We start from the raw sequence: 72,089 nt of genomic DNA on the forward strand, positions 1-72,089 counted from the left end.
TGTGTTGCTCCCACCCTGCTGTGTTTCTCACCTATTACACCTTGTCCTTGTTGTCTGGAAGTTTCAGCTCTACATCATCGCTTTATCACCTGGTAGGGGGTACCCAATTAAGGTTAAGGATCATGTCAGCCAAGCATAAAAAGCCTGGCGCTGGCCAAAGCCGTCAGTTGTTGTCTCGGTCTCTGACTTCAACGACATTGCAGCATCCAACCCTGTCCGCATGTGACAATCACAAACAACCACTTGCTCATGACAATTGCAGGTCAGATTCTGTTACGTCCTCTGCTGTAGCAAGTGTTGCTAGTCCTGTTGTTGTCTTGGATGGACCTGGCCCAATTTTGTGTGGTACGTGTACAGCCGCGGTGGATGACGAGGCTATAGGTTGTGACAAATGTGATGGTTGGTTCTACCCCCAATCTATGGTATGGGGTTGCCTGCCACACTGATCAATGACATTGTTGCACTTGATGGTAAGGCCATTCTCTTTATGTGTTTGCAGTGTCGACTGGGAAGTGGCCAGCCTAATCGGCCTTTGTTGAGGGATGATAGTAGTCCAGATCCTGACCACTTTGAGTCATTTAAACAATAGTCTGAGATGGTCGTGGCACTTTGTTCTACTGTGCTCTCTCTCTCTCTGATAAAATGTCCAGAGTTCAGACTTCTGTTAACCAACTTTTGACCATAAAGGCAGGCTTCTCCACTATCATAATAATTTATTATGATAGTGGAGAAGCCTGATATAGTGTGTTTGACTGAGACAAAATTGCATGAAAAAACAAAGATAAATTTGGATAATAAATATAATATATGGAGAAAGGATAGGGAGAGTAAAGGTGGAGGAGGAGTTATGATTATGACGAAGAAATAAATAAATGTGGATAAGGTTTGGTATGGGAAGAACAATGCAGAAGTGATAAGCATAAGGATAAAAAGTGATGGAAAAGAATTAATAATCATGGTGACCTATGTACCTCCTAAAACAAATTCTTGGACATTAAGGGAATACGACAATATGATCAAGGATGCTTTACAGAGTTTGGAAAGTGTATTATCTGGAAAAGAAAGGTGATACTAGTAGGAGATTTTAATTGTAAGGAGGTGGATTGGGAAAATCTATTAAGTGGTGTTGGAGAAGAAGCATGGGGAAAGAGATTTCTTAATCTAATGATGGAAAATATGATGGAACAGAGGGTGAAGGAAAATACTAGATATAGAAGAGATGATGAACCGGCTAGACTGGATTTGGTGTTAACAAGAGAAGTGTACCTATGTGGAGATATACAATACAAGTGTCCTTTGGGAAAGAGTGATCATGTGGTTATGGAAATGCAGATAGCAACAACACAACGAAGGAAGGACGAGACATACAGGAGTGGTAGATTGAATTATAGAAAGATGGACACAGAAAGTTTGAAAAATTATTTCAGAAAATTAGATTGGGAGGAGATGTTACAAATCAGAGAAGTGCAAAAGAAATATGAGATTTTTATGAAATATTATAAAGAAGGAGTTATGAAATTTGTACCAAAGTATAAACCGAGAGAGGAAGGAAGAAAGGATTGGTTTAATGCAACTTGTGTTAAGGCTAAAGAAAAGAGAGATGTGGCTTGGAAAAGATGGAAAAGAGCAGGAATATACTAAATAAGGAGAATTATAGAGTGGCGAGAAATGAGTATGTAAGGGTAAGGAGGGAGGAAGAAAGAAAATTTGAAAAAGATATTGTAGACAAGAGTAAGGAACATCCAAAATTGTTTTACAGGTTCATAAATGGTAAACTTAAAAGAGAGAGTCCATTGAAAGATTAAAAGGAGAGCAAGGGATAGTAGATGACCCTAAGAATATAGCGGAATTGCTAAATAATAGGTTTCAGCAAGTATTTACTGAAGAAACAATGTTTGTAAAGCCACATAATATACAAGGAAATGTGCACATGGAGGACATTAAGATACCTAAAAAGGAGTTATATAAAATGTTGGAGGAACTTAAAGATGATAAAGCGATGGGACCAGATGAAGTTTCAGGAAAATTATTGAAGGAGTGTAGAGAAGAATTGATTGATCCATTATATGATATTATAAGGTGTTCATTAGAAACAGGGGAAGTACCAGTAGAGTGGAAGAGAGCTGAAGTGGTGCCCATTTATAAGGGAGGCAGTAAGGAAGAGCCTCTTAACTATAGACCTGTGTCTCTAACAAGTGTGGTCGGTAAGATTTGTGAGAGGGTGATAAAGAAATATTGGATACGGTTCCTGGAGGATCATAAGTTATTATCGGATCATCAATTTGGCTTCAGGAAGGGGAGGTCATGTGTAACAAATCTACTGAGCTTTTATTCAAGAGTGGTTGACAAAATACAGGAGAGAGAGGGATGGATGGACTGTGTATATTTGGATTTAAAGAAAGGTTTTGACAAGGTACCTCACGAGAGACTGTTATGGAAAGTAGAGATTTATGGAGGACTGAAAGGAAAAGTGTTAAAGTGGATGGAAAACTACTTGAGATGGAGGGAGATGAGAACGGTAATAAGGGATGCAAGGTCGGACTGGTTGGTGGTGGAGAGTGGAGTCCCACAAGGCTCAGTGCTGGCACCAATACTTTTCCTGGTATATATTAATGACATGCCAGAGGGAGTAAACAGTTATATTAATTTGTTTGCGGATGATGCGAAGTTGTGTAGGTGTGTGAAGAGTGAAGAAGATTGTGAAATTTTACAGGCAGACCTGGATAAGATTTGGGAGTGGAGCAAGAGGTGGCAAATGGAATTTAATCTGAGCAAAAGTCATGTGATGGAGATGGGAAAGAGTGGAAGATAGCCAAAAATATGATGAAGAAATTAATTAATATGGTAATTAGACCAAGATTGGAATATGCTGGAAAGGTTTGGTCCCCTTATATAAAGAAGCATATAAGGAAGTTGGAGAGATTGCAGAGAATGGCAACAAAAATGGTTCCGGAATTGGCAGAAATGACCTATGAGGAGAGATTAAAAGAAATGAATTTGCCTACCTTGGAACAAAGAAGAGAAAGAGATTTAATACAGGTTTATAAACTGTTGAATGGACTGGATGAAGTGGATAATGAGCAAATGATGTTGAGAGAGGAAAACTTAAGTAGAACTACAAGATCGCATAGTAAAAAGATAGCCAAGGGAATATGCTTGAAGGATGTGAAAAAATATAGTTTCCCACAAAGATGTGTGGAGGTGTGGAATGGTTTGAGTGAGGAGGTGGTGTCAGCAAGGAGTGTGCATAGTTTTAAAGGAAAGTTGGATGTGTGTAGATATGGAGACGGGCCACACGAGTATGATACCCAGACCCTGTAAAATTACAACTAGGTGAATACAACTAGGTGAATACACACACACACACACACACACACACACACACACACACACACACACACAAAACAACAAATTTTCTAATCTCTCTCTCTCTCTCTCTCTCTCTCTCTCTCTCTCTCTCTCTCTCTCTCTCTCTCTCTCTCTCTCTCTCCTCTCTCTCCCTTCCCTTCCTCCCCCTCTTTCTCTCGAAATATAAGCTACATGCATCCCGCTTGTGTCTAAAATATTAGTAAATGTCACACTCTCACTCTCTCTCTCTCTTTTTTTCTCCGAAGAGAGAAGCGTCCACTTTCCTCTTCGACGGCGATATAGTGACTAAAAAATAGCAGCATAATACACAAAGACGACAAGTATGACAAGCTTGCACGAGTTTCCCACGCTCAGGCGCGCGGCACTACCACCCATATATCATACAGGCAGGCTTTTTTAACATCCGGGGCAAAGGGGTTAATTTCATGCCCTAGGCCTACTTGCATTTTATTCCAGATGTTTTGCTTCAAGTTTGTATCCATTAATTTTTGTTCAATGGAATCATACAAAGCAGTATGCTTTTCTACAAATTCAATCATTTTCATAATCTTTTCACTGTTAACTTCACATACAGTGGAAGAGGACTCTTCTAAAAAGCATGGCTAATCAAAACTGAAATCCATTCACAAATATCTGGGATGTGTCCAATGTTTAAGCTCTGTTAGGAAAAAAAACATCTGCAATAATTAAAAATTTAATTAACTAGACATGGAAAGGACACAGAAGATAAAGCTGGAGCATTGCCAGACATATGTGAATGTATCAGACAAATTGAAAAGTGTAACATTTTCATTTAAGAGGACAATAAATGCCAATACAAACAATTTCATTATTATGATAAGACTTTCCAGCATCATCTTCAAAGATACAACAAAGAAAGTAAGAATACCATTTTAGAAAAAAATAAAATAAATAAATAAAATAAAAAACAAATAAAGATGATTACAAAAGGCTCATAAATTATACAATGGAATTGGATATAGCAGAAATAGTAGCTAGGATACAATATTTTGATATATAGTACATGGAGTACAATGTTCTGAAGATGATGTTACTATAGTCAATAGCTTTGAAGCATTCAAGTCTAAATATAACATAATGGGCCTCTGTGTACTCTCTTATCACTGAGTAAAGAAGGGATCACAGTCTTCAGCCTGCTCTGGTCTGCTAATCTTTGCTTAGCAGTATGAGACCACACCTGTGATATATCAAGACCTGAATTCTTCGAAATTGTTGACATTTATGATATCAAATTGAGAACACAGGAATCTATATACATCAATATGCTACTTCTGTTGTCACACCCCCTTTGCTATACAACTACATATGAAGCTTTTATTATAACCCATAATTAATTTTAGAGCTAAAATTTTATGAAAATAGTATTCTTGCTTCTACTATATCACTGAAGATGACATGAAGGCAATGTCAAAACATCTTGTTCTTACAATAAAGAGGATGATGCCCATATATCACCAATGCCATTCCTATTCCTAATGAAGATATATTCCTGTAAGTACACATTTAGCTCTAAGGTCTAACATATTTTTTCCCTGATACTGAAATTCAGAACAGTGGCAGAACTGACACAGTCTGGAAATGTGAAAAGACTTTAAAAATAAAAAAAGATGGTCACTAAGATCTAAAAAGATGGTCACTAAGATCTGAGTGGATTTTGATCAGCACTGAGTGTCCTGTTACAATTATATAACCATAAATATTCTAACTACATAACCATATTCATTAATCTTTTTTTTATCTAATTCCTCCTTTAAAAGTACAAAGAGATTCATTTACTTTTGTAAATTTTTATAAGAAATCTTGGGAATATATAGTAGTTTTACAAGCCTTTTGTCTTCTACCCAAGCTATCTAAAAATTCTAAATAGTTTTTGCCTTCTCTGCCATTTTTTTTCAAGCTTATATTTCCACTACACAATGTCTACAATTCTCTGAAAAAATCTGACAGATTGTGACAAAGTTAATTATAAATTAAAATTCATTCTTTTCATAACTATACATCACTGACTTAAAAAAAATGAAATGTAAAGAGATTATTACCTTTGTTGCTCCATATAAATATTGTATAAAACATATAGGTGCTACGTTCATCAACTCATAGCTTAGCAATGGCAACACATGACAGACATTCCTTGAAAATGTAACAAAATATATCACAACATTATCACTTTAATTGTGCATCACTAGAATGTACATAATTAACCAGTTAATTTGACAGATGCAGCAGGACACAATTTAAAGGAACAAACACATACACTTGGAGACATTCTAACTCTGTAAGAGTCACTTCACACTCCTCACATGAGTTGGCAATTACTTTATTCTGGCATCTTCCTAAGTTTTGATGTGATTCACTTAAAAGACTAATGTAGACAATCAAACTTTGATTGAGATCTTATCAAGAACTGTATGTTAATAATGAAATGAAATGAGAGAATTTGTCATGCAATTTGTGATTTTCTCTCATCACAAACCAATCATACTTTGATATAAATTAATCCCAGTGTCATGTGAGATATATATCTCTCACTTTATTAAAAGTTGGTAAAATTAAAGAAATGTTACTTTGTTTTAACAAACTATTAACAATTGGCAACTTCATCACTCAGCACTTAAAGATATATGGAGAAGACACCCTGTAAGATACATTAATAAAAGCTGAAATATGTGAAAGGAGTGACACAAAAATTGCAGCAAGTGAAGCTCATATGAATAGATTAGACAATTTTCCTTTTACCCATCCCATGAAAAAAAATGTGCAAAGTTTTCAAAAGTGAAACTTTTTATTCAGTTTTCTGATATTTCACAAAATAAAGCTAGTTTCTCAAAAGTTATAATTCATAACAGAAATTAGGCATGTCCTGTTATCATTATCATATGGTGTGAAGTACTTAATCTAATGGAAGATGCTGTGAGGATCTGTGTAAATATATTCATACATCACAATTATGAAACAACTGACAAAACAAGTTATGAAGATGAAAGAACAAATATAATGAATTATGTTTCTTTTTACCATTTACAGATAAAAAGCTATCTGATCTATAAAAATATATTGCTTTCAACATATTTATAAATATATTCTTAATATATTCACAAGTGCCATGGTCCATACCATTTTTGATCTTGGAAAGACACTAAGTTCAGTCCAAGGACAAAAAGAAGTTTCATGTTAGAGAGGCAACAAATGAAAATGGAATAAAAGTTTGTCCAACAGCCTCCATCAAAGAATTTTTACTACACTGATACAAAGATACTTGCCACTAACATCACAATATAGGGAATGCTTATGGTAAACTTTTGTACAATTTCTATATATAATATTTCAATAAAACTTTAAAGCACTTCTAAAATTATAAATTCTGCATAGAGTGTATAATCATAGTTGGGTGCATTCTAAGTCACTTTGAGTGTTGCTGGGCTGAGGATTAGCATATGGAGCATGATTTGAAATGGGATCAAAATTCTTAATACCTTCATTCTTTAACCTAGTACTTCCTGAATCCAATTGGTCCAAACTTTCAGAATTCCAATTTGGCTTCAAAACTTTTAGAGACAACCTATGTTTTAGATCCCAGCTAGTATCATCTATAAATGTATCTGGAGAGTCAAATACAGAAAGGTCTGCCTGTGAGAAGGAAGCTGTGCTGCTAAGGCTGTCAATGGTGGTATAAGTTCCTTCACTGATTGTGCGTAAGAGTGGTGGAGGTTGCCTGCAATCTGGAACTCCAGCTTCTGGAGTAGATGCTTCAGAAGAACTACTATTACTCCGCCCTGGAAAACAGAGGGGCAAGTATGGTTATGGCTTCCGTTTGTAGTAATGGGTAAAGTTATGGTTAAATAACAAATAAACACATGGATATGAGCATGGTGTAACTCATTTACAGTACATGATTGGTGGAGATAGAAATGGTGGGAGGAGCAGTAAAACCTCCAATACAATATATGGAGTGTTTAGCTCGACTCAAGACAAAATACAGTATCATTCAACAACTAAAATGCAATGTGAATATTACACCTATGTAGGCATCATTGAATATACCACTGTTGTCCAAATTGGGGTTTGTGTGTACTCTGAGGGTACACAGCATACATCATAAAGGTACATGAAAAGACAAGAAACACAAATGCGAGCGCACATATTGTCGAAAAATGTACGGAACATCCAAAATTGTTCTACAGATTCATAAATGGAAATATAAGGCAAAAAAAAAACAATAGAAAGGTTAAAAGGAGAGAATGGGATGGTGGAAGACCCAAAAAGAACTGTTAATTAGTAAATTTCAGGAGGTCTTTACTAAGGAATCCAAATTTGAAAGACCACAGGGTAATAGAGGAACTATCCATATGAAAGAGATTAAAGTACAGTAAGCCCCTGCACTTGGTGAATTAATAAATCTGGCGAAACTACGCCAAATGCGAATTTCGCCAAACACGAGTTCTTTGTACCATATAAATTGCCCCCAAAAATGCCTCAAACAGTCTTTGGTCATTACCAAAGTCCTTCTTTGGACCCCTAAAATACCATCATTTGAGCTGAAATTAAATATTTTGCATTTATATATTAGAACACATGTACAAAACAGACCAATAAATAAAAAATAAAGCTAATAAGACATGATATAAAGGCTGTAACTCCCGTTTTTCTACCCGTTTCCCTTGCCCACTTTCGTCCTTACCTCCACCACCATTGTCCTTACCCCACCGGTACCACCTGTTGCCCTGGTAGAGGCCATGTTGGGGGTAAATCACCAGAATTCGTTCCCACATTAGCAGAACAGAGGGTAGCACAAACAAAATGGCTGAATGTGACTCTCACACTGCGTTCTGATAGGTTTAGAGAGGTCTGACGTTACCAGGGAGCCACGCGGTTTGCCGTGCGGCCGCCAAGTTTGAATTCAAATCGCCAAGCGTGCACTCGGTGGTCTGTGGCCACCCTACCGCCAAAAGTGAATTTCTCCAAGCTGAGATTCGCCAAGTGTGGGAGCTTAATGTAACCAAGCTTGAAATAAAAGAGTTGATGATGGAATTAGATGAGGAGAAGGCGATAGGACCGCATGAAGTCTCAGGCAGAATATCAAAAAGTACTGTAGAGAAAAACTAGCAAGTCCTATATACAACATCATAAAATGCTCAATAGAAAATGGAACAGTACCAGTAGAATGGAAAAGAGCTGAGGTGGTTCCCATATATAAGAGCGGAAGGAAGGACGAACCTTTAAATTACAGATCGGTATCACTAACTAGTGTAATATGCAAGATGTGTGAAAGAGTAATAAAGAAACAATGGATTGAGTTTCTTGAAGACAACAAATTAATATCAAATAGCAAATTTGGTTTTAGAAAAGGTCAGTCGTGTGTAACAAATTTATTAAGTTTCTACTCTAAAATAGTTGATAAAGTACAAGACAGAAAGGGATGGATTGACTGTATTTGTTTAGATTTAAAAAAAGCGTTCGATAAAGTGCCACATGAAAGATTACTATGGAAGGTAGAGGAGAAGGGTGGCTTAAAAGGAAGCACAATGAGATGAATGGAAAATTACTTGAGGAGGAGAAAAATAAGGACGGTACTTAAAGATATGAGGTCCAAGTGGAGACCAGTAGACAGCAGAGTGCCACAGGGGTCAGTATTGGTGCCAATACTTTTTCTCATATATACAAACGGCATGCCAGAGGGAATGAACAGCTACATAAATCTGTTTGTGGATGATGTGAAACTGTGCAGTCATAAAACAAAAAGAGGATTGTGAAATACTGTAGGAAGACTTAAACAAGATCTGGAAATGGAGTAAAAAATGGGAGATGGAATTCAATGTGGACAAAAGCCATATCATGGAAATGGGAAAAAGTGAAAGATGACCAGTGGGAATCTATAAGATGGGAGATGGAGTAGAACTAGAAAAAGTAATAAAGGAAAAGGACTTGGGAGTGACGATAGAAGAAAACAATCAACCGGTAAGCCATATTGATAGAATTTTCAGAGAGACATAAAATTTGCTAAGGAATATTGGATTAGCATTTCACTGCATAGACAAAGAAATGATGAAGAAATTGATTAAACACTAAAATAAGACCCAGATTGGAATATGCAGGAGTTGTGTGGACCCCCCATAAAAAGAAACACATAAAGAAATTGGAGAGACTACACTGCTGGTCAGAACGGAAGGCATGGTACCTGTGACACCTTATGAAAGAGATTAATGACACCGAGGTGGTGGAGATACTGAGTGTCAATATTGTCCCATGTGTCCTGAATAGCGGCTTGGAGGAGTGAGTGGGAAGAGGTATCTCTCTCCTTTAGCTTCAGTTTTATGTATGCCCAGGGATTTTACATAAGGTTAAGGTCTGGGGAACTTGCCAAGGTTTTAAAAGGCTGACATTGCAGAAATCAAACTAGTCAACAATTAACTTAGTCGTATGGCACAGTGCACCATCTTGCATGAAGGTATCAGCATTGCACTTTTCCATACACTCATCTAACTCATATAGAATTAGCTCAAAGTAGTTATTTTGGTTCATACGAACATTCTTAGGCAAAAACACTAATTTTTGAAGTCCATAGTAAGAAAAACAACGCCACACCATCAAAGAATTTAGATTTTAATGTGTGTGTTGTGTAGCATGGATCGTGACGGTTACTACCAGGTCTGCAGAACACACGGTTTCTCTGGTTGTCTGTAATCTGAAAGCTTACCTCATCTGACCAACGTACCCTATGACACTTACCTAAGTCCCAATCTTTGTGCTGAGACACAAATTGCAAGCCTACTGTTAAGGTAAACATGATTGAAGCAAGGTTTTGAAACTGTGCGGCAACTTCGTTATCCCATGTCGCCTTTCACATATCTCCGCACACTCCTTTCACTCACCCCACCCAGCACAGAGGATTCCTAGCTTAAAGTTCCTTGCTGTGTATGAGAGGGTTGGCCTGAAGCTGTCTTCAAATAATGTTCAGATTTCTCTGGCTCACACTGTGCTTATGCCCTTCAGGCTTGATAGGTGGTGGTGAAGCGTCTCTTCCTCCCTCACAATAAATTTTGGTCCAACGTTGAACAATTCTGAGACCTTTGCCAGTGTTCGCGGCAGTTTCTTGATTTGACTTATTCTCCCTCACTGAGGCACAAATGACTGAGATTTGGGCCTTACTAATCAGTTTCCTAGGTCCCATAATAGGTAGTAACAGGGCACAATGGTAAGCTCATGCATCCACAAAAAGGGCCCGTGAGGGAGGGTGAAAGAAAATTCAAATGTGAACAACAGACGAACCACAAATGAATGTTGACTAAGGAAACATATCATCTACTTTGACAACTAGAGCTGCAGAGTTGTCAGATAGCGACATACAGTGAATCCCACAGTATGTTTAGGAGTTAAGAAGGGATGAATGAAATTTGGTCAGCCTGGAAGTTGTTGTCCCTTTCGCACCTTCCGCTCTGACCAGCAGTGTACAAAAAATGGCTACAAGACTGGTTCCAGAATTTAAAGGGATGACATATGAGGAGAGACTAAAAGCTATGGATCTACTAACCCTGGAACAGAGAAGAGAGAGAGGGGATCTGATACAAGTTTATAAATTGATTAACGGAATGGATCAAGTGGATAATGAGAAACTAATCCTGAGAGAAGAATATGACATTAGAAGCACATGATCGCATAATAAAAAACTGAGGAAAGGAAGATGTCTGAGAGATGTTAAAAAATATAGTTTCCCGCAAAGATGTGTTGAGACATGGAACAGTTTGAGTGAGGAAGTGGTGTCAGCAACGAGTGTGCATATTTTAAAGAAAAATTGGATGAGTGTAGATATGGAGATGGGGCCACACGAGCATAAAGCCCAGGCCCTGTAAAACTACAACTATGTAAATACAACTAGGTAAATACAATCACTGTTCAATTTACAATGTACACAACATATGACCACCCGTACTTACGACCACGTCCAGCAAATCAGCAGATGCCTATTATGAGTTTGTTGTACTGTACGTTTGCGGCGCAGTGCACCTAAGATAGTTGTGGCGGCGCCCAGCATCGTATACGAGTTACGGCAGCACAGCATCTCACAGACTCACACTCACAGCATCCTACCACTTCACTTGTTGACTAGATACCGTCTTGGATATAGTAGTACCATCCTAAATTAAAGGTCAGCGTGGGGTCAGGTACCTGACCGCACCTGTTTACAGCGTTGCCATATTTCTGCCAGAGATTGCTATGACTCCTTTTTTTTCCTCCTCCCCCATCTGTTTCTCACTCTCTCCTTCCTCTCTCTCTCTCTCTCTCTCTCTCTCTCTCTCTCTCTCTCTCTCTCTCTCTCTCTCTCTCTCTGCTTCCTGGATGTTACTTTTCACGCTATAGTATGCCAATACAGTAATCGCTCGTGTATCTGGATCGCCACTATCCGGAATAGCATCTTCATAAGTAGATGTAAATATATTTGTGTGTGTATTTACCTATTTGTGTATTACAGGGCCCAAACTAAGCTCTCTGTGACCTGTCTCCTTGTCCATTTCTGTCATATCTCTCTTTCATCTGATTGACACACACCGTGTCAACGACATCACTGCTCAGTTTATTCCACTTATCAATGCTACGATGCGGGAAACTGTATTTTCTCACGTCATTTAGTCAGATGTCCTTTATTAGCTTTTTTCCATATCCTCGGAGATGATAACTTGTGGTCACCTTTATCAACTCTCTGTCCAGTATGTCAATCTTGTTCACCAATTTATACATAGTTATCATGTCTCCTCTTGTTTTTCTCTCTTCTAATATGGTCAGCCCCACCTTCCTCAGTCTTTCCTCATAGTCTAACTCCCTGAGTCCTGGTACCATCCTTGTTGCCAGCCTCTGTACCCTTTCCACCTTCTTCACATTTTTCTTCATATGCGGTGACCAGACACATGCTGCATATTCTAACTGGGGTCTTATTAAGGTACATAATATCTTCTTCATCATTCCTTCATCTAGGTAGTGGAATGCAAGGCCAATATTTTGAAGCATGTTGTATGTTTTCCAAAAATTTTGTTAATGTGTTTCTCCAGTGACAAGGTGTTTTGCACGGTTACTCCTAAGTCTTTCTCCTCATTGGTCTCTTTAATTTTCTCATCACCCAGCCTATAATCCCTGTTTGGTCTGTATCTACTTCTTCCCATTTTCATAACATGGGTCTTGTCTATATTAAATTCCATCTGCCACTCCTTACTCCACTCATATATTTTATCAAGATCTTCCTGTAACTTGTTACAATCTTCCACATTCTTTACTTTCCTCATAATTTTTGTATTGTCCGCAAACATGTTCATGTAACTGTCAATTCCTACTGGCATATCATTAACATAAATCAAAAACATGATGGGACCCAGCACTGACCCTTGTGGAACTCCACTGGTTACCTTCTTCCACTCGGACTTCCTTCCTCTCACCACTGTTCTCATTTCTCTTCCCATTAAGTAATTTTCCATCCATTTTGCTAGTTTATCATTTACTCCTCCAATCATCTTTAGTTTCCACATCAGTCTATTGTGTGGTACTTTATCAAAGGCCTTTCTCAAGTCCAGGTAGATAGCATCCACCCATCCCTCTCTATGTTGTAGTATGTCAGTCACTCTTGAATAAAACATAATAAATTGGATACGCACGATCTTCCTTTTCTGAAAACAAACTGCCTTTCACTCAGAATGTTTTCACTTTCTAGATACTCACTCCACTTAGCTTTAATTACTTCTTCACATACCTTGCACAATATACTAGTCAACGATACTGGTCTATAATTTAGCGGTTCCATTCTACTACCATTCCTATATATAGGCACAATGTCAGCTCTTTTCCACTCTTTCAGGACTAATCCTGTTCGTATGGAGGTTTCCACAATATCAAATACAGGGTTCAACAATTGAACCTTACATTCATTTAGCAACCTCCCAGATATGCCATCAGGCCCCATTGATTTATTAATATCCAGATTGCTTATAATTTTCCTTACATCTTCCTTAGTAACCATGATGTCCTGCATTTGCTTTATTTCCATAGGCCTTCCTCCCATAAAATGCTCCTCCTTCATTCTGTCTAGAGTATTTCTTATCACCATTTGGTACTGTTCATATTCCCAAGCACTTGTTCTGGAAGGTATGTATACTGTTATAATATTAATGTCCCTCTTGCCATCTGTTATAAGCATACTTATCACTTCCTCATTTCTCTTACTATAGTTCACCTCCTTCACTATCAGATCTTCCTTAGTAAGAACCATTATATCACCACCTCCTTTATTTTTTTTATCATTTCTCCATACTTTGTAGTGTTTTACAACAAACCAGTCTAGCTTTATTTCGGATCTTAGCTTTGTTTCCACTACACACATTATGTCCAGTTCGTTATTTCTTAGGTAATCCATACATTCTAGCCTCTTAGACAGAAATCCATCTATGTTCGTGTAAGTCACTTTTATTCCATTCCTAGTCTCATTCTTCCATGTAATGTCTATTCCGTCTGTGTATTTACCTAGTTGTAGTTTTACAGGGCCTGGGCTTTATGCTCGTGTGGTCCCGTCTCCATATCTACACTTATCCAATTTTTCTTTAAAACTATGTACACTCATTGCTGACACCACTTCCTCACTCAAACTGTTCCAAGTCTCAACACATCTTTGCAGGAAACTAAATTTTTTAACATCTCTCAGACATCGTCCCTTCCTTAGTTTCTTACTATGCGATCTTGTGCTTCTAAAGTCATATTCTTCTCTCAGGATCAGTTTCTCATTATCCACTTCATCCATTCCGTTAATCAATTTATAAACTTGTATCAGATCCTCTCTCTCTCTTCTCTGCTCCAAGGTTGGGAGATCCATAGCCTTTAGTCTCTCCTCATATGTCATCCCTTTAAATTCTGGAACCATTCTTGTAGCCATTTTTGTAGTCTCTAATTTTCTTATGTGTTTCTTTTTATGGGGAGTCCACACAACTCTGCATATTCCAATCTAGGTCTTATTTTAGTACTTATCAATTTCTTCATCATTTCCTTGTCCATATAGTGAAATGCTACTCCAATATTCCTTAGCAAATTATCGTCTCTCTGAAAATTCTATCAATATGGCTTACCGGTTGATTATTTTCTTCCATTGTCACTCCCAAGTCCTTTTCCTTTTTTACTTTTTCTAGTTCTACTTCATCTCCCATCTTATAGATTCCCACTGGTCGTCTTTCACTTTTTTCCATTTCCATGACATGGTTTTTGTCCACATTGAATTCCATCTCCATTTTTGCTCCATTTCCAGATCTTGTTTAAGTCTTCCTGTAGTATTTCACAATCCTCTTTTTGTTTAATGACTCTGCACAGTTTCGCATCGTCCATAAACAGATTTATGTAGCTGTTCACTCCCTCTGACATGTCATTTATATATACGAGAAAAAGTATTGGCGCCAATACTGACCCCTGTGGCACTCCGCTGTCTACTGTTCTCAACTTGGACTTCATATCTTTAACTATCGTCCTTATTTCTCTCCCCCTTAAGTAATTCTTCATCCATCTCAATGTGCATCCTTTTAAGCCACCCTTCTCCTCTAACTTCCATAGTAATCTTTCATGTGGCACTTTATCAAACGCCTTTTTTAGATCTAAATAAATACAGTCAACCCATCCCTCTCTCTCTTGTACTTTATCAATTATTCTAGAGTAGAAACTCAATAAATTTGTTACACATGACCGACCCTTTCTAAAACCAAATTGGCTATTTGATAATATTTTGTTGTCTTCAAGAAACTCAATCCATTGCTTCTTTATTACTCTTTCACACATCTTGCATATTACACTAGTTAGTGATACCAGTCTGTAATTTAAAGGTACTTCCTTCCTTCCGCTCTTATATATGAAATTTACTATTTAACAGTTCTGCCATGCGTTTTGGGTCTTCCACCATTCCGTTTTCTCCTTTTAACCTTTCTATTGTTTCTTTTTGTCTTATTTTTCCATTTATGAATCTGTAGAACAATTTTGGTTGTTCCTTACATTTTTCGACAATGTCCTTTTCATAGTTCCTTTCTTCTTCATTTCTCACCTTAGCATATTCATTTCTTGCTGTTTTGAAGTTTTCCTTATTTTCTGGATTTCTGTTTCTTCTCCACCTTTTTCGTGCTCCATCTCGTTTCTCCTTTGCCCTAGCACATCTTGCATTAAACCAATCTTTCTTTCCTTCTTCTTTAGGTCTATATTTTGGGACATATTCTCTGACCCTAGTTTTGTATATTTCCAAAACTAAGTTACATTTCTCTTGAACCGTTAATGAATTTTCCATCTCCTCCCAGTTTACGTTTTTAAAATAGTTCTTGAGATTCTCAACATCAGCCTTTCTGTAATTTAATCGGTCTCCTTTGTATGATTCATCTCTATCTTCCTTTCCTTCTTCTATATCCATTTCTAATATTACAAGGTCACTCTTTCCCAATGGGCACTTGTATCTTATATCATCGTTAATTGGTATATCCCTTGTAAAAGCTAGGTATAATCTTGCCGGCTCATCGTTTCCTCTGAATTTTGTGTTTTCCTTTACTCTTTGGACCATCAAATTATCTATCATTAGGTTCAGGAATCTATCTCCCCAGGCATCTTCCCCCATACCACTTTCATAATTTTCCCAGTCTACCTCCTTACAGTTGAAATCTCCTATCAATATCACTTTTCTCCTTTCCTTAATGATTCTTGTAAGACTCCTTATTGTGTCATCTATCATGTCTCTATATTGTTGGTTAGTCCATGAGTTTGTTTTTTGGTGGCACATATGTTCCAATGATTGTTAACTCCTTTTTTATTAATATGTATCTTAACATACAGTATTTCTGATTTTCCTTCCCCAAACTCCACTTGATTTACCACTATCTCCTTCCTTAACATCATCATGACTCCTCCTCCTCCTTTACCCACTCTGTCTCTCCTCCATATATTATACCTTTTATCTATGTCTATTTTTATTGGCTCATTTAACTTTGTTTCCACCAGGCCTACAATATCTGGTTCTTCTTTCTTTATATAATCTCTTAATTCTAATTTACTAGATAAAATCCCATCTATGTTTGAATACATCAGTTTTAATCTCTTGTTCTTATCATTTCTAGTTAAACTTGCTCCATTTTCTTCTCTTCTTTCTCTTTTATATACCATTTCCTTATCCTGTCTCCTATAATTCTCCAAAAAAATGCCTTCTTCTCCTCCTCTGACCTTTCATTATTTTTTTCTCTTGCTTCTGCTACCAGTTCATTGTGTCTCTTCCTTTCCTCCTCGTTTCTATTTTTCTTTATATATATATATCTTTGCAACCTTCTGTTTCTCTGAGTTTTGTTTTTCTATATAGTACTTCTTCTGCTGCTGCTTGTGATTTTAGTAATATCTTAATTGGTCTCACTGTTCCTTCTTGATATGGTCCCATGTGTGTGTGTGTGTATTTACCTAGTTGTTGTAGTTTTACAGGGCCTGGGCTTTATGTTCGTATGGCCCCGTCTCCATATCTACCCTTATCCAATCTTACTTTAAAAGTGTGCACACTCGTTGTAGACACTACTTCTTCATCTAAACTATTCCACGTCTCAATACATCTCTGCGGGAAACTATATTTTTTAATATCTCTCAGACATCTTCCCTTTCTCAGCTTTTTACTATGCGATCTTGTGCTTCGGATGTCATATTCTTCTCTCAGGATCAGTTTCTCATTATCCACTTGGTCCATTCCGTTGATCAATTTATAGACTTGTATCAGGTCTCCTCTCTCCCTTCTTTGTTCCAAGGTTGGTAGATCCATAGCCTTTAGTCTCTCCTCATATGTCATCCCTTCAAATTCTGGGACCATTCTTGTAGCCATTTTTTGTAGCCTCTCCAATTTCCTTATGTGTTTCTTTTTATGAGGGGTCCACACTACTCCTGCATATTCCAATCTGGGTCTTACTATAGTATTTATCAATTTCTTCATTTGTCCATGTAGTGAAATGCTACTCCATTCTTTGTCCATGTAGTGAAATGCTACTCCAATATTCCTCAGCAAATTATATGTTTCTCTAAAAATTCTATCAATATGGCTTACTGGTTGATTATCTTTGTGTGTTTGTGTGTGTGTGTGTGTGTGTGTGTGTGTGTGTGTGTGTGTGTGTGTGTGTGTGTGTGTGTCTGTGTGTGTGTGTGTATTTACCTAATTGTATTTACCTAATTGTAACATACGGGAAAAGAGCTATGCTCGTACTGTCCCGTCTCCATATCTACTAATGTCCAGCTTTTTCTTAAAATCATGAATATTCCTTGCGTTGACCACTTCCACGTCTAAACTATTCCATGCTTCCACCCTTCTATGAGGAAGCTATATTTTTCACATCTCTCCTATAAGTGGCCATTTTAGTTTTTCCCATGCCCTCTCGACATTCTTTCATTCCACATACACAGATCTTCCCTATCCATTTTTCCATGCCAATCATCACTCTGTATATTGCTATCAGGTCTCCCTTTCTCTTCTGTTTTCCAGGGTCGGAAGTTGCATTCTGTTCAGTCTGTCTTCATAAGTCAAATCTCTTAAGTCAGGCACCATTTTGTTGCAGCCCTCTGTACTTTCTCTAGTTTCCTTATGTGTTTCTTTAAGTTCGAGCCCACTGTATTCTTGCATATTCAAGCCTCGGTCTTATCATTGCAGTAATTATTTTCTTCATCATTTCTTCATCTAAATATATGAACGCCACTCTTATGTTCCTCAATAAGTTCAATACTTCTCCAATTATTTTGTTTATATGTCTCTCTGGCGATAGGTCATTGGTAATTGTCACCCCAAGGTCTTTTCTTCATGACTGGTTTTATGTCTTCATTTCCTATCTTGTACATACTCCTGATTCTTCTTTCACTCTTGCCAAACTCTAATTTCTTGCATTTTGTCGTGTTGAACTCCATTTGCCATGTACAGCTCCATTTCCATATTCTGTCCAAGTCTTCCTGGAGTAGTTCGCAATCTTTGTCACATCTCACTTTTCTTAACAATTTTGCATCGTGTGCAAATAGGCTCACATAACTGGACACCCCATCCACCATGTCATTTATGTAGACCATGAACATTACTGGTGCCAACACTGATCCCTGTGGAACTCCACTCTCCACCAAGCCCCATTCTGATGGTCTGTCCTTAATTATTGTTCTCATTTCTCTTCCTACCAAAAGTCTTCCATCCATTTTAGTAAACTGCCATGCACTCCTCCTACCATTTCAAGTTTCCAGATCAGTCTCCGTGTGGTACCTTATCAAAGGCCTTTTTTAAATCCAGATATATTCCATCAGCCCAACCATCTCTTTCCTGTATTACATCTATCACCCTCGAATAGTAACATATCAGGTTTGTCGTGCATGAACGCCCTTTTCTAAAACCAAATTGACACTCACAAAGTATGTCATTTTCTCCAAGAAATCTGTCCATCTATTCTTCACCACCCTCTCACACATCTTAGCTACCACACTTGTAAGTGACACTGGTCTATAGTTCAATGGGTCTCTTTTGTTACCTGATTTATAAATTGGGACAATGTTAGCTCTTTTCCAGTCTTGGGGCACTACACCTTCCCTTAATGAGGCATCAATTACTTCACAAACTTTTTCTGCCAGTTGCTCCTGCATTCTCTTAAAATCCATCCTGATACCCCATCAGGTCCCACAGCTTTTCTCACTTCTAAACTCCCCATCATATTCTTGATCTCCTCCACAGTTACTTGAAACTCCTTCATAATCCCTTTCTGTTCCATTACCAGTGGTTTGTCAAAAGCAGTCTCCTTTGTGAATACCTTCCAGCATCCATTCATAGCCTCTGCCATTTCCTGGGATCCTCACTGCATACTCCATTTACTTCTAAACTTTCAATACTTTCTCTATTTTTGATGTTGTTGTTCACATGTCTGTAAAAAGCCTTGGTTGGTCTTTACATTTATCAATTATATCCTTTTCTTGTTTCTTTCTTTCTTCTCTTCTAATGAACACATATTCATTTCTTGCTCTTTGTAACTTTCCCACTGCTTAATCCGTCTTTTCCTTCTCCACCTCTTCCATGCATCCTCTTTTCTTGTTCTAGCCTTTTCACATCTATCGTTAAACCAGTCCTGCTTTCCAACTTCTCTATGTTGTCTTATTGGTACAAATTTTTCTCACCTTCTTTGTATATTTTTATAAATTCCTTCCACTTTTCATTTGCTCCTTAGCACTCTTGAATTTCATCCAATTTGTCTCTTGAAAGAATTTCTTTAGGTTTCCAAAATCTGTCTTGGCATAATTCCATCTTCCCACTTTATATTCTTCATTTCTTCTAGATTTCTCTTCATCTATCACCTTGAACTCCAAAACTGCATGATCACTCTTTGCTAAAGGGCACTCCACCCTCATCTCCTCAATGACCATTGGCTCTGTACTAAAGACCAAGTCCAGTCTTGACGATGCTTCCTCTCCTCCAAACCTAGTATCTTCTTTGACCCACTGAGTTAACACATTTTCCATTGCCAGTGTCAATAGTGTATTTCCCATGTTGTCTCTGATCCTTCCATTGACCAGTCCTCCCAACACACCTCTTTACAATTAAAATCTCCCATCATTATAGTTCGTTCACAGCCACCCAACATTTCTTCCAGACATGTTCCTGTATCACTTATCATTTCTTCATATTCCTGTACTGACCATGCATTTGTCTTAGGTGGTACGTACACCACTATGTAGTGCCTCTTTTTCCTTCATTAGTTTCTGCTCTGATCTTTAGCACTTCTGCCTTTCCCATACCTTCTTTCACTTGATCCACCTTTATATCTTTTTAACCAGCAACATCACTCCTCCTCCCATCTTACCTACTCTATTTCTTTTCCAAACATTATATTTCCCTTCTCCAACCATCATCAGGTCTTCTCCCTCTCTCAGTTTTGTTTCAGTAAGACCCACAATATCTGGGTTCTTGTCCCTCAAGTAATCGTTGAGTTCTAAAATACCCGATATCACTCCATTTATGTTGGAATACATTACATTCCGCTCATACGTAAGTTTCTTTAGTCCTTTCTTGCTGTACTTTTCTGGGTTATGAACCACTTCCTCATGTGTGTGTGTGTGTGTGTGTATTCACCTAGTTGTATTCACCTAGTTGTAATTTTACAGGGCCTGGGTATCATACTCATGTGGCCCCGTCTCCATATCTACACACATCCAACTTTCCTTTGAAACTATGCACACTCCTTGCTGACACCACCTCCTCACTCAATCCATTCCACACCTCCACACATCTTTGTGGGAAACTATATTTTTTCATATCCTTCAAGCATATTCCCTTGGCTATCTTTTTACTATGCGATCTTGTAGTTCTACTTAAGTTTTCCTCTCTCAACATCATTTGCTCATTATCCACTTCATCCAGTCCATTCAACAGTTTATAAACCTGTATTAAATCTCCTCTTTCTCTTCTTTGTTCCAAGGTAGGCAAATTCATTTCTTTTAATCTCTCCTCATAGGTCATTTCTGCCAATTCCGAACCATTTTTGTTGCCATTCTCTGCAATCTCTCCAACTTCCTTATATGCTTCTTTTTATAAGGGGACCAAACCACTCCAGCATATTCCAATCTTGGTCTAATTACCATACTAATTAATTTCTTCATCATATCTTTATCCATATAATGGAAGGCTAATCCAATATTTTTATCAAATTATACGTTTCTCCAAACATCTTATCAATATGAGCCTCAAACTGCCCATGGTCTTGTATTATCACTCCCAAATCCTTTTCCTTTTCCACCTTTTTCAACACTACTTCTTCACCCATCTTATATGACCCTCTTGGCCATCTTCCACTCTTTCCCATCTCCATCACATGACTTTTGCTCAGATTAAATTCCATTTGCCACCTCTTGCTCCACTCCCAAATCTTATCCAGGTCTGCCTGTAAAATTTCACAATCTTCTTCACTCTTCACACCTACACAACTTCACATCATCCAAACAAATTAATATAACTGTTTACTCCTCTGGCATGTCATTTATATATACCAGGAAAAGTATTGGTGCCAGCACTGAGCCTTGTGGGACTCCACTCTCCACCACCAATCAGTCCGACCTTGCATCCCTTATTACCATTCTCATCTCCCTCCATCTCAAGTAGTTTTTCATCCACTTTAACACTTTTCCTTTCAGTCCTCCATAAATCTCTACTTTCCATAACAGTCTCTCGTGAGGTACCTTGTCAAAAGCTTTCTTTAAATCCAAATATACACAGTCCATCCATCCCTCTCTCTCCTGTATTTTGTCAACCACTCTTGAATAAAAGCTCAGTAGATTTGTTACACATGACCTCCACTTGTATTGTATATCTACACATAGGTACACTTCTCTTGTTAACACCAAATCCAGTCTAGCCGGTTCATCATCTCCTCTATATCTAGTATTTTCCTTCACCCTCTGTTCCATCATATTTTCCATCATTAGATTAAGAAATCTCTCTCCCCATGCTTCTTCTCCAACACCACTTACTAGATTTTCCCAATCCACCTCCTTACAATTAAAATCTCCTACTAGTATCACCTTTCTTTTTCCAGATAATATACTTTCCAAACTCTGTAAAGTATCCTTGATCATATTGTCGTATTCCTTAATGTCCAAGAATTTGTTTTAGGAGGTACATAGGTCACCATAATTATTAATTCTTTTCCATCACTTTTTATCCTTATGCTTATCACTTCTGCGTTGTTCTTCCCATACCAAACCTTATCCACATTTATTTATTTCTTCGTCATAATCATAACTCCTCCTCCACCTTTACTCTCTATCCTTTCTCCATATATTATATTTATTATCCAATTTTATCTTTGTTTTTTCATGCAATTTTGTCTCAGTCAAACACACGATATCAGGCTTCTCCACTATCATATAGTCTTGCAATTCCAATCTACTTGACAGTATCCCATCTATATTAGTATACATTACGGTCCACCCACTGCTCCCTCTAGGGGTTCCTCCGTATTCCTTCTTTCCACATACCACTTTCTGACTCTCTCTCCTATAACTCCAAAAAAACTTTACTCTTTCCTTCTTAGACCGTTCATCATTTTTCCTTCTCGCCTCTTCCACCAATTCCTTATATCTTCTCCTCTCTTCCTCATTTCTATTCTTTCTCACAAACACCTCTTTACAACCTTCTATCTCTTAACTTTGATGTTCTATATAGGACATCCTCCAGATTGTTGTGACTTCAGTACTACTTTAATCGGTCTGTTCACTCCTCCTTATACGGACCCAGTCTATGGATCTCTTCCACTTCTTCTTGTAGGTCTTTTTTTCATCATCATTTAGATTTTGAACAGATCTCTTACCGTTTTCAATTCTTCCTTAATTCTCTTCGGCTTATATGTTATATTTTGTTCTTTCATCCCAAATATTAACACACTCTTCTTCTTTTCTGCTATTTCCCTTATCAATGTTTCCTTATTCTTCATTACATTAACCAGTTCATTGGACCTTTCTTTTTTGTCTTCCTTCAACTGATCTTTAATTATTTCTTGTAATCCAACCATCTCTGCTTCCCTTGACTCAGTCCATTGTGTATTCTTCAGTTCCCATTCCCTTTCAAGCCTTTCATTCTGCTCACTAATAATTTCCTTAAAGTCATCTTTCTCCTTTACTACTCTCTCTATTTTCTCCTCCAACCATCTCTTGTATTTTTCAACCTCCACCTTCAAATGTGCATTCTCATCCACCAATCGTTTTTCATTTTCCTCCAGTCTCTTAACTCTTTCCTTCAAAGCCTTTGAATTCTCTATCCTGCTCCTCCTCACTCCTCTGAACTTTTAATTCCTTCACTAACTCCTCAAATCTCTTCTTCAACATCACCAATCTACCTTGCAATGTTGCCCCTGTTGAAGCTGGACTCATGCTTTGACTGGCCACTTTCGGCTTTGCTCCTGGGCCTCATCAACATATTTTGAATTTGGTAATTTATTCCTTACCGGTCTATCCATTTTTCCTTACTTTTCCTGGGAACATGTGGGTGTGTGGTCACTGGGGGCCAGGCCTGGTAGTTACGTGTGTGGTTGGATGCGTTGGCGGCTGCTATGGCTGGCCTTTGTGGGTTCCCGCTCTGTCGTTTGGAGTGTGGAGGTTCTCCCACCTCCGATCACTCCCATGTACACGTCACCAGGCTACATTCACTCTGTACACTCGTTCACTTGCTCTGGTCGCCCCTCAATAGCAATAACTATTCTCACTCAAGCACCTTGCTTAGCGTATGGAGTGTTATTTAGATGCCATTCATGCGCAGGAGGCACGTCCGCTCTCCACGGAGCGCGGAGTGTGTGTATTTACCTAATTGTAACATACGGGAAAAGAGCTATGCTCGTGTTGTCCCGTCTCCATATCTATTAATGTCCAGCTTTTTCTTAAAATCATGAATATTCCTTGCGTTGACCACTTCCACGTCTAAACTATTCCATGCTTCCACCCTTCTATGAGGGAAGCTATATTTTTTCACATCTCTCCTATAAGTGGCCATTTTAGTTTTTCCCATGCCCTCTCGACATTCTTTCATTCCACATACACAGATCTTCCCTATCCATTTTTCCATGCCAATCATCACTCTGTATATTGCTATCAGGTCTCCCCTTTCTCTTCTGTTTTCCAGGGTCGGAAGTTGCATTCTTTTCAGTCTGTCTTCATAAGTCAAATCTCTTAAGTCAGGCACCATTTTTGTTGCAGCCCTCTGTACTTTCTCTAGTTTCCTTATGTGTTTCTTTAAGTTCGAGCCCACTGTATTGTTGCATATTCAAGCCTCGGTCTTATCATTGCAGTAATTATTTTCTTCATCATTTCTTCATCTAAATATCTGAACGCCACTCTTATGTTCCTCAATAAGTTCAATACTTCTCCAATTATTTTGTTTATATGTCTCTCTGGCGATAGGTCATTGGTAATTGTCACCCCAAGGTCTTTTTCTTCATGACTGGTTTTATGTCTTCATTTCCTATCTTGTACATACTCCTGATTCTTCTTTCACTCTTGCCAAACTCTATTTTCTTGCATTTTGTCGTGTTGAACTCCATTTGCCATGTACAGCTCCATTTCCATATTCTGTCCAAGTCTTCCTGGAGTAGTTCGCAATCTTTGTCACATCTCACTTTTCTTAACAATTTTGCATCGTCTGCAAATAGGCTCACATAACTGGACACCCCATCCACCATGTCATTTATGTAGACCGCGAACATTACTGGTGCCAACACTGATCCCTGTGGAACTCCACTCTCCACCAAGCCCCATTCTGATGGTCTGTCCTTAATTATTGTTCTCATTTCTCTTCCTACCAAAAGTCTTCCATCCATTTTAGTAAACTGCCATGCACTCCTCCTACCATTTCAAGTTTCCAGATCAGTCTCCGGTGTGGTACCTTATCAAAGGCCTTTTTTAAATCCAGATATATTCCATCAGCCCAACCATCTCTTTCCTGTATTACATCTATCACCCTCGAATAGTAACATATCAGGTTTGTCGTGCATGAACGCCCTTTTCTAAAACCAAATTGACACTCACAAAGTATGTCATTTTCTCCAAGAAGTCTGTCCATCTATTCTTCACCACCCTCTCACACATCTTAGCTACCACACTTGTAAGTGACACTGGTCTATAGTTCAATGGGTCTCTCTTGTTACCTGATTTATAGATTGGGACAATGTTAGCTCTTTTCCAGTCTTGGGGCACTACACCTTCCCTTAATGAGGCATCAATTACTTCACAAACTTTTTCTGCCAGTTGCTCCCTGCATTCTCTTAAAATCCATCCTGATACCCCATCAGGTCCCACAGCTTTTCTCACTTCTAAACTCCCCATCATATTCTTGATCTCCTCCACAGTTACTTGAAACTCCTTCATAATCCCTTTCTGTTCCATTACCAGTGGTTTGTCAAAAGCAGTCTCCTTTGTGAATACCTTCCAAAAGCATCCATTCATAGCCTCTGCCATTTCCTGGGATCTTCACTGCATACTCCATTTACTTCTAAACTTTCAATACTTTCTCTATTTTTGATGTTGTTGTTCACATGTCTGTAAAAAGCCTTGGTTGGTCTTTACATTTATCAATTATATCCTTTTCTTGTTTCTTTCTTTCTTCTCTTCTAATCAACACATATTCATTTCTTGCTCTTTTGTAACTTTCCCACTGCTTAATCCGTCTTTTCCTTCTCCACCTCTTCCATGCATCCTCTTTTCTTGTTCTAGCCTTTTCACATCTATCGTTAAACCAGTCCTGCTTTCCAACTTCTCTATGTTGTCTTATTGGTACAAATTTTTCTCACCTTCTTTGTATATTTTTATAAATTCCTTCCACTTTTCATTTGCTCCTTAGCACTCTTGAATTTCATCCAATTTGTCTCTTGAAAGAATTTCTTTAGGTTTCCAAAATCTGTCTTGGCATAATTCCATCTTCCCACTTTATATTCTTCATTTCTTCTAGATTTCTCTTCATCTATCACCTTGAACTCCAAAACTGCATGATCACTCTTTGCTAAAGGGCACTCCACCCTCATCTCCTCAATGACCATTGGCTCTGTACTAAAGACCAAGTCCAGTCTTGACGATGCTCCCTCTCCTCCAAACCTAGTATCTTCTTTGACCCACTGAGTTAACACATTTTCCATTGCCAGTGTCAATAGTGTATTTCCCCATGTTGTCTCTGATCCTTCCATTGACCAGTCCTCCCAACACACCTCTTTACAATTAAAATCTCCCATCATTATAGTTCGTTCACAGCCACCCAACATTTCTTCCAGACATGTTCCTGTATCACTTATCATTTCTTCATATTCCTGTACTGACCATGCATTTGTCTTAGGTGGTACGTACACCACTATGTAGTGCCTCTTTTTCCTTCATTAGTTTCTGCTCTGATCTTTAGCACTTCTGCCTTTCCCATACCTTCTTTCACTTGATCCACCTTTATATCTTTTTAACCAGCAACATCACTCCTCCTCCCATCTTACCTACTCTATTTCTTTTCCAAACATTATATTTCCTTCTCCAACCATCATCAGGTCTTCTCCTCTCTCAGTTTTGTTTCAGTAAGACCCACAATATCTGGGTTCTTGTCCCTCAAGTAATCGTTGAGTTCTAAAATCCCGATATCACTCCATTTATGTTGGAATACATTACATTCCGCTCATACGTAAGTTTCTTTAGTCCTTTCTTGCTGTACTTTTCTGGGTTATGAACCACTTCCTCAGTCTCATATCCAAGATTCTCCAGAAAAACTCTTTCTTCTCCTCTTCTGTCCTCTCTTCATTTTTTTTCAAAGCCTCCTTTCTCAACTCATTTAACATTTCTCTTTCCTTTTCACCGAGATCTCTTCTCAACCAAATCTTCCTTGTTGTTTCCTGCTGGGCTAGCCTCCATGACTTCTCCACCAATTCATCTACATCCTTTTGTGACTTAAGTTTGATTCTTATTGGCCTCATACCTTCTCTTGTGAACTTTCCAATTCTATGGAAGTCCTCTATTTCTTGTACTAGGTCTTTTCCTCCTCCTGCACCACATTAATGATATTATTTATCACCTTTTTATGTTTTCTCTCTCTCCATTTTACTCGGTGTCTTATCCTCCTCCACACCAAATATCACCACACATCTCTTTTTGTCTACAGTTTCCCTCACCAATGTCTCATTTGATTTAATAACCTTCACCACTTTCTCAGCAATCTTCTCTTCTATGATCTGTTGATCTATAATTTCAGCAAGGCCCAAAGTTTTCTCCCAGACTCTTTGATTTCCTTTTCCAGACTTGCAACTTTGTAATTTACCTCCTTTCTTTCCACTTCCTGACTTTTTTTCCATTCAGCCTGCTTCTCCATCACTTTTCCTATAGATTCTCCACATTTTTCGCAATTCACTTTAATTAGCTTAACTTCCTCTTTCAGTGCTTCATTTTCCTTCTTCATATCGGCACACTCCTTCATTACATTGTCATAACTCGTTTCCAGGCCCCCATACTTTTCAAACAGTTTTTCAATTTTACCTTCCAACTCCAGAATTTTCTTCACATAAGCGCTCTTCTCCATTATTCCTTGAAATCCTGTGAAGTCTGATTCATCTTTCGAGTTCACGGCCGCCATGTTGCGCAGATGTAAACAAACCAGCTGATGTGTGTGTGTGTGTGTATATATATGTATGTATATATATATATATATATATATATATATATATATATATATATATATATATATATATATATTGTTCCAGCCTTGTAGCGAAAAGCGGTTGTTGTTTGTTTACATTTCTCTGTGAGACACTCCAAGGCAGAACTTCCAAGTATCAAATGGCCACGATGAGCTGCTCTGTCATTTATGAGTTTATTTTTTGATGATTGAATAACCTTTCCATCTGGAAGCCATTTTTAAATGTCTTGTGTGATTGTGTCATAGCCTGACTCATGCCCTACACAGTACTTGGCCAGGAGTCAAGTAGGGAGGTGTGTCATTTAGATCTCTAATTTTTGCCTAATAGGTATAAGCTGACAAGAATTAGAATGAGAAACATCAAGAAGAGAAGACAACTAGAAACAAAGAAACAAATGTATCGTTGTGAGACTGCTGGACTTTTAATTCTGACCTCCCCTCTCCACTCCATCATGTGTGTTATCTCCCCCTGCAAGACGTTTGCCTCACCCCATGCCTCACTGCCAGGCTTCTCCACCATCTCTCTATATGAAAAGACTGTTATGATCTTTTCAAACACTTTTTTTTTTCTTACTGCCTTCATCATCCCAACTTTACATGACAGCTCTCACAATAACACTGTTACAAAAAATTATGTTGAGACAAAGGTAGAAAGCTGCACAAGACGAACAATAAATACATCACTATCATTTTCTTATTTCAACACACTAATAATGACTCAGGTAGTGTCCAGTCCAGTTCAGCAGTGAAACAGCAGATTGCCATGACGCTGCTGATGGCACCTTCCCAACTCTCACATTTTCTAGAGAAGCAGGTATCTAATATGTTATCATTCAATCATTCTCCAGGAAGTCATTATTGTATACACAATCATTTAATGTGCTTTCATTCATTGTTTTCTTACCCATTTGGGTTATGTACATGTTTTTTTCTCAATTTATAAGGGGTTGGGAGAGGAAATTCCACGTATACGGATATTTTGCATATCCACCAGGGCCTTGGCTGCTATAATCCGGATACACAAGCAATTACTGTATTAAAATTTAGACTTTATTTCCACACCACCCAATGGCGTAAAAGTCTTCTTTCTTTAACTTACCATATTAATATATTATCAACTGGGCAACTGAAAACAATGCTGTATACAAAGATAAATGTTATTGTACCTATACAGTATCTCACACTTAAAATGGATGAGAAAGATAGATCTTAAAATAAACATACATATATTTTGAGTGCATATGTATATCCGCTTTACGACCGTTTCGACTTACGACAGGTTGGTCGTAACCGATCTAGGTCGTAACTCGGATGGTGCCTGTAAATACACACAGCGGAGCTGTCGAGCAGGACGCACGCATCTGAGCAGCTCACAGAGATTACTACAAAAGGACTTGGACTCGGGCCTAGACGTATGTACAGGGGGAGAAGGGGCCATAGGCTCTCTATTTCCAAATGAAATAAGTGTTAGATCACATACAGCTAAGGAATGAATAACGAGAGAGAGATGGAACCAAGTAGCACTGCCAGGCACATGGCGGAATCAAAACATATGCCTAGTGAATACCAACACTATAGAAATCCCCTATTGGTTTAAGGAAACTGACTGATGATACTATGGAAAAGGATTTCTCGGGTTTCCAGGATGAATGAGGTAATATGAGAAGGCTTATTAATGTAGAAAGAGAATTAAGATGTATGAAGGAGGTGATGTCCAGTCTCATGAACAAACAAGACCGACTGCAAACAGAAAACACAGCCCTGAAATTGAGAGTACCTGAATGTGAGAAGGTCAGTGAAATAAACCAGGAATTAAAAAGAGTTGATTCTAGAAATAAGGAAGCAAAATGACACTCTAAACACCACATGCCAGAATTATGAAAGCTCTTTAAAGAGCTTGCATGATAAAGTGCAGGACGGGATTACAGACAGGGCAGAAGGTGGTCTAGGTGAAAACAAATTGAAATAACTAAGAAATTAATGGAAACAGGAGCAAGAAGAAAAAGTCAAATTTTCAGAAGTGGTAAGGAGACAAATTCAGGAGAGCACAAAAGTCGCTGTAATAAAAGTTACCAAGGAAAAGAAAAATATGGTGCAGGATGCAGTGGACAAGAAAAAAAGCTTCATGATTTATAGGATGAAGGAAAAGAAAAACCCAAATAAATTCACAAGAGAACGTGAAGAAGAGGAAATGGCCAAAACTGTTATCAAAAGAGTAAAAAAGTTTGTTACTGTTTATAGAATTCAGAAAAAAATACATGCTTGGTACAATGCTAGATGTATACAAGCAAAAAAGGCAAATGATAAAGCATGGAAGAAACTCTTAAAGCAGGGAAATGACTATAATAGTCAACAGTTCAAAGATACTAGAAATGAATATATTAGAGTAAGGAGAGAGGAAGAAAGAAAGTTTGAGAAGGATGTAGTGGATAAAAGTAAGGATGAACCCAAACTTTTCTACAAGTTTATAAACAGCAAAATAAAGAATAAGGAAACAATTGAAAAAATCATTAAAGAAGGGGAAGACATACCAAACAGAAAAGGAAATGTGTGAAATAGTGAATGAGAGCTTCAAAACGGTATTCACTGCAGATGATGATTTCACAGAACCTAATAGGACATTGGATTGCCAAGGATTACAGGAGATTGCAGTGCACAAACAGGATATTGGAAGATTACTGGATAAGTAAGAAGTCAGAAAAGCAATGGGGCCAGATGGTGTATCAGACTGGGTGTTAAAAGAATGTAAAGAGCAATTACTGGATCCAATTTGGGTAATAATTAAAACTACAATAAATGAAGGGAAAGTTCCACTAGAGTGGAAGAGAGCCAACGTAATACCAATATCTAAAGGAGAAAAGGCAACTGAACCATTAAACTACAGACCAGTGTCACTTACAAGTGCCATAGGGAAGTTATGTGAAATAATTATCAAAGGAAAATGGGTTAAATTTCTAGAAAAGGAGCAAGTCATATCGAACAGACAATTTGGGTTCAGGACAGGGCGGCCATGTGTATCAAACTTGTTAAGCTTCTACTCAAAGAGTTACTGCAGGACTTGAAAACAGAGATGGATGGGTAGACACAGTATACCTGGACATCAAAAAAGGCGTTCGATAAAGTCTTATACAAAAGACTTCTTTGGAAACTGGAGTACATAGGAGGACTGAATGGAACCTTGCTCGAATGGACAAGAGATTATTTGAAAGATAGGGAAATGAAAACTGTGATTAGAGATACATACTCATCTTGGGGTAAAGTAACTAGCAGAGTGCCACAAGGATCAGTGTTAGGCCCTATTATGTTTCAAGCTTATGTAAATGACATTCACATTGGGATAAACAGTTATATAAATTTACTTGCTGATGATGCAAAGTTGCTAAGAGTTATCAAAACCAGAGAGGACTGTCTGCTGTTGCAGGAAGATTTAAACAAGATCTATGAATGGAGCAAGAAGTGGAAATTGGAGTTTAATGTCAAAAAATGCCACATAATGGAACTAGGAAAGAGTAAGAAAAGACCAGCATGAAACTATTTGATGGGGGAGGAGCAAATAGTGAAGACTAAAAAGGAAAAGATCTTGGAGTGATCATACAAGAAAATCTGAGCCCTCATGAACACATAACATAACCTAACATAACATAACATAAATAATAGGATAACAAAGGGCCACCAGGGCCCATCTAGGCTATCCTGAATCAGTCGCACAGCGATCTCGTCATCAGTACTTAAAGATACATTATATACTAATTCTAAATATTTGGCCCATTAACAGAGGTAAGTCCTGCAGCGAAATCCTCTACAATTTGTGGTCCCCATACATGGGGATCATGTCTTCTTTAACTATAGTAAATTTCTTATAAAAACTATCATGCAGCGCTATAAATAATTATAAATCTAATAAATTTAAGTGCTTATCTAATCTGTTTTTAAACATTGTCAAACTAGTGCTATTTACAACCGTCTCTGGCAATGCATTCCAGAAATCTACCACCCAATGACTAAAGAAATATTTTCTTATATCTAACCTGCAGCCTTGCTTTCTAGTCTTCCTGCCATGATTTCTAGTCCTACTTCCCTCCTCTAAGGTAAAGAAAGATCTCACATCTATGTAGTTTGTATCTGAGAACATTTTAAATAACTCTATCATATCCCCTCTTATACATCTCCTCTCAAATGAAAACATGTTTAATTCCTTTAATCTATCTCTATACTCCAGGCGCTTCAAAGCTGGTATCATCCTAGTTGCTCTTCTCTGAACTGCTTCTAACATGTTGATATCCTGCCTATAGTGGGGTGACCAGGCCTGTATGCAATACTCTAAATGGGGCCTAACATAGGAATTATATAAGCTACGCACCACTTCCTTACTTTCATAACTAACATTTCTATTTATAAAACCCAGGATCCTATTTGCCCTATTTCTTGCTTCTAAACATTGCTTTGAAAATTTCATAGTCCTGTCTATCACTACTCCTAAATCCTTTCCTTCCTCTACAGCCTCTAGCCAACATCCCTCCATCTCATAGTTTAAAGTTTGTGTTGTCTTTACCTAAATGCATAACCTGACACTTTTTAGAATTAAACTCCATCTGCCACCTGTCTGCCCATGCTATCAGCCTGTCCAGGTCTCGTTGTATTCTGTAATTGTCCTTTTCACCCTGTACTGCACATGCTATCTTAGTATCATCTGCAAACTTTGATACTTTGCTACTAATTCCTATATCTAAATCGTTAATGTACACCAAGAAAAGAAGAGGTCCTAGCACTGATCCTTGGGGTACCCCACTAACCACTTCCTTCCACTCAGACATTGTCCCATTTAATACTACTCTCTGTTTCCTATCAGAAAGCCATTCACTAATTCAATCAACTAACCTACCCCCTATCCCATGTAGTCTCAATTTGTACACTAGCCTCCTATGCGGTACCTTATCAAACGCCTTGCTAAAATCTAGATATATAACATCTATGCTATTTCCATCATCTAACTCCTTGGTAATATATTCTAAGATATCGAGCAAATTTGTAAGACAGGACCTCCCTGATCTAAAGCCATGTTGGGTATCTCTAATTAATCTATTCTCATTTAAATGCTCCCAAATACTACCCTTAATGATTTTCTCTAGTATCTTACATACTATACTAGTTAAACTGATCGGTCTATAATTATTCGCATCATCCTTCCTACCTTTTTTAAATATTGGAGTAACATTAGCTAACTTCCAGTCCTGTGGTATCTCAGCAAACCTAAGTGATCTTTCAAAGATTAACTTAAGTGCTTCAGAAATACTGTCTACACCCTCCCTAAGTACTCTGGCATGTAGCTCATCAGGACCACTAGCTTTCCTATCATCTAGTTCAAGAATAAATTTCCTAATAATTCCTGGTTTTATATCAATATTTTCTAAAGCTCTTAAACTACTTGTCGCACTGTTTGTAACAGTATTTCCTATTCTTTCCCTAGTAAATACTGAAGAAAATTGTTCATTCAATAATTCTACTATGTCTTCATTTTGATCCACTACTACACCATCTTTTCTGAGTGGTCCAATCCTATCCTTATTTCTTTTATCACTGACCTTGTAATAACTATATAATTTTTTGGGATCTTTACTCCCAGCTCTAGCTAGTTTTATCTCTGCCTGCCTTTTACTTTTTTTATAACCTTACTCAAATCATCTCTGACCTGTCTGTACCTAATCAAATCTACATCTTCCCACTTTTCTGCAACTCTCTGTATGCCCTCTTCTCTCTGATCTGGCTACCTATCTCATGAGTCCACCATAATGGCTTCCTGTTTCTCTGCCTTATATCTTTGTAAGGGATACACTGCATCACTATACCCTTTACTACAACCTTAAAATATCCCACATCTCCTGTGCAGTTTTATTTCCAAAACTATCTTCCCAGTTTACCTCTCCTAATAACTGACGTAACCTACCATAATTGCCTTTCTGATAGTTTGGGACTCTAGTCTTATTCACTATATTATCCCTACTGGAATTAATGATAAATCTAATTATATGATGGTCACTGTTTGCTAAAGTCTCTCCTACCTCAACTTCCTTTAAACAATGCTCAATATTTGTTAGTACTATGTCTAAAACCTTCCTCCCCTAGTAGGTTTATCTACCATCTGCACTAAATAGTTATCCTGAAAACTTTCCATAAACTTATTTTCACTAGCATCTCCTACCATCCTCTCCCAGTTTACTGACTTAAGATTAAAATCCCTAAGATAATTGTCTGACTAGTACACCCCTATTTATCTCATCTACCATAAGGTTGTCTACATCTGCTGACTGGTTAGGTGGTCTATAAAAGCTCCTACTCTAATAACCTTACTTTTGTTTACTCTAACATCCAGCCATAAGGACTCTATTCTGTTATCTACCTTAATACCATTAACCTGACTGGAAATGAAGGATTTTTTACATAAATAACTACTCCTCCACCTATCCTACCAATTCTCTGGTGTAAATACATAATGTATCCATCTACTTCATATTCTTTCCTATTTTCCTAAACTTTTCCTCATTTACCCATGCCTCTGTGACACATACAACATCTAAGTCCTCCTCAACTATATAACTAGATAACTCGTCCTTCTTGTTCCTAAGACTCCTGGCATTTACATAAAAACATTTAAGTCCTGCTACCTTCCTAGATGCTGTCTCCTTATTTGGAATCCTAATCTTATTCTCTCCTATTTGCACCTGGAAATCTTTCCTAATCTTTTCACTATCTCTGTTTATCCTATCTAATTTATGTCTAGCATCTTTCTTCTGGAATGCATTTGCTACCTCACCCCCTACACTCCATCCCAACTCCCCCTCCAGACATCCACTCAGCACATCCACACCCTTCCTACTCAGATGCACACCATCCCTAGCATACAAATCCTTCGCCCATAGAACCTATCCCATACATCCACAAAGCTGACACCCACATCCTTACACATCCCTTTTACCCGATCATTCACACCAATGGCTCTAGACAACCATTCCTGCTAACATACACACGAGGCAAGATTCCTGACACTACACACCTCCTACCACTCTCCCTTATCTTGCCTAACATTTCCCGAAATCTTGCCACTAACTCCTCCAACCCACCTGCTCTGACATCGTTCCCACCTACGTGCAAAACTACTACACCCTCCTCTCCATCCCCAACCCTCTTCTGCACCTCCTCACTCACTGCCTTCACACCTGCACCAGGCATACACACGTTCGTCCTCCTATCCCTGTCTTTCCCACAGAAAGTGCTATCTAAATACCTAACCTAAGAGTCACCCACAACACACCTGAGGTGTGCTAGGCACAACCATCCTCCTCCTCTCCTCTACCCCCTTCTTTCTCCTTTCACTCATCACAACTTCATTCACTCCACTCTCACTCTCCCCCTCCCCCTCCAACAAACCGAACCTATTTTCACACTCAACAGGTTTAGTCCTATCCTCCCTAACTAACTCCGCTTTCCTTCCCCTCGCAACCTGCCATCTCTGCCCATCCTGACTACTATCTTTCCCGTCTGGCTCGCCTGCTCCCTCTTCCCCACTCTGCTCTTCCCGACAGAGGCCAAGCCACCCTGTCGCCTCAGAAGGTCCAACCTTGCCTAACACTGATCTCCTGCCTAATTTTTTCCACTGCCTCCCAAGCCTCTTAACCTCCTCCTTCAACTCAAAGATGAGAACTTGTTCGCACTTTTCCCCTCACTTAGCTTTCTGATTTCCTCTCGCAATTCTCGGTGCTCAAGAGAAAGAACTAAATTCTCGCTCTTGAGCCTACACACCATACACTCAGAAAAGTCAACGACCTTCCTGTCATGCCCACACATCTCACACACAACAAACTCTCCCAATCCCATCTCAACACTCTCTTTCACGCACTCAATCACACTCTGATATACCTCAGTAGCTACCGCCATGATTAAAAAAGAAGTACAGGCATGGAGAGTACAAGATAACAAAGACAAAGATAACTTACAGAAGGTGATTCAAGAACAACTAAAAGAAAGAGACGAGAACATGGCAAACAAAATGATTGGAGTCCTTAAGGAAAAGGAAAATATATATATATATATATATATATATATATATATATATATATATATATATATATATATATATATATATATATATATATATATATATATATAAATAAGAATGATCTGTGGTGGCGAGTGGACGTGTTGTGTGTGCGCTCCGTTTTTGGCTGTGGTTTTATAGTTAGCGAGTGGTGTTTGTGCTTGGTGTCTGTGTGTGGTGCTTTTGAGTGTTAGTGAAGTGAAAGTGTGTACTGCAAGTGTTAGATTAGAGTGAAATAGTGGTTAGAATCAGTGTTTGTGAGTTAAAAGTATTTTTGTAGAGCGAGGAGACTAGGCTTGTAACCGTCAAGTTGACCTTGAAAGAGGATTAGTTGACCTCACTTAGGCCCCCCCACCACCGCGGTTCCCCCACCCTGCTGTCACCTAGTATTTTTATTTGTTTGTGAGTTAACATATTGTAAATTAGTATGGCGGTAGCTACTGAGGTATATCAGAGTGTGATTGAGTGCGTGAAAGAGAGTGTTGAGGTGGGATTGGGAGAGTTTGTTGTGTGTGAGATGTGTGGGCACGACAGGAAGGTCGTTGACTTTTCTGAGTGTATGGTGTGTAGGCTCAAGAGCGAGAATTTAGTTCTTTCTCTTGAGCACCGAGAATTGCGAGAGGAAATCAGAAAGCTAAGTGAGGGGAAAAGTGCGAACGAAGTTCTCATCTTTGAATTGAAGGAGGAGGTTAAGAGGCTTGGGGAGGCAGTGGAAAAAATTAGGCAGGAGATCAGTGTTAGGCCGAAGGTTGGACCTTCTGAGGGCGACAGGGTGGCTTGGCCCTCTGTCGGGAAGAGCAGAGTGGGGAAGAGGGAGCAGGCGAGCCAGACTGGGAAAGATAGTAGTCAGGATAGGCAGAGATGGCAGGTTGCGAGGGGAAGGAAAGCGGAGATAGTTAGGGAGGATAGGACTAAACCTGTTGAGTGTGAAAATAGGTTCGGTTTGTTGGAAGGGGAGGGGGAGAGAGAAAGTGGAGTGAATGAAGTGGTTGTGGTGAGTGAAAGGAGAAAGAATGGGGTAGAGGAGAGGAGGAGGATGGTTGTGCCTAGCACACCTCAGGTGTGTGTGGTGGGTGACTCTCAGGTTAGGTATTTAGATAGCACTTTCTGTGGGAAAGACAGGGATAGGAGGACGAACGTGTGTATGCCTGGTGCAGGTGTGAAGGCAGTGAGTGAGGAGGTGCAGAAGAGGGTTGGGGGGATGGAGAGGGAGGGTGTAGTAGTTTTGCACGTAGGTGGGAACGATGTCAGAGCAGGTGGGTCGGAGGAGTTAGTGGCAAGATTTCGGGAAATGTTAGGCAAGATAAGGGAGAGTGGTAGGAGGTGTGTAGTGTCAGGAATCTTGCCTCGTGTGTATGTTAGCAGGAATGGTTGTCTAGAGCCATTGGTGTGAATGATCGGGTAAAAGGGATGTGTAAGGATGTGGGTGTCAGCTTTGTGGATGTATGGGATAGGTTCTATGGGCGAAGGGATTTGTATGCTAGGGATGGTGTGCATCTGAGTAGGAAGGGTGTGGATGTGCTGAGTGGATGTCTGGAGGGGAGTTGGGATGGAGTGTAGGGGTGAGGTAGCAAATGCATTCCAGAAGAAAGATGCTAGACATAAATTAGATAGGATAAACAGAGATAGTGAAAAGATTAGGAAAGATTTCCAGGTGCAAATAGGAGAGAATAAGATTAGGATTCCAAATAAGGAGACAGCATCTAGGAAGGTAGCAGGACTTAAATGTTTTTATGTAAATGCCAGGAGTCTTAGGAACAAGAAGGACGAGTTATCTAGTTATATAGTTGAGGAGGACTTAGATGTTGTATGTGTCACAGAGGCATGGGTAAATGAGGAAAAGTTTAGGAAAATAGGAAAGAATATGAAGTAGATGGATACATTATGTATTTACACCAGAGAATTGGTAGGATAGGTGGAGGAGTAGTTATTTATGTAAAAATCCTTCATTTCCAGTCAGGTTAATGGTATTAAGGTAGATAACAGAGTAGAGTCCTTATGGCTGGATGTTAGAGTAAACAAAAGTAAGGTTATTAGAGTAGGAGCTTTTTATAGACCACCTAACCAGTCAGCAGATGTAGACAACCTTATGGTAGATGAGATAAATAGGGGTGTACTAGTCAGACAATTATCTTAGGGATTTTAATCTTAAGTCAGTAAACTGGGAGAGGATGGTAGGAGATGCTAGTGAAAATAAGTTTATGGAAAGTTTTCAGGATAACTATTTAGTGCAGATGGTAGATAAACCTACTAGGGGGAGGAAGGTTTTAGACATAGTACTAACAAATATTGAGCATTGTTTAAAGGAAGTTGAGGTAGGAGAGACTTTAGCAAACAGTGACCATCATATAATTAGATTTATCATTAATTCCAGTAGGGATAATATAGTGAATAAGACTAGAGTCCCAAACTATCAGAAAGGCAATTATGGTAGGTTACGTCAGTTATTAGGAGAGGTAAACTGGGAAGATAGTTTTGGAAATAAAACTGCACAGGAGATGTGGGATATTTTAAGGTTGTAGTAAAGGGTATAGTGATGCAGTGTATCCCTTACAAAGATATAAGGCAGAGAAACAGGAAGCCATTATGGTGGACTCATGAGATAGGTAGCCAGATCAGAGAGAAGAAGAGGGCATACAGAGAGTTGCAGAAAAGTGGGAAGATGTAGATTTGATTAGGTACAGACAGGTCAGGGATGATTTGAGTAAGGTTATAAAAAAAGTAAAAGGCAGGCAGAGATAAAACTAGCTAGAGCTGGGAGTAAAGATCCCAAAAATTATATAGTTATTACAAGGTCAGTGATAAAAGAAATAAGGATAGGATTGGACCACTCAGAAAAGATGGTGTAGTAGTGGATCAAAATGAAGACATAGTAGAATTATTGAATGAACAATTTTCTTCAGTATTTACTAGGAAAGAATAGGAAATCCTGTTACAAACAGTGCGACGAGTAGTTTAAGAGCTTTAGAAAATATTGATATAAAACCGGGAATTATTAGGAAATTTATTCTTGAACTAGACGATAGGAAAGCTAGTGGTCCTGATGAGCTACATGCCAGAGTACTTAGGGAGGGTGTAGACAGTATTTCTGAAGCACTTAAGTTAATCTTTGAAAGATCACTTAGGTTTGCTGAGATACCTCAGGACTGGAAGTTAGCTAATGTTACTCCAATATTTAAAAAGGTAGGAAGGATGATGCGAATAATTATAGACCGATCAGTTTAACTAGTATAGTATGTAAGATACTAGAGAAAATCATTAAGGGTAGTATTTGGGAGCATTTAAATGAGAATAGATTAATTAGAGATACCCAACATGGCTTTAGATCAGGGAGGTCCTGTCTTACAAATTTGCTCGATATCTTAGAATATATTACCAAGGAGTTAGATGATGGAAATAGCATAGATGTTATATATCTAGATTTTAGCAAGGCGTTTGATAAGGTACCGCATAGGAGGCTAGTGTACAAATTGAGACTACATGGGATAGGGGTAGGTTAGTTGATTGGATTAGTGAATGGCTTTCTGATAGGAAACAGAGAGTAGTATTAAATGGGGCAATGTCTGAGTGGAAGGAAGTGGTTAGTGGGTACCCCAAGGATCAGTGCTAGGACCTCTTCTTTTCTTGGTGTACATTAACGATTTAGATATAGGAATTAGTAGCAAAGTATCAAAGTTTGCAGATGATACTAAGATAGCATGTGCAGTACAGGGTGAAAAGGACAATTACAGAATACAACGAGACCTGGACAGGCTGATAGCATGGGCAGACAGGTGGCAGATGGAGTTTAATTCTAAAAGTGTCAGGTTATGCATTTAGGTAAAGACAACACAAACTTTAACTATGAGATGGAGGGATGTTGGCTAGAGGCAGTAGAGGAAGGAAAGGATTTAGGAGTAGTGATAGACAGGACTATGAAATTTTCAAAGCAATGTTTAGAAGCAAGAAATAGGGCAAATAGGATCCTGGGTTTTATAAATAGAAATGTTAGTTATAAAAGTAAGGAAGTGGTGCGTAGCTTATATAATTCCTATGTTAGGCCCCATTTAGAGTATTGCATACAGGCCTGGTCACCCCACTATAGGCAGGATATCAACATGTTAGAAGCAGTTCAGAGAAGAGCAACTAGGATGATACCAGCATTAAAGTGCCTGGAGTATAGAGATAGATTAAAGGAATTAAACATGTTTTCATTTGAGAGGAGATGTATAAGAGGGATATGATAGAGTTATTTAAAATGTTCTCAGATACAAACTACATAGATGTGAGATCTTTCTTTACCTTAGAGGAGGGAAGTAGGACTAGAAATCATGGCAGGAAGATTAGAAAGCAAGGCTGCAGGTTAGATATAAGAAAATATTTCTTTAGTCATAGGGTGGTAGACTTCTGGAATGCATTGCCAGAGACGGTTGTAAATAGCACTAGTTTGACAATGTTTAAAAACAGATTAGATAAGCACTTAAATTTATTAGATTTATAATTATGTATAGCGCTGCATGATAGTTTTTATAAGAAATTTACTATAGTTAAACAAGACATGATCCCCATGTATGGGGATTACAGATTGTAGAGAAATTCGAAGCAGGACTTAGCCCTGTTAATGGGCCAAATATTTAGAATTATTATATAATGTATTGTGTACTTGTAAGTGTATCTTTAAGTACTGATGACAAGGTCGCTGTGCGACTGATACAGGATAACCTAGATGGGCCCTGGTGGCCCTTTGTTATCCTATTATTTATGTTATGAAGATACAATGAATTGGCAGCAGCAGTAAGGGAAAAAAATAATGAAAGGTCAGAGGAGGAAAAAAAAGGCATTTTTTTGGAGAATTTTAGGAGACAGGATAAGAAAATGGTATATAAGAGAGAAGGAAGAGGCAACACTGGACCAAGTGTAACTAAAAGTGATAAGGGTAAGAAACTAAAAATGATGTATACGAACAGAGATGGGGTTCTATCAAGTAAATTAGAACTAAAAGATTACATAAGGAAAGAAAAACCGGATATTGTATGCCTGACTGGAACAAAACTAAATGTGACAATCAAAATAGGCATAGATAATAAATATAACATATGGAGGAAACAGAAGGGGTAAAGGAGGAGGAGGAGTCATGATAATGACAAGGAAAGAGATGGTGGAAAACCATGTGGAATATCGGGAAGGAGAAGCAGAAGTAATGTATATTAAAATGCATATTAATAAAAAAAAGACTTAACAATCATTGTAACATATGTGCCACCAAAAACTAATGAATGGACCAACCAAGAATATAAAGATATGATAGATGACACTATAAGGAGTCTAACGAGAGTCATTAAAGAAAGGAGAAAAGTGTTATTAATAGGAGACTTCAACTGTAAAGAAGTGGACTGGGAAAATCATGAAAGTGGTATGGGGGAAGAATCTTGGGGAGAAAGAATCCTAAACCTAATGATAGATAATATGATGGATCAAAAAGTAAAGGAAAACACAAGATTTAGAAAAAAGCTATAAGCCAGTGAGATTAGACAGGTTTTTACAAGGGCTATACAAATGAATGATGATAGAAGATATAAGTGCCCATTGGGAAAGAGTGATCATGTAATATTAGAGATGGATATAGAAGAGGGAAAAGAAGATAGAGATGAATCATACAAAGGAGACTGATTAAATTATAGAAAGGCTAATACAGTCAACCCTCGCTTTACGAAGGGGTTACGTTCCTAAAAAACATTTCGTTAAGTGAAACTTCGTTAAGCGAACCGATTATAACAAGTTTAACCACTGACTTAAACTTCCATTGAGAGTAATCAATGCAAGAGTGCATCATAGTACAGTGAAAGGTTTAATGAAAGTAAAAATTATGAAGTTATACTTCTTCTACGCTATGGAGTCACTTTGGGTGTGGACGCTGCGGTAAATCCCCGGCTCGCCACTATGCCAAATCAGCCCCAACACATATCACTTCGTGTCATTCGTCACCTATTTACTAATCATTCCTATATTTTATTTCCCATTAAATACTTTTTAGATTCAATAAAGGTTAGTAGTGTTATGAATGCACTGTAGTATTGTAATATAGATAATAACAATTGGCATATATACATAAATAGCACGGCACGTGGCAACGCTATTTTGCGGGGTTGTCAGGTAGGTCTGGGAAGGTAGGCAGGTCAGGGGTCGGGGATTAAGGTGGGTCAGGGTCATTCATTCATCACCTGGCCACCCACCCAGCAAGATGAAATCGTGGTGGACCAATACAAAGCCGAGAGAAAGAACTTATATACAATGTATATAACTACTTCTTAGACGAAAAGAAGAAGACAGAGACAGAGAGAGAGAGAGAGAGAGAGAGAGAGAGAGAGAGAGAGAGAGAGAGAGATTTTGTAGGCTTAAAAGGATCAGGCAATCTCTAATCCTTTTTAATTGCAATAGTACTGGGAGAGATTTGGCAACGCTGTAGCCGGGATGTCCTCTTTTCCGGCCCTACCCAAAGTGACTCCATAGTGTGGTTTGAGTATAAACATTTAGGCAGTTTAATTTAAGTCATTATAATGTACACTAATGTATGTAAGTACAGGCAATCCCCGCTTAACGAAAGGGTTACGTTCCTAAAAAACACATCGTTAAGCGAAACTTCGTTAAGCGAACCAATTATAACAAGTTTAACCCCTGACTTGAACTTCCATTGAGAGTAAGCAAAGTGAGAGTGCAACATAGTACAGTGAAAGGTTTAATGAAAGTAAAAATTATGAAGTTTAACATTTAGGCAGTTAAATTTTATTTAAATCATTATAATGTACACTAATGTATGTATGTACGTAACTTTATAATGTTGATCTTAAATTTATGAACGGAGGGAGAGTGAAACAGGAAAGACACTAACCGGCAACCTATAGAATGCAAACAAAGGGTGCATCATTGTACCGCATACAAAACTTATGTACCACATTTCCACAAGGCTTTCCATTTTATCCATTGTAGAGTCACGAGTTCAGGTGGTTCTTTTAGCTTGCAAGAAAGATACAGTCTCACCAGCCTTCTTAATAGTCTGCTGACTTGAAAATAGTAGAGACAGTATATGGAGTCAAGATGGTGGCCAGCAATGCTATAGTTTTCTCGCCTCTCTCGTGTCTGTGAATAATATACAGCTTCACTTCAAGAGTAAGAGACTTCCTGGTCTTCTTAGGAATGCTAGGCCACATTGCAGAGCATTTTGGTGGTAAGCTGAGCGAGTGAAGACGAGCTGCTGCTGACGCTGTCATGGGAGTGAGTGGTGTGTGTGTTGTCCACGAGAGGCTTGATCTTGATCTTGATCTTGATTCTACAGGTGTCCCAGGATTTCTCCTGAGGCAGGCCTTAGTATTTGCGGCTCCTGGTGTATTCAAAAGCTTGTCGGCTTGCGTGATACGGCGGGGCTTTCAAACTTGGAAAAAATTACCTGGATAAAACTTCGTTAAAGCGAGTTTGGTGTTCGTTAAACGAGCAGATGGTAGTAAAATGAAACCTTCGTTGTGGCGAAATTTCGTTGTGTGAACCTTCGTTAAACGGGGGTTGCCTGTATGTAACTTTATAATTTTGATGATCTTAAATTTATGAAGGGAGGCAGAGTAAAACGGGAAAGACACTAACTGGCAAGCTGTGGAATGTAAACAAAGGGCGTATCATTGTATAACATACAAAACTTATGTACCACATTTCCACAAGGCTTTCCATTTTATCCATTGTAGAGTCACGAGTTCAAGTGGTTCTTTTAGCTTGCAAGGAAGATATGGTCTCATCAGCCTTCTTAAAGGTCAATTCACACACATCAGTGTCGTATCAGTGCCACATCCGCTCAGTGCTTCAGTGTCAGTGAAAAAAAAAATCATTACTTTGAATTCAACCGAGGCATTTAAACACATCCGGCGCAGTACCATGTTTTGACTCTCAGTGACAGTTAGGTCCCCGTTCCATGAAATTCAGTATCGTCACCACCGATATTTTTTTACTTTTCACGGACGCCAGACAAGTGATCTGAGCAATGGATGACGAACATCTCATTGAATTGGTGCGAAACCATCCTGTTCTCTTTGATCTATCACAACCATAATATATGGATAGCAATTTCACGAAAGATATATGAAATAAAATAGGAGAAAAAATTAAAGTAGATGGTAAGTACTCTTTTTATTAATTGATGTAGTTAATCATATGATACGGCACCACCATACCACACCTCATACCACACCACAACACCACATCACACCGCACATCACACCACACCACACCATATACCACGTCACAACACCACACCACACCACACCACATACCAAACCACAGCACGACATCACACCAAATACCACACTTCAACACCACATCACACCACACCACGCCACATCATATCACATCACACATTGCCATCCTGCAAGACACTGGTCTTACCATCTCATGCTGTACGGCATCACCACGGATGTGTGTGCATAGACGTCACTGAAACAACACGGATATCACTGACACTGAGCGGACGCGGCACTGATACGTCACTGATGTCTGTAAATCGACCTTAATAGAGTCTGCTGACTTGAAAATAGTAAGGACAGTAAATGGAGGCAAGATGGTGGTGAGCATTGCTATAGTTTTCTTGCCTCTCGTGTCTGTGAATAATATCCAGCTTCACTTCGAGAGTAAGAGACTTCCTGGTCTTCTTAGAAACGCTAGGCCACATTGCAGAGCGTTTTGGTGGTAAGTTGAGCCTGTTCAAAACATTAACAGTGATGTTGTTAATGTTTTGAACAAGGGAGTGAGTGGTGGGTGTGTTGTACACGAGAGGCTTGATCTTGATCTTCATTCCACAGGTGTCCCAGGATTTCTCCAGAGGCAGGCCTTATTATTGGCAGCTCCTGGTGTATTCAAAAGCCTGTCGGCTTGCATGATACGGTGGGGCTTTCAAACTGGGAAAATATTACCTGGATAAAACTTCGTTAAAGCAAATTTGGTGTTCGTTACATGAGCAGTTGGTAGTAAAATGAAACCTTCGTTGTAGCGAAATTTCATTGTGTGAACCTTCGTTAAGCAGGGGTTGCCTGTATTGAGAATCTCAAGAACTATTTCAAATATGATAACTGGGAGGAGATGGGAAACTCTGAGGGAGTGCAAGAAAAATATAACTTATTTTTGGAAATATACAAAACAGGAGTCAGGGAATATGTCCCGAAATATAGACCTAAGGAAGAAGGAAAGAAAAATTGGTTTAATGCAAAGTGTGCCAGGGCAAAGGAGAAAAGAGATGAAGCATGGAAAAGGTTGAGGAGAAATAGAAATGCAGTAAATAAGGTAAACTTCAAGATAGCAAGAAATGAATATGTTAAAATGAGGAAGGAAGAGGAGAGGATCTATGAAAAGGACATAGTCGAAAAATGCAAGGAGCAACTGAAATTGTTTTACAGATTCATAAATGGAAAAATCAAACAAAAAGAAATAATAGAAAGGTTAAAAAGAGAAAATTGGATGGTGGAAGATGCAAAAAGTATGGCAGAACTGTTATTATTAATAAGTTCCAGGAGGTCTTTACTAAGGAATCTAAATTTGAAAGACCACAGGGTAATAGAGACCATCTATATGGAAGAGATTAAAGTAACCAAGCTTGAAATAAAAGAGTTAATGAAGGAACTGGATGAAGAAAAGGCAATGGGACCAGATGAAGTCTCAGGCAGAATACTGAAAGAATGTAGGGAAGAACTAGCAAGACCTATACACAACATCATTAAATGCTGAATAGAAAATGGAGCAGTACCAGTAGAATGGAAAAGAGCGAAGGTGGTTCCCATATATAAGAGCAGAAGGAAGGAAGAACCTCTAAATTACAGACTGGTATCATTAACTAGTGTAATATGTAAGATGTGTGAAAGAGTAATAAAGAAACTATGGATGGAGTTCCTTGAAGACAACAAATTATTATCAAATAGCCAGTTTGGCTTTAGAAAAGGTCAGTCGTGTGTAACAAATTTACTGAGTTTCTACTCCAGAATATTTGACAGGGTACAAGAGAGAGAGGGATGGGTTGATTGTATTTACTTGGATTTAAAAAAGGCACTTGATAAAGTGCCATATGCAAGGTTGCTGTGGAAATTAGAGGAGAAGGGCGGTTTAGAAGGAAGCACATTGAGATGGACGGAAACTTATTTGAGGGGGAGAGAAATAAGGACAGTAGTCAAAGAAATGAAGTCCAAGTTGAGAGCAGTAGAAAGCGGAGTTCTGCAGGGGTCAGTATTGGCACCAATACTTTTTCTCATTTACATAAACGACATGCCAGAAGGAGTGAACAGCTACATAAATCTGTTTGCGGACAATGCGAAACTGTGCAAAGTTATTAAGCAAAAAGAGGATTGTGAAATAATGCAAGATCTAAATAAGATCTGGGAATGGAGTAAAAAGTAGGAAATGGAATTCAATGTGGACAAAAGCCATGTCATGGAAATGGGAAAGAGTGAAAGATGATCCATGGGAATCTATAAGATGGGAGATGGAGTAGAACTGGAGAAAGTAAAAAAGGAAAAGGATTTGGGAGTGACGATGGAAGAAAATAATCAACCGGCAAGCCATATTGATAGAATTTTCAGAGAGACATAATTTGCTAAGGAATATTGGAATAGCATTTCACTACATGGACAAAGAAATGATGAAGAAACTGATAAGTACTATAAAAAGACCCAGATTGGAATATGCAGGATTAGTAGTCTATGACCTAGGCTAGAGGCAAAATGAGGAAATCGGCCTGATGGCTGATACCTGGGAAGAAAACAAGTAAGGACACCTTAAGTATTTCTTTAATTTCTTTCCTCAAGCTGTTAGACATAATGTAAGTTTGCTGTGGGAATGGGGGTTTAAGCAATAATTAATAATCATGGGTAAGTATGTAGGTAAAAATGGATTTTACATTAAAAAATCCTATTTTTCCAATATCTTTCATCCACTGCCTCATCCTAATCTTCTTTTCATGTCATCTTGTCCTTCTATCTTCTTCTGTCAACAGCACTAGGTCTTCTTTGTCTACCTTTTCAATGCCATTGACTATCTTGTACACTACATTGTTATTAGGTCCCAAGTTCTCTTCTTTCTTGTAAGGTTGACAATCCCACTTCCTTCAGTCGTTCTTCATATGTTAGGTCCTTTAATTCTGGCACCATCTTTGTAGCAATCTTCTGTATCCTTTCCAATTTTCTTATATCGTTTTTAGAGCTCGGAGACCACACCACTGCTGCATATTCCAGCCTTGTACATATCATACTTCTGATGATTTTTTTCATCACGTTTTTGTCCATGTATTGAAATGCCACTCTTATATTAGTCAACATTTTATATGATAAACCAAATATCTTGCTTATGTGGTTTTCGGGGCTCAGATTTTCCTGTACGATCACTCACAGATTTTTTTCTTCTTTAACCCTTATGTTCCGGTGATCGTATATGAACGATTGCATCAGTACGTCCGTAGCGACAGCGATCGTTCCTGTAATCAAGAATTTTCGCGCCTCATGTTTTAGCTCCATGCGCGGTTTCTCAAGTCAGATGGCGATTGGAAGTATCTGGTTTCTTTTTCCACCCATAGTGTAGCCACTAGCTCTGTATATTTACGGGTAACGAAGCTATTCTCCCATTCTGTGGGCGACACTTGGCAACCCCAGCGACCCGCCATGTCAAAAGCACCCTGATAAGAGCGAAGGGACGTCTCACTTCATAACTCACTATGGAACAAGACAGATAATTTTTATTTAGCAGTGCTTCTGAGCCTGATTACAGTGACAGTGATTATGAGGAAGAAACTGAAGAAAGTGAAGACAGCAGTAGTGAAGACTCGGAAAATGATTCAGAGGATCCACCTGTTTTCTCAGAACAGAGAGAAGACAGAGATAGTAGTGATGGAGAACAGACTCCAAACATCGTATTGAGAACCCAGAGTGGCTCACGGAGACGCAGGCATGCCTCTTGTATTCTGGGAAGACGATCAAGGGTGTATTTACCTAATTGTATTTACCTAATTGTAACATACGGGAAAAGAGCTATGCTCGTGTTGTCCCGTCTCCATATCTATTAATGTCCAGCTTTTTCTTAAAATCATGAATATTCCTTGCGTTGACCACTTCCACGTCTAAACTATTCCATGCTTCCACCCTTCTATGAGGGAAGCTATATTTTTTCACATCTCTCCTATAAGTGGCCATTTTAGTTTTTCCCATGCCCTCTCGACATTCTTTCATTCCACATACACAGATCTTCCCTATCCATTTTTCCATGCCAATCATCACTCTGTATATTGCTATCAGGTCTCCCTTTCTCTTCTGTTTTCCAGGGTCGGAAGTTGCATTCTTTTCAGTCTGTCTTCATAAGTCAAATCTCTTAAGTCAGGCACCATTTTGTTGCAGCCCTCTGTACTTTCTCTAGTTTCCTTATGTGTTTCTTTAAGTTCGAGCCCACTGTATTGTTGCATATTCAAGCCTCGGTCTTATCATTGCAGTAATTATTTTCTTCATCATTTCTTCATCTAAATATACGAACGCCACTCTTATGTTCCTCAATAAGTTCAATACTTCTCCAATTATTTTGTTTATATGTCTCTCTGGCGATAGGTCATTGGTAATTGTCACCCCAAGGTCTTTTTCTTCATGACTGGTTTTTATGTCTTCATTTCCTATCTTGTACATACTCCTGATTCTTCTTTCACTCTTGCCAAACTCTATTTTCTTGCATTTTGTCGTGTTGAACTCCATTTGCCATGTACAGCTCCATTTCCATATTCTGTCCAAGTCTTCCTGGAGTAGTTCGCAATCTTTGTCACATCTCACTTTTCTTAACAATTTTGCATCCACCATGTCATTTATGTAGACCGCGAACATTACTGGTGCCAACACTGATCCCTGTGGAACTCCACTCTCCACCAAGCCCCATTCTGATGGTCTGTCCTTAATTATTGTTCTCATTTCTCTTCCTACCAAAAAGTCTTCCATCCATTTTAGTAAACTGCCATGCACTCCTCCTACCATTTCAAGTTTCCAGATCAGTCTCCGGTGTGGTACCTTATCAAAGGCCTTTTTTAAATCCAGATATATTCCATCAGCCCAACCATCTCTTTCCTGTATTACATCTATCACCCTCGAATAGTAACATATCAGGTTTGTCGTGCATGAACGCCCTTTTCTAAAACCAAATTGACACTCACAAAGTATGTCATTTTTCTCCAAGAAGTCTGTCCATCTATTCTTCACCACCCTCTCACACATCTTAGCTACCACACTTGTAAGTGACACTGGTCTATAGTTCAATGGGTCTCTCTTGTTACCTGATTTATAGATTGGGACAATGTTAGCTCTTTTCCAGTCTTGGGGCACTACACCTTCCCTTAATGAGGCATCAATTACTTCACAAACTTTTTCTGCCAGTTGCTCCCTGCATTCTCTTAAAATCCATCCTGATACCCCATCAGGTCCCACAGCTTTTCTCACTTCTAAACTCCCCATCATATTCTTGATCTCCTCCACAGTTACTTGAAACTCCTTCATAATCCCTTTCTGTTCCATTACCAGTGGTTTGTCAAAAGCAGTCTCCTTTGTGAATACCTTCCAAAGCATCCATTCATAGCCTCTGCCATTTCCTGGGATCTTCACTGCATACTCCATTTACTTCTAAACTTTCAATACTTTCTCTATTTTTGATGTTGTTGTTCACATGTCTGTAAAAAGCCTTGGTTGGTCTTTACATTTATCAATTATATCCTTTTCTTGTTTCTTTCTTTCTTCTCTTCTAATCAACACATATTCATTTCTTGCTCTTTTGTAACTTTCCCACTGCTTAATCCGTCTTTTCCTTCTCCACCTCTTCCATGCATCCTCTTTTCTTGTTCTAGCCTTTTCACATCTATCGTTAAACCAGTCCTGCTTTCCAACTTCTCTATGTTGTCTTATTGGTACAAATTTTTCTCACCTTCTTTGTATATTTTTATAAATTCCTTCCACTTTTCATTTGCTCCTTAGCACTCTTGAATTTCATCCAATTTGTCTCTTGAAAGAATTTCTTTAGGTTTCCAAAATCTGTCTTGGCATAATTCCATCTTCCCACTTTATATTCTTCATTTCTTCTAGATTTCTCTTCATCTATCACCTTGAACTCCAAAACTGCATGATCACTCTTTGCTAAAGGGCACTCCACCCTCATCTCCTCAATGACCATTGGCTCTGTACTAAAGACCAAGTCCAGTCTTGACGATGCTCCCTCTCCTCCAAACCTAGTATCTTCTTTGACCCACTGAGTTAACACATTTTCCATTGCCAGTGTCAATAGTGTATTTCCCATGTTGTCTCTGATCCTTCCATTGACCAGTCCTCCCAACACACCTCTTTACAATTAAAATCTCCCATCATTATAGTTCGTTCACAGCCACCCAACATTTCTTCCAGACATGTTCCTGTATCACTTATCATTTCTTCATATTCCTGTACTGACCATGCATTTGTCTTAGGTGGTACGTACACCACTATGTAGTGCCTCTTTTTCCTTCATTAGTTTCTGCTCTGATCTTTAGCACTTCTGCCTTTCCCATACCTTCTTTCACTTGATCCACCTTTATATCTTTTTAACCAGCAACATCACTCCTCCTCCCATCTTACCTACTCTATTTCTTTTCCAAACATTATATTTCCTTCTCCAACCATCATCAGGTCTTCTCCTCTCTCAGTTTTGTTTCAGTAAGACCCACAATATCTGGGTTCTTGTCCCTCAAGTAATCGTTGAGTTCTAAAATCCCGATATCACTCCATTTATGTTGGAATACATTACATTCCGCTCATACGTAAGTTTCTTTAGTCCTTTCTTGCTGTACTTTTCTGGGTTATGAACCACTTCCTCAGTCTCATATCCAAGATTCTCCAGAAAAACTCTTTCTTCTCCTCTTCTGTCCTCTCTTCATTTTTTTCAAAGCCTCCTTTCTCAACTCATTTAACATTTCTCTTTCCTTTTCACCGAGATCTCTTCTCAACCAAATCTTCCTTGTTGTTTCCTGCTGGGCTAGCCTCCATGACTTCTCCACCAATTCATCTACATCCTTTTGTGACTTAAGTTTGATTCTTATTGGCCTCATACCTTCTCTTGTGAACTTTCCAATTCTATGGAAGTCCTCTATTTCTTGTACTAGGTCTTTTCCTCCTCCTGCACCACATTAATGATATTATTTATCACCTTTTTATGTTTTTCTCTCTCCATTTTACTCGGTGTCTTATCCTCCTCCACACCAAATATCACCACACATCTCTTTTTGTCTACAGTTTCCCTCACCAATGTCTCATTTGATTTAATAACCTTCACCACTTTCTCAGCAATCTTCTCTTCTATGATCTGTTGATCTATAATTTCAGCAAGGCCCAAAGTTTTCTCCCCAGACTCTTTGATTTCCTTTTCCAGACTTGCAACTTTGTAATTTACCTCCTTTCTTTCCACTTCCTGACTTTTTTTCCATTCAGCCTGCTTCTCCATCACTTTTCCTAGAGATTCTCCACATTTTTCGCAATTCACTTTAATTAGCTTAACTTCCTCTTTCAGTACTTCATTTTCCTTCTTCATATCGGCACACTCTTTCATTACATTGTCATAACTCGTTTCCAGGCCCCATACTTTTCAAACAGTTTTCAATTTTACCTTCCAACTCCAGAATTTTCTTCACATAAGCGCTCTTCTCCATTATTCCTTGAAATCCTGTGAAGTCTGATTCATCTTTCGAGTTCACGGCCGCCATGTTGCGCAGATGTAAACAAACCAGCTGATGGCTCAAACGCAGGCTACAGTTTATATTTACCTTCCTGGACATTATTTTGCTAATCAACAGTTAACATGACTATATGGAGACGGGACAAACATTACCAGCTCCTTTCCCACCTTGGTTACTCTTAGGCAATGGTAACTGTAGAATTAGAGATGATTGCTCTGGAGCTCAGCGACCACATCCGCCATCGACGATGTCCCGTGTGTGTGTGTGTGTGTGTGTGTGTGTGTGTGTGTGTGTGTGTGTGTGTGTGTGTGTGTGTGTGTGTGTGTGTGTATTTACCTATTTGTGTATTACAGGGCCCAAGCTAAGCTCTCTGTGTCCTGTCTCCTTGTCCATTCCTGTCATATTTCTCTTTCATCTGATTGACACACACCGCGTCAACAACATGACTGCTCAGTTTATTCCACTTATCAATGCTACGATGCGGAAAACTGTATTTTCTCACGTCATTTAGTCATTTAGTGTGTGTGTGTGTGTGTGTGTGTGTGTGTGTGTGTGAGAGAGAGAGAGAGAGAGAGAGAGAGAGATGATACCTACATATTATTTGCTTGAAACTTGATATGAAAAGGGGTGAAAGAATACTCTCTCTCTCTCTCTCTCTCTCTCTCTCTCTCTCTCTCTCTCTCTCATTGAAGTGTACAATTTCTCTTCTAAGATGAGAGAGAGAGAGAGAGAGAGAGAGAGAGAGAGAGAGAGAGAGAGAGAGAGAGAGAGTGTGTGTGTGTGTGTGTGTGTGTTTGTGAGGTGTCATCGCTTACCGAGCTGTTTCTGCTTGACGGATCACACTACAGGCGGAGGAGGAATCCTTGATAAGGCAATAACTAAACTTTCAGAGGTAACATTAAGCTAGAAAGTACATCACTGTATTCAGAATAACAAAGAGAAAATAATTATTAGTATTCAAACAGTCTTCTGACAATTTCCAGGTTTACCATTTTTACCCGTCATGGGATATTGGAAAATAGTTTAGTCACCAGAACATAATGGTTAATCCCTATTATTTGTTCCTCTCCCATCAAATAGTTCCATACTAGTCTTCTTTTACTCTTTCCTAGTTCCATTATGTGACATTTCTTAACATTAAACTCCAATTTCCACTTTCTACTCCACTCATAGATCTTGTTTATATCTTCCTGTAACAGCAGACAGTCTTCTCTGGTTCTTATAACCCTTAGCAGCTTTGCATCATCAGCAAATAAATTTATATAACTGTTTACCCAGATGTGAATGTCGTTTACATAAATCTGAAACATAATAGAGGCTAACACTGACCCTTGTGGCACTCTGCTAGTTACTTTACCCCAAGATGAGTATGTTTCTCTGATCACAGTTTTCCTTTCCTTATCCTAGAAAAGTAATCTCTTGTCCATTCTAGCAAAGTTCCTTGCAGTCTCCTGTGTTCTCTACTTTCCATAGCATTCCATGAGAGACTTTATCAAAAGTATACTGTGTCCACCCATCCGCCTCTGTTTTCAGTCGTGCAATAACTCTCGAGTAGAAGCTTAATAAGTTTGTTACACATGACCTTCCTGTCCTGAACACAAATTGTCTGTTCAATATGACTTGCTCCTCTTCTAGAAATTTAACCTATTTTTCTTTGATAATTATTTCACACAACTTCTCTAAGACACTTGTAAGTGACAATGGTCTGTAACTTTGTGGTTCAGTTGCCTTTCCTCCTTTATATATCGGTATTATGTTGGCTCTCTTCCATTCTGTGGTCTGACCATTTCATGAAGATCGTTTAGGCGTTGGCTTTTTCGGGAATTTCCTGGCCTGCGGGGCTGTCACACTTGTACCGATATGCACCTCAAGTCAGGTACTTAATACTTCGTAATTGAATGGTATTGCAGTATATATATATATATATATATATATATATATATATATATATATATATATATATATATATATACATTGCGATGCTATAAAAAGGCAAGGTAGAGTAATTCTATTTTTTTTAAATATATCTTGCATTGTTTTTGCAAATGCAACAATACTTGACAAAGTTTCCTCCGAGTGTTGTCACATCCCTTTCAGTGACTGAGTGAGGTCACAGGTCAAAGTGACCGTGTTAATACATGGGTCACCTACTCTCCTGCTACCAGCCAGAATGGAGAGAGAGAGAGAGAGAGAGAGAGAGAGAGAGAGAGAGAGAGAGAGAGAGAGAGAGAGAGAGAGAGAATTCTTTTCTCAAATTTTAGTAATTTATAAGCAAGTATAGACCTCTCATAGAAATATATTTCCATGAAGTGTAAACTCTATATGTAGAGAGAGAGAGAGAGAGAGAGAGAGAGAGAGAGAGAGAGAGAGAGAGAGAGAGAGAGAGAGAGAGAGAGAGAGAGAGAGAGAGAGAGAGAGGGGTGGGAAGCAAGGTTCTCATTGACATATAGGCTCTAGTCCCATAATTTGCCCAGCACAAGGTTTGGCAGTACCGCAGGCAGAAAAATCCCCGGAAAAGCCAACGCTTAACCCCTTCCCAACAATTTTTTTTAGTTAAAAACGTTTCTTTTTCAGACTAATTTTTTTTTATTTTGGTTCTATATAGTATTTTTCATGCTGATTATGAAAACAGCTTGTAATTACTGTTTTTCCCCATTTTTGTGGTTAACTTTTTATTTTGAAAATACCTTTGTAGACATATACGAGTTAACTCGTCTTCCTATAAACTCCAAGCTCTCCCCTCACCTCCCTCCTCCTTCTTCTCACTTGTCGAGAAATATTCATCGTCTGATGAACTGGCAATGTCATCAGAAGTATTCAAGCTTCTGAGGGAAGGTTCATACTCGCTATCTTCCTCAGAACTAGACATTTGGGGTGTAAATCATTTGAAAAGGGTACAAAAAATGAGTGGTAATGTGAATGAAAACAACACCAATGTGATGACAATGGTTGCCGGAGCAAGTCTAGTAAGAGCGTCCTTGAAATCCCACCGCTCCAACCTGTCGCCTCTGCCAGGCATACGATTTGACGAGAATACTCGTTTCTTACGTAGAATGGCTTAGAAAGGCCCAGAATCAACGAGTATATACGTCTGTGGCTGGTTTTTGAAGGTCAAATTTTAGACGAGTATATTCGTCAACGATTGATAACGGAATATTCAGTGAAAACGAATATATACATCTGTAGCTGGTTTTTTAAAGTAAAATTTTAAACGAGTATACTCGTCGACGACTGAAAACGGAACATTTAGTGAAAACGAGTATACTCGTTTCTGCCGAGGAAGGGGTTAAACAATCTTCATAAAATGGTCAGACCATAGTGGAACTTTCCCTTCATTTATTGAGCATGTAATTATTCCCAAAATTGGATCCAGTACAGGGGATCCTCAGAATTCGACGGGGTTAGAGCAGTTTTTCATTGGTTGAATCAACGTTTATTCGAATCGTGAAGCATTTTTTCCCATAAGATACTTAAGAATTAGGGAGAATAGGGACCAACCAGCCCAGACCTCCCTCAAAACATCACTATAACCTCTAAAAAACACTAACTTAGAATAAATCAGTACTATTAAAGGCTTCATTTATATCTAACTTTTTTTTATTAAACACATTAAGGGTGCTGTACAGTACATTTTTGGAAATAAACACACTTGCAGCAATCTCACAGTACTTGTCCCTGTTCTTCCAAATTGTTGATACTGTTGATCTAGGGGCACCCATTTGCACTGCAACGACACTGTGAGCTATACCTGCCTCACACTTTCTTATAAGCTCAAATTTATCTTTGAAGGGCAGGAAATTGTACTTCTTAGGGCTGGGGCTGGAGGTGGCTTTCCATTGTCTTGAGTGAACCGAAACACAGGTTTTCCTCTAGTGTCAATTTTTAGTCAAATTAAGATCTATGGTTTCTAATTAACACTTTTATAATAAAATTAATTTTCTTGTTAATTGGAATGATGCTATAATCTCAAATCAATAGACTCTTGATAAGTAGATGTAAATATATTTGTATACATATATTTTTTGTCCTAGCTTAGCAGTGAAAAGCAGTTCAGTTGTTTGTTTACATTTCTCTGGCACTGCGACATTCCAAGGCAGAACTTCCAAGGAACAACTGGCCAAGATGAACAGCTCTGTTGTTTATAAGTAGACAAAGCTGTCTGAAGAGTTTCTCATAGGGAGCATTAAAGGCCAAAAATAGTAACGAAAAAATAACAACGGCTTGCTGGGGGTGAAGGGGCCGCCATGTTTGTCGCTGACAAACGCGACAAAGGCGGAAGCAAGTTTGTGTGTGATGACCGGTGTCGACAAAAGTTGACAGTCTTCAGAAAGTTGACAGAAAAAGTTGAAGGAAAAGTGCTAGTGTGATGCCACCTTAAGTGAGCGATGCACAGAGTAACATTGGTTTACACTTCTGCCTAGCAGGTTTGCGGTGAATTTGGGGTGGCAGCGGATTTTGACCAGGTGGGTGGTGCACAAGATATGAATGTTGAATTGGCGAGTCAGTCGGTCGAACCTTGAGGATTAATTATAATTAATCCTCAAGGTTCAAATTGGCGAAAATTCGAACTGCGAACGGTTGAATCATGAGGATCCCCTGTAGTTGCTCTTTACAATCTTTTAACACCCAGCCTGATACACCATCTGGCCCCTTTGCTTTTCTGACAACCAACTTATCAAATAATCTTCCAATATCCTCTTTGAGCATTGCGATCTCCTGTAATCCTTGGCAATGCAATATCCTAGTAAGTTCTGTGAAATCTTCCTCTGCAGTGAATACCGTTTTGAAGCTCTTATTCATTATTTCACATATTTCCTTCTCTGGTATGTATTCCCGCCTTTGATTATTTTTTCAATTGTTTCCTTGTTCTTCATTTTGCCATTAACAAATTTGTAGAAAAATTTGGGTTTGTCTGCTTTTATTCACCACATCTTTCTCAAAGTTTCTTTTTTCCTCTCTCTTTGCTCTAATACATTCATTTCTGGTATCCTTGTACTGCTGTCTGTAATAGTCATTTCTCTGTCTTATGAGTTTCTTCCACACTTATCTTATGCCCTTTTAGCTTGTATGCATCTAGCATTGTACCAAGCATGTTTTTTTTTTTTTTAATGCTATAAACAGGTACTAATTTTTATTACTCCATTATATTTTAGGAACAATATGTCATATTTTCCTTGCATTGTTTTTCTGTATATAATGTTCTCCACTCAATATCAGCAAAATAGATCCTTAATTTTTCAAAACCCGCTCTTGCATAATTTAATCTCTCTCCTTTGTAGTCATCTCTGTAACTTATCCCATCTTCCTCCTGAGTTTGCATCTTTAATGTCACATGATCACTTCTTTCCATTGGACTAAGGTATTGTATGATTGGAGGGGGCTCTGGTTTCTTTGTGAATATTAGGTCAAGCAATGATGGTTCTTCTTCTCTCCTGTACCTTGTTGACTCCTCCACCCACTGATCCATTGTATTAACCATAGTCAACTGTAACACTTCCTTGCTCCACTGCCCAGCATTATCCATTACTTCCATCGCTCTCCAGTTTACTTTCTTACAGTTAAAGTCTCCAACTAAAAGTATTCTTCTATCTCTTCTTATCATTTTATCTAGGCACTTAGTCATCTCTCTTTGCATAGATATCTTTATGTTCTTCAGTTCCCTATGTATTTGTCTTAGGTGGCACACATGTAACTATAATTTTTCTCTTCTTCAGTTCCTCAGTTTTGATTGTTACTCCCATTACTTCCACTTTGTCCTCTCCATATTGCACATCCTCCATACATATATCATCACAAATCATTATTAGCACTCCTCCTCCCCCTTTATCCTTCCTGTCTCTCCTCCAGTTATTATATCCCTCCTCTTTAAAGTTAACATGGATCTGCTCTCTTAGTTTTGTTTCAACAATGTACATTAGGTTTATATCTCTTTTTAATCCATATATCCTTGTGTTCAGTATCATCAGCCAGCTTCCCTTTCCTACCCATAATTTCCTCTACTGCCACTTGGGATCTCATTCTCACTTTCATTGGTCTCCTACCCCATTCACTGTATCTTCCTAACCTGATCACTTCCTCCACCTCCTGGTCTAGTTCTTGTGTATTGTCTTGAACATGTTTGATAACAGCTTTGGCTAATTCTCTCTCTTCACATTCTCTCGAAAATTTATTTGGATTTTTCTTTTCCTTCATCCCAAAAATCACGAAGCTTTTTCTCTTATCCACTGTATTCCGCACCAGGTATACTTTCTCTTTAAATACTTGAATTACAGCAACTTATGTATTTTCCTGAATTTGTCTCTTTACAATCTCTGAAAATTTTAATTTCCTCTTCCTGTTCCTGCTTCCATTCATTTCGTAGTTTCTTCAGCTTGTTTTCACCCAATCCATCTTCTACCCTGTCCACAATCCCATCCTGCACTTTAACCTATAAGCTCCTTAAGGAGTTTTTGTAGTCTTCGCATATGGCTTCTTAGTACATCATTTTGTTTCTTTATATCTTTCTTTCTTTTTTTCTTTGTGTGTGCATGTGTGTATATAGGCAAAATCAATCTATTCATTTCACATTCAAGGTTTACATATTCTTCACTTAAACCAAATTATAGTAGATATATCACTAAGACTTACCATTGAAATTATAGATGTCAACCAGTAAGTTAGAAGGAATCGGAGCACCAACAGTAAAATGCATGGCCAACCCTTCTAGCCATACTTCCAGTATTTCAAATGGAGGTCTGAAAGTAAAATGTGCATGTATTCAATCTTTTATGCTATAAACAATAATAATAATAATAATAATAATAATAATAATAATAATAGCAATAATGACAATAATAATAATAATAATAATAATAATAATAATAAAAAAAAAAAAAAATCATTTATATGAATGAAGAAACTTAGAGCAATGGTACCATTGCCACACTATACAAAATGGTACATGGAAAATCAAAAGACTCTCCTAGACCTGAGAGACTTCACATAGAAGAGATATTAAAGGCCAAAACTGTGAGCCTTACAAGAAAGAAGGGAAAATAAAAGTCTAGTAACACTCCTCATACATGAGATAATTATTCACCAAAAAAGTTTAGAAAAGCCACTAGTATGAAATGAAAACGAACAAGAAAATAAGTAAGTTCATTATACAAAAGCATAGAAAAATGGAACAACCTCAGAAATATTCCTGGTATAGAATAATCAAGTATTTAGCTCCAAGTTTACTATGATGCCTATATTAATGTCATGAAGTGCCAGTACAGGTCTTACCCAGATACAAGATTGGGTTATGTTACTAAAAATTCAAAGAGCGAATGATGGTAGAGCAAACTAAAGATTATATAGGAAAAATAGGGATGTGTTCCAAGACCTTTACGTATGTGATGCCTAAACTCCATATATATATATATATATACATACAGTAAAGTCCCGGGTTACGTCGGTCTCGAGTTACGTCAAACTCGCACTTACGTCAGTCCACTATAAGGCAATTTAAGATTTATAAAATTGAAAAGTTCTAAATCGTAAAGCGCGGGGTTTATTGTTATTGTTGGCCGCCAGGTGTCACTAGTGGTTATCCACCACACCGCCCACCTCACGCTTGAATACAATAACACCCTGCCTCAGTTCCACCACACCGTCGCCCCTGGCAGGAGTGTTCCTACATCTGCGTTTGCTGACTATCTTAGTATCTAGCTCAATGGCACCAAAAAGAAAACTCCTGAGTGATAGCAGTGATGCTAAGAAAAGGAAAGCCATTACGCTACAAGAAAAAGTGGACGTAATTAAAAGACATGTGAAGGGAGGCAGCAGCTGTGTGTAAGGGAGTGAAGAAGAAAATGGGAAGCCCGTTACCATGACAACGAGGAGGTTGACAACCTTGAGGGCTCACGCACCCATCACAACAATAACAACTCCGGAGCCTTCGCCTGGGCCACACGACACTCGCAGCTCACTTGCACCGTCTGCGCTTGTCTGCTGATCCCTATTGCCCTTTCCTATTGCATTTCCTGCTCCGCTGCCCACGCTTCTACTCCCACCACACTGCACTACGCTCCCAGCTGTCCGCCCTGTGGACGTCACAACATTTGACCTGCCTACCCTCCTGGTGGCCTCAGGCATCCACCCCTCTGGCAACATGCAGTCCTTCGTGATCGCGGCCCTAATCAACAACAAAAACAAGCTTGTGTTTCATATTCCTACATGCTTGTAAATAATATAACAATATAACCTTTTACTTATTTAACGCTTCTACTCCTACCACACTCCACAAAGCTCACAGCTATCCGCCCTTGGCGTCACAACATTCGACCTGCCCACCCTCCTGGCGGCCTAAGGCTGCCCCTCTCGGCAACTTGCAGTCCTTCGTCATGCCCTAATCAATATATTCCTACATAGTTGTAAATAATATACCAATATAACAATATAACCTTTTACTTACCTGAATAACCATAAAAAATTATTGGTTGAAAACTCGATAATATGCTTTGAAAGTATAAAAACTCGAGTTACGTACAAAATCGACTTACGTCATGTTTCAGGAACGTAACTCTGACGTAACTCGACCTTACTGTATATATATATATATATATATATATATATATATATATATATATATATATATATATATATATATATATATATATATATATATATACAGTTATAATGTTTGTTTAATTCAACAAATGTTTTTAGAAACATAACCCTTCGTTAATGGGGTTGCCTATATATATATATATATATATATATATATATATATATATATATATATATATATATATATATATACAGGCAATCCCCACTTAACGAAGGGGTTATGTTTCTAAAAAAACATTTGTTAAGCGAAACTTCATTAAACAAACTGATTATAATAACTTTAACCCCTTACTTGAACTTCCATTGAGAGAAAACAAAGCAAGAGTGCATCATAGTAAAGTGAAAGGTTTAATGAAAGTAAAAATTATGAAGTGGAGAAAAGCAGCAGGAGCCCAGGCTGGCTGCTTTTCCGGTGAGACGAGGAACCAGCTTGAAGAGAGGCGAGGTGTTCACCAAGGGACGGTGTGCTGGTGTATGTCGTGGCTTCAAAACCCGGATCCAATTGTAGCCTCGGAAAGGGAGGAGCCAAGGCCAGTAGCAAAGCCTCATGATACCGGAGATCCAAAACTTAACAATGGCCGGCCTGGGGGGGTATAACGAAGCCGGCAGAGCGTATAGTAACTACCAAGACAAGGTAGTTTAGGAAGGGAGGAAAAGCCGGCACGGCGTATCTCCTACCGTCCTTATTTCTCTCCCCATCAAATAATTTTCCATCCATCTCAATGTGCTTCCTTTTAAGCCACCCTTCTCCTCTGACTTCCACAGTAATCTTGCATGTGGAACTTCATCAAACGCCTTTTTTAATTCCAAATAAATACAGTCAATCCCTCCTTCTCTCTCTCTTGTACTCTATCAACTATTCTTGAGTAGAGACTCAGTAAATTTGTTACACACGACCGCCCTTTTCTAAAACTGAATTGGCTATTTGATAATAATTTGTTGTCTTCAAGGAACTCAATCCATTCTTTCTTTATAACTCTTTCATACATCTTGCATATTACACTTATGTGCATGTATTTACCTAGTTGTAGTTTTACAGGGCCTGGGCTTTATGCTCATGTGGTCCCGTCTCCATATCTACACTTATCAAATTTTTCTTTAAACCTATGTACACTCTTTGCTGACACCATATCCTCACTCAAACTGTTCCAAGTCTCAACACATCTTTGCGGGAAACTAAATTTTTTAACATCTCTCAGACATCTTCCCTTTCTCAGTTTCTTACTATGCGATCTTGTGCTTCTAATGTCATATTCTTCTCTCAGGATTAGTTTCTCATTATCCACATGATCCATTCCGTTAATCAATTTATAAACTTGTATCAGATCCCCTCTCTCTCTTCTCTGTTCCAGGCTTGGTAGGTCCATTGCTTTTAGTCTCTCCTCACATGTCATCCCTTTAAATTCTGGAACCATTCTTGTAACCATTTTTTTGTAGTCTCTCCAATTTCCTTATGTGTTTCTTTTTATGGGGTCCACACAACTCCTGCATATTCCAGTCTAAATCTTATTTTAGTACTTATCAATTTCTTCATAATTTCTTTGTCCATATAGTGAAATGCTAATCCAATATTCCTTAGCAAATTATATGTCTCTCTGAAAATTTTATCAATATGGCTTACCGATTCATTGTTTTCTTCCATTGTCACACCCAAGTCCTTTTCCTTTTTTACCTTTTTCTAGTTTTACTCCATCTCCCATCTTATAGATTCCCACTGGTCGTGTTTCACTTTTTCCCATTTCCATGACATGGCTTTTGTCCACATTGAATTCCATCTCCCATTTTTTACTCCATTTCCAGATCTTGTTTAAGTCTTCCTGTAGTATTTCACAATCCTCTTTTTATTTAATGACTCTGCACAATTTTGCATCATCCGCAAACAGATTTATGTAGCTGTTCACTCCCTCTGGCAAGTCGTTTATATATACAAGAAAAAGTATTGGCACCAATACTGACCCCTGTGGCACTCCGCTGTCTACTGCTCTCCACTTGGACTTAATATCTTTAACTATCGTCCTTATTTTTCTCCCCCTCAAGTAATTTTTCATCCATCAATGTGCTTCCTTTTAAGCCACCCTTCTCCTCTAACTTCCATAGTAATCTTTCATGTGGCACTTTATCAAACGCCTTTTTTAAATCTAAATAAATACAGTCAATCCATCCCTCTTTCTCTTGTACTTTATCAACTATTCTAGAGTAGAAACTCAATAAATTTGTTACACATGACTGACCTTTTCTAAAACCAAATTGGCTGTTTGATAATAATTTGTTGTCTTCAAGAAACTCAATCCATTGTTTCTTTATTACTCTTTCACACATCTTACACATTACACTAGTTAGTGATACCGGTCTGTAATTTAAAAGTTCTTCCTTCCTTCTGCTCTTATATATGAGAACCACCTCAGCTCTTTTCCACTGCACTGGTACTGTTCCAATTTCTATTGAGCATTTTATGATGTTGTATATAGGACTTGCTAATTCTTCCCTACATTCTTTCAGTATTCTGACTGAGACTTCATCCAGTCCCATTGCCTTCTCCTCATCTAATTCTGTCATCAACCTTTTTACTTCAAGCTTGGTTACTTTAATCTCTTTCATATGGACAGTCTCTCTATTACCCTGTGGCCTTTCAAATTTGGATTCCTTAGTAAAGACTTCCTGAAATTTACTATTTAACAGTTCTGCCATACTTTTTGGGTCTTCTACCATTCCGTTCTCTCCTTTTAACCTTTCTATTGTTTCTTTTTGTCTTATTTTTCCATTTATGAATCTGTAGAACAAATTTGGTTTTTCCTTACATTTTTTGACAATGTCCTTATCATAGTTCCTTTCTTCTTCCTTTCTCACCTTAGTATATTCGTTTCTTGCTGTTTTGAAGTTTTCCTTATTTTCTGGATTTCTGTTTCTTCTCCACCTTTTCCATGCTCCATCTCGTTTCTCCTTTGCCCTAGCAAACCTTGCATTAAACCAATCTTTCTTTCCTTCTTCTTTAGGTCTATATTTCTCCTGCTTCGTATATTTCCAAAAATAAGTTATATTTCTTTTGAACCGTTTGAGTTTTCCATCTCCTCCCAGTTTACGTTTTTAAAATAGCTCTTGAGGTTCTCAACATCAGCCTTTCTGTAATTTAATCGGTCTCCTTTGTATGATTCATCTCTATCTTCCTTTCCTTTTTCTATATCCATTTCTAATATTATATGGTCACTCTTTCCCAATGGGCACATATCTTATATCATCGTTAATTTGTATATCCCTTGTAAAAACTAGGTCCAATCTCGCCGGCTCATCGTTTCCTCTGAATCTTGTGTTTTCCTTTACTATTTGGACCATGAAATTGTCTATCATTAGGTTCAGGAATCTATCTCCTCAGGCTTCTTCCCCCATACCACTTTCATAATTTTCTCAGTCTACCTCCTTACAGTTGAAATCTCCTACTAATATCACTTTTCTCCTTTCTTTAATGATTCTTGTCTTTATATTCTTGATTAGTCCATGAATTTGTTTTGGTGGCACATATGTTCCAATATTGTTAACTCCTTTTTATCAATATGTATCTTAATATACAGTATTTCTGATTTTCCTTCCCCAAACTCCACTCGATTTACCACTATCTCCTTCCTTAACATCATCATGACTCCTCCTCCTCCTTTATCCACTCTGTCTCTCCTCCATATATTATACCTTTTATCTATGTCTATTTTTACTGCCTCATTTAACTTTGTTTCCACCAAGCATACAATATCTGGTTCTTCTTTTTTATGTAATCTCTTAATTCTAATTTACTAGATAAAATCCCATCTATGTTTGTATACATCATTTTTAATCTCTTGTCCTTATAATTTTTAGTTAAACTTGCTCCATTTTTTTTCTCTTCCTTCTCTTTTATATACCATTTCCTTATCCTGTCTCCTAGAATTCTCCAAAAAAAAATGCCTTCTTCTTCTCCTCTGACCTTTCATTATTTTTTTCTCTTGCTTCTGCCACCAGTTCATTGTGTCTCTTCCTTTCCTCCTTGTTTCTATTTTTCTTTATATATATATATATATATATATATATATATATATATATATATATATATATATATATATATATATATCTTTGCAACCTTCTGTTTCTCTGAGTTTTGTTTTTCTATATAGTATTTCTTCTGCTGCTGCTTGTGATTTTAGTAATATCTTAATTGGTCTCACTGTTCCTGTTTGATATGGTGCCAATCTATGGATTTCTTCTACTTCCTCTTCTAAATTCTGTTTATCTTTGTCATTTAGATGTTTCAGTAGGTCTTTTACTGATTTCATTTCGTCCTTTTCCCTTCTTGGTCTATATTTAACATTTTTTTCTTTCAGTCCAAAAATAATTACACTTTTTTTTTCTGGAATTTCTCTTACTAAATTTTCTTTTTTCTTCAGGACTCCTTTCATTTTGTTTGTCATATTTTCATCTCTTTCTTTTAATTGTTCTTGAAATACTTCCTGAAATGATTCCTTGTCTTTCTTATCTTGGATTCTCCATGCCTGTACTTCTTTTTTAACCCTTTCGGTGCTCCGGACCACGATCATGGCTTTGCGAGGAAATGCCTCCTGTCCAGGATCGTGATCCCATATTTGACGAGTCACAGAATTAATCCACGCGCCTCCTGGCTGCTGCTAGTTGCCAGAGGACATTCTCCCAGCCTCCCTCGACTCATGGGATGCACCATCAGTTGCGCGGTAAGAAAAATATAGTCACAATGGCATCCACACAGTAGAGTATCAGATGCCCCCTTTTTCACAATTATTATTATTTTACGACGTCACTGCTATTTGTGCATTTATTTACAGAAATAACAAGAGTAATGATCAAATCTCTTTGTTAGAGAGCAGATATGCCAGATATTATTCGTTTACTGGTAATGTATTGAGTATTTAGTATGTTACCATATATGGACATGCGTATCCTCGCTCATGACCTCCTCTTCCTATTGTTTACATAACCTTATATATGATAAGCGTCCTGAAACAAAGGGGGAGGATTGTAGGGGACCCTCAGTCAATGTTTGTCAGGAGTGATACATAGTTCTCGACCCCCCTACCTCTTGTGGCCCCCGACCTTGCCAGCCGCCTGCTATGCAGTGTTGCCAGATTAGCCGTTTTTCGGCTAGATTTAGCCGGATTTAGCGGATTCTAGCCAGAAAAAATTGTTTTTAGCCGATAGCCGGAAAAGCAGCAAGCCCTCCCAAAGTTAGTCATTTTTTAGCCGATTTTCTGCGATAAAGAAATTTTCGTGTGAATAGAACATTGTTTATATAAATTACTAGATTATGGAATAAATTATCGTTAGAAATGTTTTATATTATGAGTATTGGGAAATTGTGGCGGTGGTGATAGTTGATAGCAGAAGGTGGGGAGCCGAGGGAAGGGTTTAAGTCGAACTCGTAACCAACAACAGTTCGTCTGACAAGTATCCTTCCTGTCATGATTCTGTCGCCGCCGTCCCAGCACGGTATCACACCAGTGACTGTTTGACTCACGTGTAACGGTGCGTTTGCCGTTCAGTGTGCATTACCCTGCCCAACCGTTGCAATCACAGCCCAGTACCTACGTACCAGTGACTGTTTGACTCACGTGCGTAACGGTGCGTTTGCCGTTCAGTGTGCATTACCCTGCCCAAACGTCGCTATCACAGTACCAAGGGAAGATCATTATTATTATTATTTTTTTTTTTTTACAGGGAAACATGGCTAAGGAAATTAAGCAGCGAACATACACACAGAAGTTTAGAAAACAGTGGCTGCAAGATGATATATGCAAGGACTGGATCGCAGAAGTTCCTAACGACGAAAAAAGTGTTCTTTGCAAATATTGTAAATCAACTTTCAGAGCAAAATATTATGACATAAAGGATCACGCAAAGAGCAAGAAACACCAAGTGAACAGTGCACCCTTTTCTTCTTCCGACAAGCAAAAATAAGTTTTACCATCATAATCACAATACATTCTGATTAAGTTTTCTTTTTGTTGCCGGAAAAAAAACAGCCGATTTTTTTAGCCATTTACATAAGAATTTAGCCATTTTCTAGCCAGTTTTAGCGCTACTTGTAGCCGATTCCTTAAGAGCAATCTCAACACTGTTGCACGCCATGTGCGTGTAGAAGGCCCACAGTTGTTACCACACCATATGCTATTGCCATGATTACAGCATCTGGAGATAAATATTCTGATGAGGAGGAAGACATTGATGAGGTAGCACTTGATGTGTCTAGTACTGAAAGTGAAGACTCATATTATGAGCCAGACACAGAGTCATCTGATGCTTCTTCTCAGCCCCCCAGCCCACCACCACTGCGTCCTCCTCCTCCTCCTCCTCCCACGCGTGATTCCCAGCGTGCTAGACGACTCCTCTTGCCTGCCCTCTGCCGCTTGCGACCACAGCAGCCTGCATTCACGTGGACAGATGGTGATGATTTTATTCCAAATGTGTATGATTTTGATAATGCATTGAGTGGAATTTCTGACGCTAGTGGCATCACAGATGACTCCACTATCCCAGATTTTTTCAAGTTATTTGTGGACGATGCTGTCATAGATCTGATTGTTCGTGAAACTAATTAAGTATTTTGCATGTTGGTTTTGGTACATTTAGTGAAAACTGCAGTCATTTTATTTCTTGTTCTCCCCCCCCCCAAAAAAAAAAAACTTTTGTTGTGTTCTATTGCTAAGAAAACCAGTATTTTATGTTGAATTTCATAATAATAGTATGTACATCAAGAAAACACTCTGAAAACGTATTTTATATTATTTGTGTGGACATAATGTATACACAGGTGTGAAAAATAATTACCCTAGCACATTCTGGACCAGTTCTGAGCAACTTCAGTTCAAATCAGGCGGAAAATTCTGTGTAATTTAGTGAGAACACCTGCAAAAGTTGCGGCAGAAAATAACCACCCGCTATGATGACAATACTCAACAGCGCACAACATACCACCATAAAGCCAACTTCTCATCATTATTGCACCACTTTCCAGTGTGGGTAGAGACCTAAATTTTTTACAGTAGATGCGTAACACTATTATGCATGAGAATATTATTTTTCTTTCATTTTTCAGCCGTATTTGCGTCTCACAGACATGACCCAAAAAACCTAATTGCGCCCTGAAAGGGTTAATCACGTCTTGTACTATTTCTTCTTCTTTGTTAACTAGATCTTTCAGCTTCTCTTTTTCTTTCTCGGCTTTACCTACCGAGTCCTTCTTCCATCAATTTCTTGTAGTTAGCTACTTTCACTTTTAATTCTTCATTTTCCGTTCTTAGCCTAGTTTTTTTTCTTCCACTCTTTTTATCCTTTCTTTCAATTTCTGGAGTTCTTTATCCTGTTCTTCATTCTCTTTCATTCCCATACTCTCCTTTATTAATTTATCTGATTTACATTCGATAGTCAACACACTATCAAATAGTGAAGTATGTGCCGTATCAAACCCTTTCGAATGCTCTTTCTCCCTCACCAAAATGGTCATCATCAGCTTTCATTCTTTCCCGTGTCTCATACCTGCATTTAGATGGAATCTCTTTCTCACTCATGATTTTGTAACAGTGTATTCATGAAAAAAACGAGTCCATACTAATCGCCCAGGCCACTGCAAACCCAAACAAAGGTAGTGAAGATCAGCTGATTCTCGGGAGCAACGGTATTGCGTCCTTCCTTGACCGCGTCTTGTGTGTGTGTGTGTGTGTGTGTGTGTGTGTGTGTGTGTGTGTGTGTGTGTGTGTGTGTGTGTGTGTGTGTGTGTGTAATTCACCTCGGTCGTCCCAGCCAGTCTTTCCCATTACGGAGCGAGCTCAGAGCTCATAGACCAATCTTCGGGTAGGACTGAGACCACAACACACACCGGGAAAGCAAGGCCACAACCCCTCGAGTTACATCCCGTACCTATTTACTGCTAGGTGAACAGGGGCTTCACATTAAGAGGCTTGCCCATTTGCCTCGCTGCCTTCCGGAACTCGAACCCGGGCCTCTCGATTGTGAGTCGAGCGTGCTAACCACTACACTACGCGGTATGTGTGTGTGTGTGTGTGTATTTACCTAGTTGTATTTACCTAGTTGTAGTCTTACAGGGCCTGGGCTTTATGCTCGTGTGGCCCCGTCTCCATATCTACACTTATCCAATCTTACTTTTAAAGTATGCACACTCGTTGCAGACACTACTTCTTCATTTAAACTGTTCCACGTCTCAATACATCTTTTTGGGAAACTATATTTTTTAACATCTCTGACATCTTCCTTTTCTCAGCTTTTTACTATGCGATCTTGTGCTTCAATGTCATATTCTTCTCTCAGGAATCAGTTTCTCATTATCCACTTGGTCCATTCCGTTGATCAATTCATAAACTTGTGTGTGTTTGTGTGTGTGTGTGTGTGTGTGTGTGTGTGTGTGTGTGTGTGTGTGTGTGTGTGTGTGTGTGTATATTTACCTAGTTGTAGTTTTACAGGGCCTGGGCTTTACACTCATGTGGCCCCGTCTCCATATCTACACTTATCCAATCTCACTTTAAAAGTATGCACACTCATTGCAGACACTACTTTTTCATTTAAACTGTGTGTGTGTGTATTTACCTATTTGTGATTACAGGGCCCGAGCCGTAGCTCTCTATGTCTTGTCTCTTTGTCCACACTTGTCCAATTTTTCCTTCATTTGACTTGACACTCGCTGCACACACCACATCCACGCTCAGTTTGTTTCATGCATCAATGCTCCAATACGGGAAGCTATACTTCTTAATGTCGCTCGTGCAGGAATCCTTCAATATTTTCTTTGGGTGTCCTCATAGGTAATTACTGGATGCCATCGTGATCAGGTTCTCCCTATCCAATATGTCCACTCCATGTACTATTTTGAACATTGTTATCATATCCCCTCTGACTCTTCTTTCTTCCAACATGCTTAATTCCAGCCTATTTAACCTCTCCTCATATGGTACCTCTTTAAAGTCTGGTATCATTCTTGTTGCTAACCTCTGCACTCTTTCCAGTTTCTTGACATGTTTCTTCATGTATGGTGACCAAATTACTGATGCATATTCCAACTGTGGCCTAATCAGGGTGGTCAATATTTTCTTTATCATGTTCCCGTCCAGGTAATTAAATGACCATCCTATTCTTTGGAGCATGCTGTACGTTTTTCCAAATATTCTATTAATGTGCTTTTCTGGAGACAGATTACTCTGTACAGTCACTCCCAAGTCTTCTTCTTCACTGACTTCAATTACAGTCTTCCCCCCAGCTGGTAGTCTTTATATGGTCTATATTTACTTCTACCCATTCTCATTACACAGCTTTTGTTGGTATTGAATTCCATTTGCCACGTCCTGCTCCATTCATATATTTTGTCCAAGTCCTTCTGCGGTATATTACAGTCATGCATATTCTTCACTCTCCTCATAATCTTTGCATCATCTGCAAACTTATTAATATAACTTCTCACTCCCTCTGGCATGTCATTTATATAGATCAGGAACATGATGGGACCAAGCACCAAACCTTGGGGAACTTCACTGGTTACCTTCCTCCACTCTGACTTCACTCCCTTCACTACCGTCCTCATTTCTCTACCTGTCAAATAATTTCTCATCCACTCCGTCAGATTTCTCCTTATTCCTCGGTCTATCCTTCACTAAAAATCTAAACTGGAAATTTCACATCTCTACTCTTGCTAAATCAGCTTCCAAGAAGTTAGGTGTCCTGTGGCGTCTTCGTCCATTTTTCTCTCCCTCCCAGCTGCTTGCTCTGTACAGGGGCCTTATCCGCCCGTGTATGGAGTATGGCTCTCATGTCTGGGGGGGATCCACACACACAGCTTTACTAAACAAGGTGGAATCTAAAGCTTTTCGTCTTATCAACTCTTCTCCTCTAACTGACTGTCTTGATTCTTTAAGTCACCGCCGCAATGTTGCATCTTTATCTGTCTTCTACCGCTGTTTTCATGCTGTCTGCTCTTCTGAACTTGCTAACTGCATGCCTTCCCCTCCTGCGGCCTCGCTGCACAAGACTCTCTACTTCTTCTCATCCCTATTCTGTCCATCTTCCTAATGCAAGAGTTAACCAGTATCTTCACTCCTTCATTCCCTACACTGGTAAACTCTGGAACTCTCTACCTGTGTCTGTATTTCCACCTGCCTATGACTTAAACTCTTTCAAAAGAGGAGTGTCAAGACACCTCTTACGTTAACTGGACCCTCCTTTTAGATTTTTGTTTTCTCTTTCTCCTACTTTCCTCTTAACAGGGCCTGGCAACCAGCGGATTTTTTTCTCCAACACTTTGTTTTCCTTGGCCAGTGCCCTTGTAATGTAAAAAAAAAAAAACTACTTAACTTCTGCATCAATCTGTTATGTGGTACTTTATCAAATTATTATTTTTAAGTCTAGGTATACACAATCAACCCATCCATCCCTCTCTTGTAAAATATTGACCACTCTTGAGTAGAAACATAGCAGATTTGATACACACGATTTCCCTTTTCTAAAGCCAAACTGTTTCTCACTTAGTATTTCTTTGTTTTCCAGGAACTCACACCACTTGCTTTTGATCACTTCTTCACATATCTTACACATAATGCTGGTCAAAGAAACAGGTCTATAATTCAATGGTTCCATGCGACATCCACTTTTGTAAATTGGTACTACATTTGCCCTTTTCCATTCTACTGGCACCTGTCCCATGTTGATAGATGTTCTTGTTAAATCTAAAATTGGATCTAGCAACTGCTCTTGACATTCTTTTAACATTCTTCCAGACACACCATCTGGTCCCATTGCCTTGTTAACATCTAATTGACTCAAAACTTTTGCAATGTCACTCTTTGCTACTATAATTTCTTGCATCCATCTTGTCACAGGTAACATCCGTCGATTGAATTGTGTTTCTTCTGTGAATACTTTGCAGAAATTCTCATTCAATTTTTCAACAATGACACTTGTATCTTCATATATATAATCTCTAACCTTTAATTTATCAACTGTTTCTTTTTTCTGTAATTTATCATTAATGAATTTATAAAACATTTTGGGATCACTTTCACAATTCTCCACTATTCTCTGTTCAAATTCTTTTTGTGCCCTTCTTCTCACTTGAACATATTTATTTCTTGCATTCCTATATGCTTCTCTCTCCACTTCCTCATTATTTCTCTTGTATTTTTCCCATGCCTTTTCCTTCTCCCTTTTTGCCTTGTCACAGATTTTGTTAAACCATTGATCTCCCTTTGAGATTTTTTAGTAAATTTTGGCACAAAGTTCTCTGCGGCCTCACTATACATTTCCATAAATTTTTCATATTTTAATTTCATGTTTGTTTCCTGGTACATTTCGGACCAATCCACATTTCCAAAGTAATTTCTCAACTCCTTATATTTTCCCTTAGCATAATTTAGGCATTCCTCCTTGTATCCAACTTCGTTATCTTTGCTGAACCCCACCTTTACCTCAAATTTCAATAATTCATGATCACTCTTCCCCAAAGGACACTCATGCTCAATCTCATTTTCTAGATTTACTCTCTTTGTGAATATCAAGTCCAGCCTCACCCACTGTGTCATCAAATTTCCCACCGCATAATTTAATAGCTGCTCACCCCATTCTCCACCATTCCCCACTTTAAATTCTTCCCAATTGACATCTTTACAGTTGAAATCTCCAGCTATAACCATTTTTGTTTTCTTTGCAGCTTCATTTCTCATTCTTTCCAATGTGCTTTCCACCATACTATTATACTGATCATTTGACCATGCACTTGTTTTTGGTGGTACATACACAGTTACAATATTGATATCTTGCCTTCCATCAGTCACCACCACACCCACCACTTCCTCCTCGTCTCCTCCAAGGCACACATTTTGCACTATTAAGTCTTTTTTTGTTAACACAATTATTCCACCTCCACTTTTATTCACTCTATCTTTTCTCCACATTCTATAATTTCTCCCTCCAAACCAATCTATTTGTATATTCGGTCTAAATTTAGTCTCCACTATACAAATAATATCTAGTTTATCCCTTATCAGATGATCCATACACTCTAATCTTTTTGATAGGAAGCCGTCTATGTTAGTATATGATACTCTTATGTCTTTCTTCCTTATCTGCTCCTT

The 72,089-nt window shown here is 38.5% G+C and overlaps 1 long non-coding RNA gene across 1 annotated transcript; it reads left to right on the forward strand.

Annotated features, from left to right (window-relative positions):
* Positions 1-23,511: 23,511 nt before the first annotated feature.
* Positions 23,512-47,681, forward strand: LOC123504744. Its single transcript, XR_006674936.1, has 3 exons — positions 23,512-23,705; positions 36,718-36,726; positions 47,631-47,681. It is a non-coding gene; the product is annotated as an uncharacterized LOC123504744 (long non-coding RNA).
* The last annotated feature ends 24,408 nt before the right edge of the window (positions 47,682-72,089 follow it).

The sequence above is a fragment of the Portunus trituberculatus genome, chromosome 17, assembly GCF_017591435.1.
Source record: "Portunus trituberculatus isolate SZX2019 chromosome 17, ASM1759143v1, whole genome shotgun sequence".
Lineage (NCBI taxonomy): Eukaryota > Metazoa > Arthropoda > Malacostraca > Decapoda > Portunidae > Portunus > Portunus trituberculatus.